The sequence below is a fragment of the Oncorhynchus tshawytscha genome, linkage group LG11 (assembly GCF_018296145.1).
Source record: "Oncorhynchus tshawytscha isolate Ot180627B linkage group LG11, Otsh_v2.0, whole genome shotgun sequence".
Taxonomy (NCBI): domain Eukaryota; kingdom Metazoa; phylum Chordata; class Actinopteri; order Salmoniformes; family Salmonidae; genus Oncorhynchus; species Oncorhynchus tshawytscha.
Window position 1 is genome coordinate 53,186,911 of NC_056439.1, and position 72,089 is coordinate 53,258,999.

The 72,089-nt window shown below is 46.2% G+C and overlaps 1 protein-coding gene and 1 gene segment (V, D, J or C); both read right to left on the bottom strand.

The window, feature by feature from the left end:
• Positions 1-7,763: 7,763 nt before the first annotated feature.
• LOC112238908 (M1-specific T cell receptor beta chain-like) lies at positions 7,764-40,367 on the bottom strand. The gene is made up of 10 exons (XM_042330442.1): positions 40,107-40,367; positions 39,602-39,956; positions 39,461-39,489; positions 37,728-38,048; positions 36,946-37,038; positions 17,688-17,723; positions 9,596-9,946; positions 9,366-9,389; positions 9,076-9,182; positions 7,764-8,175 (listed from the first exon to the last, which is right to left on the bottom strand). Exons 1-10 carry the CDS (start codon positions 40,156-40,158, stop codon positions 8,152-8,154), a joined length of 1,392 nt encoding a protein of 463 aa, XP_042186376.1. The 5' UTR covers positions 40,159-40,367; the 3' UTR covers positions 7,764-8,151.
• Positions 37,529-39,562, bottom strand: LOC121847756. The segment is given in 2 exon segments: positions 37,529-38,048; positions 39,225-39,562. Coding segments are annotated over 2 exon segments (501 nt in total).
• Positions 40,368-72,089: the final 31,722 nt, after the last annotated feature.

The window sequence follows — 72,089 nt, forward strand, 5'->3', positions numbered from 1 at the left end:
CTCCCTCTCTCTCTCTCTCTCTCTCTCTCTCCCTCTCTCCACCCCCACAAAGCTGCAGGCCTCTAGGGCTCAGTTTCACCTTAACTGCTAACACCCCCCACACTTCTACGTGATGGAGAGAGCATCGAACTTCCTGTCACCTTGCCGTTGTTTCGTTGCTCAACCACTTCATATCATATTATGTGCCTTTTGGCAGCAAGCATCTGTCAAATGTAATAATTATTAAGTTATTCTTAAGAACATACACTGGATGGACAAAACATTATGAACACCTGCTCTTTCCATGGACTGACCAGGTGAATCCAGGTGAAAGAAAGGATCCCTGATTGATGTCACCTGTTAAACCTACTTCAGTCAGTGTAGATGAAGGGGAGGAGACGGGTTAAATAAAAACATTTAAGCCTGGAGACAATTGAGACCTGGATTGTGTGCCGTTCAGAGGATGACCAATGATTTTAGCGCCTGTGAACGGGGTACGGTCGTAGGTTCCAGGCACACTGGTTGTGTCAAGAACTGCAACGCTGCTGGGTTTTCCATGTGTATTGAGAGCGGTCCACCACCCAACGCTTTTGACACCTTGGAGAGTCCATGTCCCGACGAATTGAGGCTGTTCTGAGGGCAGAGGGGGGTGATAAGGTGTTCCTTAAGATAGGGCTGGAAGGTGGTGATAAGATTGGCATGGGGGGGGGCAAGGGTTTGTAAAGATGGGAGGTTGGGATAAGCTTGCCTTGGTTGAGTAAAGATGCGAGGTTGGGATAAGCTTGGCTTGGTTGAGTAAGGATGGGAGGTTGGTATAAGCTTGGCTTGGTTGAGTAAAAATGGGAGGTTGGGATAAGCTTGGCTTGGTTGAGTAAAGATGGGAGGTTGGTATAAGCTTGGCTTGGTTGAGTAAAGATGGGAGGTTGGGATAAGCTTGGCTTGGTTGAGTAAAGATGGGAGGTTGCGATAAGCTTGGCTTGGTAGAGGTAAAGGGGGAGAACTGGGAGGGGCTGGTGGAGAGGGATGGATTTAGTTTGGGAGAGGGAGAATGAAGGACTTCATTATTCTACAATGTAAATGTATTCAATATTTGTGTGAATTTGCAAATCCATTGTAAAATGAATAAGAGTTCTGGACAGATTAGGAATCTGTATTATTCCTCAGTAACTAAGATGTAATGGTGGTTATTGGTGAGAATAGAGAGAGGCTTTATCTGGGGGATTGGAATGGGGTGACTGGGAGGGTATCAGACACTTCTCTGAGGTGACTGGGATGGGGTGACTGGGAGGGTATCAGACACTTCTCTGAGGTGTCTGGGATGGGGTGACTGGGATGGGGTGACTGGGAGGTTATCAGACACTTCCCTGAGGTGACTGGGATGGGGTGACTGGGAGGGTATCAGACACTTCTCTGAGGTGTCTGGGATGCGGTGACTGGGAGGGTATCAGACACTTCTCTGAGGTGTCTGGGATGGGGTGACTGGGAGGGTATCAGACACTTCTCTGAGGTGTCTGGGATGGGGTGACTGGGATGGGGTGACTGGGAGGGTATCAGACACTTCTCTGAGGTGTCTGGGATGGGGTGACTGGGAGGGTATCAGACACTTCTCTGAGGTGTCTGGGATGGGGTGACTGGGAGGGTATCAGACACTTCTCTGAGGTGTCTGGGATGGGGTGACTGGGAGGGTATCAGACACTTCTCTGAGGTGTCTGGGATGGGGTGACTGGGAGGGTATCAGACACTTCTCTGAGGTGTCTGGGATGGGGTGACTGGGATGGGGTGACTGGGAGGGTATCAGACACTTCTCTGAGGTGACTGGGATGGGGTGACTGGGAGGGTATTAGACACTTCTCTGAGCTTCTCTGAGGTGACTGGGATGGGGTGACTGGGATGGGGTGACTGGGAGGGTATCAGACACTTCTCTGAGCTTCTCTGAGGTGACTGGGATGGGGTGACTGGGATGGGGTGACTGGGATGGGGTGACTGGGAGGTTATCAGACACTTCTCTGAGGTGTCTGGGATGGGGTGACTGGGATGGGGTGACTGGGAGGTTATCAGACACTTCTCTGAGGTTTGCCTGTCTGTACTGTCTGGTCTGTCTGGTACTGTCTGGTCTGTCTAGTACAGTCTGGTCTGTCTAGTATTGTCTGGTCTGTCTGGTCTGTCTAGTACTGTCTGGTCTGTCTGGTACTGTCTGGTCTGTCTAGTATTGTATGGTCTGTCTGGTCTGTCTAGTACTGTCTGGTACTGTCTGGTCTGTCTATATAAGGTCCCACAGTTGACAGTGCATGTCAGAGCAAAAACCAAGCCATGAGGTTGAAGGAATTATCTGTAGCTCTACGAGACAGGATTGTGTCGAGACACAGATCTGGGGAAGGGTACCAAAACATTTCTGTAGCATTGAAGGACCGCAAGAACACAGTGGCCTCCATCATTCTGAAATGGAAGAAGTTTGGAACCACCAACGCTCTTCCTAGAGCTGGTCGCCTGGCCAAACCGATCAATTGGGGGAGAAGAGCCTTGGTCAGGGAGGTTACCAAGAACCCAATGGTCACTCTGACAGAGCTCCAGAGTTCCTCAGGGGAGATGGGAGAACCTTCCAGAAGGACAACCATCTCTGCAGCACTCTACCAATCACGCCCTTATGTTAGAGTGGCCAGACGGAAGCCACTCCTCAGTAAAAGGCACATGACAGCCCACTTGTAGTTTGCCAAAAGGCACCTAAAGGACTCTCGGACAATGAGAAAATAGATTCTCTGTTCTGATAAAACCAATATTGAACTCGTTGGCCTGAATGCCAAGCGTCACGTCTGGAGGAAACCTGGCACCATCCCTACGGTGAAGCATGGTGGAGGCAGCATCATGCTGTGGGGAGGTTTTTCAGGGGCAGGGACTGAGAGATTAGCTAGGATCGAGGGAAAGATTAACGGAGCAAAGTACAGAGAGATCCTTAATCAAAACCTGCTCCAGAGCGCTCAGGACCTCAGACTGGGGCAATGGTTCACTTTCTAACAGGACAACAACCCTAAGCACACAGCCAAGACAACGCAGGAGTGGCTTTGGGACAAGTCCCTGAATGTCCTTGAGCAAGGCTCTCTAGAGGGTGGTGCGGTCTGCACAACGTATCACCAGGGGCAAACTAACCTGTCCTCCATGACACCTACACCACCCGATGTCACAAGAAGGCCAAAAAGATCATCAAGGACAACAACCACCCGAACTGCCTGTTCACCCCGCTATCATCCAGAAGGTGAGGTCAGTACAGGTGCATCAAAGCTGGGACTGAGAGACTGAAGAACAGCTTCTATCTCAAGGCCATCAGACTGTTAAACAGCAATCACTAACTCAGAGGCTGCTGCCTACATTGAGACCCAATCACTGGACACTTTAATAAATGGATCACGAGTCACTTTAAACCAATGCCACTTTAATAATATTTACATATCTTACATTACTCATATCACATGCATATACTGCACTCTATACCATCTATTGCACCTTGCCTATGCCGCTCGGCCATCACTCATCCATATACTGATGTGTACATATTCTCATTCACCTCTTTAGATTTGTGTGTATTAGGTAGTTGTTGGGGAATTGTTAGATTACTTGTTAGATATTACTGCACTGTCGGAACTAGAAACACAAGCATTCTGCTACCCTCGCATTAACATCTGCTAACCATGTGTATGTGACAAATACAATTTGATTTGATTTGAGTGGCTCAGCCAGAGCCCGGACTTGAACCTGATCGAACATCTAGAGAGACCTGAAAATAGCTGTGCAGCAATGCTCCCCATCCAACCTGACAGAGCTTGAGAGGATCTGCAGAGAAGAACGTAGAAACTCCCCAAATACAGGTGTGCCAAGCTTGTAGCCTCACTGCCAAAGGTGGTTCTACAAGGTATTGAGTAAAGGGCCTGAATACTTATGTAAATGTGATATTTCTGTTTTTTAATCTTTTATAAATTTGCTAACATTTCTAAAAACCTGTTTTTGATTTGTCATTATGGGGTATTATGTTTAGATTGATGAGAAAAAATATATATTTGATACATTTTAGAATAAGGCTGTAAAGTAACAAGAAATTGAAGGGGTCTGAATACTTGCTGAATGCACCGTACTCAATGGGCTGGGCGATTCTCATCTCATCAGTCTTCGTCAAAAAACGTAAACTAAAAACTTCGAAGTCAATCAATCTGCCATCATTAACACAATGGAAAAAAACAAATCATTATTTTTTTATATATTGAAATTCCACAAATTAACTTTTAACAAGGCAGACCTGTTAATTTCAATAAATTCCAGGTGACTACCTCATGAAGCTGGTTGAGAGAATGACAAGAGTGTGCAAAGCTGTCATCAAGACAAAGGGTGGCTACTTTGAAGAATCCCAAATATAAAATATATTTTGATTTGTGTAACATTTTTCTGGTTACTACATGAATCCATATGTGTTGTTTCATAGGTTTGATGTCTTCACTATTATTCTACAATGTAGAAAATAGTCAAAATAAAGAAAAACCCTTGAATGAGTGTCCAAACTTTTGACTGGTACTGTAAATACTGTAACAAGTGTTCCTAACTGTTGTGAACACAACTCCCCTTATTTGTGGAAAAATAAGATTTGACTCAGATGAATTCATAAAAATGTCTAAAAACACATTTTCCCGTTGTCATTATGGGGTATTGTGTGTAGATGGGTAAATGTGTTTATATTAAATCCATTTTGAATTCAGGCTGTAACAACAAAATAACACAGAATACCTTCTGAAGGCGATGTTTAACTGTTCCACCTGAGCGTCGCTAGGTCTGAGACCATGATGCACTGCAGCGCTGCAGAGTGTCACGGAAACTACCTGTCTGTGTGGGCAGGAAAGCATGAAGCGGTGTGTTTCTCAGAAATCGGGCGTGATACAGACATAAACATCACAATATACTCCCTCGATGGAAAGAAACAGTTGAAATCAAAATTGTAGAGAATTTCTGCTCCAAAGAGACAGAATCTTTCTACCATGTCTTGACCTTATTTCAGGTGTCACGTCCTGACCTTAGTTCCTTTTTATGTCTCTGTTTTAGTTTGGTCAGTGAGTTGGGGTGGGCATTCTATGTTGTGTGTTCTATGTTTTGTATTTCTGTGTTTGGCCTGGTATGGTTCCCAATCAGAGGCAGTCGTCGATCGTTGTCTCTGATTGAGAACCATACTTAGGCAGCCTGTTTTCCCACTATGGGTTGTGGGTAGTTTTCTGTGTCTGTGTTTCACCATACAGAACTTTAGTTTCACTATCTTTGTTATTTTGTTTAGTGTTTCTGTTCTAATAAATATTACATGAACATTTACCACGCTGCGCATTGGTCCGATCCATCCTATTCCTCATCAGAAGAGGAAGAGAACCGTTACATCAGGTGAAGTTATATATTTACCATGTCTTGACCTTATTTCAGGTGTTATTTCCTGCATCTGGGTAATGTCACAAACAGTGTATCATGTTCAGTCATCAGCCACATGCTGGGAGGGACTGGAAACAGGACTACATGCCAGTATGTGTTTTAAAGAGCCTGATAATGACTGGGTATTGAGTCATGAAATGAGCTCTTTGTGGGAAGTCAGTCGTAATGAATCATTCAAAGGTTTCAACATTACCAACTTCTCTTAGGTGGAAATAAGTGTCAGTCAAATAGTCACATTTCCAACTTTATTATTGAGTAACAAGTGAGTAATATAGTAACAAGTGAGTAATATAGTAACAAGTGAGTAATATAGTAACACGTGAGTATATAGTAACAAGTGAGTAATATAGTAACAAGTGAGTAATATAGTAACAAGTGAGTAATATAGTAACAGGTGAGTAATATAGTAACAAGTGAGTAATATAGTAACAAGTGAGTATATAGTAACAAGTGAGTATATAGTAACAAGTGAGTATATAGTAACAAGTGAGTATATAGTAACAAGTGAGTAATATAGTAACAAGTGGGTATATAGTAACACGTGAGTATATAGTAACAAGTGAGTAATATAGTAACAAGTGAGTAATATAGTAACAGGTGAGTAATATAGTAACAAGTGAGTAATATAGTAACAAGTGAGTATATAGTAACAAGTGAGTATATAGTAACAAGTGAGTATATAGTAACAAGTGAGTATATAGTAACAAGTGAGTAATATAGTAACAAGTGAGTAATATAGTAACAAGTGAGTAATATAGTAACAGGTGAGTAATATAGTAACAAGTGCGTAATATAGTAACAAGTGAGTATATAGTAACAAGTGAGTAATATAGTAACAGGTGAGTAATATAGTAACAAGTGAGTAATATAGTAACAAGTGAGTAATATAGTAACAAGTGAGTATATAGTAACAAGTGAGTAATATAGTAACAAGTGAGTAATATAGTAACAAGTGAGTAATATAGTAACAGGTGAGTAATATAGTAACAAGTGAGTAATATAGTAACAAGTGAGTATATAGTAACAAGTGAGTATATAGTAACAAGTGAGTATATAGTAACAAGTGAGTATATAGAAACAAGTGAGTAATATAGTAACAAGTGGGTATATAGTAACAAGTGAGTATATAGTAACAAGTGAGTAATATAGTAACAAGTGAGTATATAGTAACAAGTGAGTAATATAGTAACAGGTGAGTAATATAGTAACAAGTGAGTAATATAGTAACAAGTGAGTAATATAGTAACAAGTGAGTATATAGTAACAAGTGAGTAATATAGTAACAAGTGAGTAATATAGTAACAAGTGAGTAATATAGTAACAGGTGAGTAATATAGTAACAAGTGAGTAATATAGTAACAAGTGAGTATATAGTAACAAGTGAGTATATAGTAACAAGTGAGTATATAGTAACAAGTGAGTATATAGTAACAAGTGAGTAATATAGTAACAAGTGGGTATATAGTAACAAGTGAGTATATAGTAACAAGTGAGTAATATAGTAACAAGTGAGTAATATAGTAACAAGTGAGTATATAGTAACAAGTGATGATGAAAATCAACCAAATGTATTTTAGGAAGCCCTTCTCTACTAGAGCAGAGTTCCGTGTTAAAGGAAAACGTTACCTGACAACTCAGACTGATAAAATGACACTTGAACAGACTAATTATATATATATATTTTATTTAACCTTTATTTAATTAGGCAAGTCAGTTAAAAACCAAATTCTTATTTATAATGTCGGCCTACCGGGGCCAAACCTGGACGCCCTCTATTTGCACATTATTGAATGTGTTGTTCATCAGGAAAACATTGAAATTGGAAAGCAACATATATTTATATTGTACACACTATGACGTAATTCAAAAAAATTTACATAAATGTTGGTTTTGTAAGTTAATGGAAAATGTAAATGTTTTTTTGACACACTTCCTGAATTAACTCATATACACTGAGTGAACAAAACATTATGAACACCTGCTCTTTCCATGACATAAATTGGCCAGGTGAATCCAGGTGAAAGCTATGATCCCACTTGTTAAGTCCACTTCAATCAGTGTAGAATGAAGGGGAGGAGACAGGTTAAATAAGGATTGTTAAGCCTTGAGACAATAGAGACATGGATTGTGTCTGTGTGTCCTTCAGAGGGTGAATGGACAAGACAAAATATTTAAGTGCCTTTGAACGGGGGTATGGTAGTAGGTGCCAGGCACACTGGTTGTGTCAAGAACTACAACGCTGCTGGGTTTTTCCCCCTCAACAGTTTCCGGTGTTTATCAAGAATGGTCCACCACCCAAAGGACATCCAGACAACTTGACACAACTGTGGGAAGCATTGTAGTCAACATGGGCCAGCATCCCTGTGGAACGCTGTCAACACCTTGTAGAGTCCATGTCCTGATGAATTCAAGGGGGAGGATGAGGAAGGTGTTCTTAATGTTTTGTACACTCAGTGAATACATGAATAAAGATTTGGTTTATTGGGGACGATAAAATACATCCTCGCATTGTATAGTAAGTGACAGATAATAGACAGCACACTACATTGTAATCACAAGACAGAAATAGGTTTGTTCTTCGTCCCAAATGGCATCCTATTCCCTTTATAGTGCACTACTTTATAGTGCACTACTTTTCACCAGAGCCTTATGCCAAACATGACTCCCTCCAGTCCACCGAGCTCAGCTTCCACAGGTGGCCGGGTCTCGGTCAGGGATCAATTACATCTGTTTATCTGAGGATCGCTGTATGGAAACACAGAGATACAGGATAAAGGCAGTATGGTGTCTGTATGGGAACACAGAGATACAGGATAAAGACAGTATGGTGTCTGTATGGGAACACAGAGATACAGGATAAAGACAGTATGGTGTCTGTATGGGAACACAGAGATACAGGATAAAGACAGTATGGTGTCTGTATGGAAACACAGAGATACAGGATAAAGACAGTATGGTGTCTGTATGGAAACACAGAGATACAGGATAAAGACAGTATGGTGTCTGTATGGGAACACAGAGATACAGGATAAAGACAGTATGGTGTCTGTATGGTGTCTGTATGGGAACACAGAGATACAGGATAAAGACAGTATGGTGTCTGTATGGGAACACAGAGATACAGGATAAAGGCAGTATGGTGTCTGTCTGGTGTCTGTATGGAAACACAGAGATACAGGATAAAGGCAGTATGGTGTCTGTATGGGAACACAGAGATACAGGATAAATACAGTATGGTGTCTGTATGGGAACACAGAGATACAGGATAAAGACAGTATGGTGTCTGTATGGTGTCTGTATGGTGTCTGTATGGAAACACAGAGATACAGGATAAATACAGTATGGTGTCTGTATGGGAGCACAGAGATACAGGATAAAGACAGTATGGTGTCTGTATGGTGTCTGTATGGAAACACAGAGATACAGGATAAATACAGTATGGCGCCATCTTAGATCCTTTGTTAGCACAAAGCTAGCCTGGTCCCAGATCTGTTTGTGCTTTCCTGCCAACTCCTACAGTATGTCCTTAAGAGTTGGCAAGACAGCACAAACAGATCTGGGACCAGGCTAGCTGGCACAAGACATAGATTGAAGAAGAGAGAGAAGGCTGTGTGATGTCCCTCATCATAGTAGCAGTGAACTCACCTGAAACTTCCAAATCAGAGCCATGACGACCAGGCCGTAGAAGGTACTCTTAGCGATGAAGAAGCTGTAGGCCAGCTTGGCAGTCTGGGTGCTCTTCACGTAGTACTCTACAAGGACAATAAGACATTGAAATGACCTTGACTAAGATGGTGTCAGGTTAATATTGTTCCGCAGATTAGGCATCTAAATATGATAGTATTGTAAACAGTATTATGTAAACTATAGGTTATATGTATTCCATGTATTTGGCATGAACAATAAGTATTTCAGTATAGAATGGGCACATTTACCTGTCGTCATCCCTCCATCACCACCTTGACATGGAGGAAACAGAGCAGTGTTTCACATGACACAGGCTAAAGTACATCCTAGTTCTACATAATGATGTAGAGAAGCTCACTAGTTTACTTACCATTTTACTAGAGAATGACAAATACAGAGAAGCACACTATTGTTGTTCAATAAAACCTGTTTCTTCTCATAAACAAGGACAGTGTTTTAGTTCATCATTTGACCATACCTTCTTCTCCGTCAATGTGATCTGCAACATATATGTCATCGGTCCCATTGAAGAAGCGGACGGTGCAGGTGAATCTGTTAGAGGCCGTGTTCCATGTCTTGGCTGGGACTCTCAGTCTGCTGGTGATACTGTAGCGTCTGTTTTCATCCCTCAAGGCAGTGTTGTCGGTCCCCACTCCATCGGTGATGTTGGCGCCTCCATTTAACTTCCAGAACACAGTGACGTGGTCGGGGTAGAAGTCGGTGGCCACACACACCAACGTCTTCTTCTTCTTCTTGTTCCTATCTTCACACTCCTTAGTGGAGGGTGGAAGGACTTTGACTGTGGGTGGAGTGACAGGGATGTCTGGCTCTGCAGGGAGGAAATAGAAGAAGCTTTAACCTTTAACAGTCAATCAATGGCTCTTTGTTGTCCACTCAGACCTGAACCTGAGTGCTTTAAAAGAGACGAGACAGAAATGACACCTATAAACCAGTCGTGTCGTTCTCCTTCTATAAACCGGTCCTGTCTTTCTCCTTCTATAAACCGGTCCTGTCTTTCTCCTTCTATAAACCGGTCCTGTCTTTCTCCTTCTATAAACCGGTCCTGTCTTTCTCCTTCTATAAACCGGTCCTGTCTTTCTCCTTCTATAAACCGGTCCTGTCGTTCTCCTTCTATAAACCGGTCCTGTCTTTCTCCTTCTATAAACCGGTCCTGTCTTTCTCCTTCTATAAACCGGTCCTGTCTTTCTCCTTCTATAAACCGGTCCTGTCTTTCTCCTTCTATAAACCGGTCCTGTCTTTCTCATTCTATAAACCGGTCCTGTCTTTCTCCTTCTATAAACCGGTCCTGTCTTTCTCATTCTATAAACCGGTCCTGTCTTTCTCATTCTATAAACCGGTCCTGTCTTTCTCATTCTATAAACCGGTCCTGTCTTTCTCCTTCTATAAACCGGTCCAGTAACATCAAGGCAACATGAACCACCAAATTCTGTTTCCAGACAAGCCCATAATAACGCATTTATTTCATTCAGCATCTCAGAGTGAACCTCTTTGCAACCCAGCTGCCAAAGTCATTGTCAAGACCGTCGAACATGAAAGCTATAATATACGATTATTACAGTATTTTTTACAGTATTTTTTACAGTATTATTACAGTATTATTACGGTATTTTTACAGTATTTTTACAGTATTATTACAGTATTTTTACAGTTTATTTTACAGCGTCCTTACCCAGAACTGTTAGCATGGTTCCCTCTCCAAAGTAGGCAGGATAAGCGCCAGAGCACACCACATACTCACAGACAGAAAACCAGGCTGATGCAAGCTAGCAAGTACTGTAGTTGCTGTAGTTTGTCTTTAAGAAAGGGGGTTAATACTGTATTTGCTGTAGTTTGTCTTTACCAAAGGGGGCTAATACTGTGTTTGCTGTAGTTTGTCTTTACCAAAGGGGGTTAATACTGTATTTGCTGTAGTTTGTCTTTAACAAAGGGGGTTAATACTGTAGTTGATGTAGTTTGTCTTTACCAGGGGGTTAATACTGTAGTTGCTGTAGTTTGTCTTTACCAAAAGGGGTTAATACTGTAGTTGATGTAGTTTGTCTTTAACAAAGGGGGTTAATACTGTATTTGCTGTAGTTTGTCTTTACCAAAGGGGTTAATACTGTAGTTGCTGTAGTTTGTCATTACCAAAGGGGCTAATACTGTATTTGCTGTAGTTTGTCTTTACCAAAGGGGTTAATACTGTAGTTGCCGTAGTTTGTCTTTACCAAAAGGGGCTAGTACTGTAGTTGCTGTAGTTTGTCTTTAACAAAGGGGCTAATACTGCATTTGCTATAGTTTGTCTTTAACAAAGGGGCTAATACTGTATTTGCTGTAGTTTGTCTTTACCAAAAGGGGTTAGTACTGTAGTTGCTGTAGTTTGTCTTTACCAAAAGGGGCTAGTACTGTAGTTGCTGTAGTTTGTCTTTAACAAAGGGGGCTAATACTGTATTTGCTGTAGTTTGTCTTTAACAAAGTGGGCTAATACTGTGTGTGCTGTAGTTTGTCTTTACCAAGGGGGGTTAATACTGTAGTTGCTGTAGTTTGTCTTTACCAAAGGGGCTAATACTGTATTTGCTGTAGTTTGTCTTTACCAAAGGGGCTAGTACTGTATTTGCTGTAGTTTGTCTTTACCAAAAGGGGTTAATACTGTAGTTGATGTAGTTTGTCTTTAACAAAGGGGGTTAATACTGTATTTGCTGTAGTTTGTCTTTACCAAAGGGGGTTAATACTGTAGTTGCTGTAGTTTGTCTTTACCAAAGGGGCTAATACTGTATTTGCTGTAGTTTGTCTTTACCAAAAGGGGCTAGTACTGTAGTTGCTGTAGTTTGTCTTTAAAAAGGGGCTAATACTGTATTTGCTGTAGTTTGTCTTTAACAAAGGGGGCTAATACTGTATTTGCTGTAGTTTGTCTTTACCAAAAGTGGTTAGTACTGTAGTTGCTGTAGTTTGTCTTTACCAAAAGGGGCTAGTACTGTATTTGCTGTAGTTTGTCTTTACCAAAGGGGCTAGTACTGTATTTGCTGTAGTTTGTCTTTACCAAAGGGGGTTAATACTGTATTTGCTGTAGTTTGTCTTTACCAAAGGGGTTAATACTGTAGTTGCTGTAGTTTGTCTTTACCAAAGGGGGTTAATACTGTAGTTGATGTAGTTTGTCTTTACCAAGGGGGGTTAATACTGTAGTTGCTGTAGTTTGTCTTTACCAAAGGGGGTTAATACTGTAGTTGCTGTAGTTTGTCTTTACCAAAGGGGGTTAATACTGTATTTGCTGTAGTTTGTCTTTACCAAAGGGGGTTAATACTGTAGTTGCTGTAGTTTGTCTTTACCAAAGGGGTTAATACTGTAGTTGCTGTAGTTTGTCTTTACCAAAGGGGGTTAATACTGTAGTTGATGTAGTTTGTCTTTACCAAGGGGGGTTAATACTGTACTTGCTGTAGTTTGTCTTTACCAAAGGGGGTTAATACTGTAGTTGCTGTAGTTTGTCTTTACCAAAGGGGGCTAATACTGTATTTGCTGTAGTTTGTCTTTACCAAAGGGGGTTAATACTGTATTTGCTGTAGTTTGTCTTTACCAAAAGGGGCTAGTACTGTAGTTGCTGTAGTTTGTCTTTACCAAAGGGGGTTAATACTGTATTTGCTGTAGTTTGTCTTTACCAAAGGGGGTTAATACTGTAGTTGCTGTAGTTTGTCTTTACCAAGGGGGGTTAATACTGTAGTTGCTGTAGTTTGTCTTTAACAAAGGGGCTAGTACTGTAGTTGCTGTAGTTTGTCTTTACCAAAGGGGGTTAATACTGTATTTGCTGTAGTTTGTCTTTAACAAAGGGGCTAGTACTGTAGTTGCTGTAGTTTGTCTTTACCAAAGGGGGTTAATACTGTATTTGCTGTAGTTTGTCTTTAACAAAGGGGCTAGTACTGTAGTTGCTGTAGTTTGTCTTTACCAAAGGGGCTAATACTGTATTTGCTGTAGTTTGTCTTTACCAAAAGGGGCTAGTACTGTAGTTGCTGTAGTTTGTCTTTACCAAAGGGGGTTAATACTGTATTTGCTGTAGTTTGTCTTTACCAAAGGGGGTTAATACTGTATTTGCTGTAGTTTGTCTTTAACAAAGGGGCTAGTACTGTAGTTGATGTAGTTTGTCTTTACCAAAGGGGGTTAATACTGTAGTTGCTGTAGTTTGTCTTTACCAAAGGGGGTTAATACTGTATTTGCTGTAGTTTGTCTTTACCAAAGGGGGTTAATACTGTATTTGCTGTAGTTTGTCTTTACCAAAGGGGGTTAATACTGTATTTGCTGTAGTTTGTCTTTACCAAGAGGGGTTAATACTGTATTTGCTGTAGTTTGTCTTTACCAAAGGGGCTAATACTGTATTTCTAGCATGTTTATGTCGACAGAGCTTAACTCTCTTTCTCCGTTAGCTCTATTCACAGGACTAAAACAAACCTAGGTATTTTCCACCTCCTGAATATTTGCATGTTCAACTAATATACCAAATCAATCAACTAGAATTCAACCCATTATTTAAAATTATTTCAATATTGTGTATAAATAGTTTTAAGAGGTGAATCTCTTACCTAGAACAGTGAGTCTGGATCCTGGACCAAACTCTACCTTCTACGTGTTCCACAGAGAGATACCATGCTCTACTTTACAGTCTCTGTAGAATGACCCGGTTCTGACCCAGTTCTGACCAGGTTCTGACCCAGTTCTGACCCGGTTCTGACCCGGTTCTGCTACTTTCCTGGGTCTGAACTATTAAACGGTTTCTTCAAACTGATCCAACACCATGTAGATTAATTCAAACTAACGTCTGGGAGGATTTTCAACATTATTTTCTACGTATCTATTTCTCTCCATCTGTGGTTCACACACGTTTATAAATCATCCATTCTGTCATTAACACTGATACGAGGCTACAGAAAGAGCCCTCTTCTCTCGACTCTAGCAGAGTCTAGTTATATACACCCTAATGTGCTCCTCACGACTCTAGCAGAGTCTAGTTATATACACCCTAATGTGCTCCTCACGACTCTAGCAGAGTCTAGTTATATACACCCTAATGTGCTCCTCACGACTCTAGAAGAGTCTAGTTATATACACCCTAATGTGCTCCTCACGACTCTAGAAGAGTCTAGTTATATACACCCTAATGTGCTCCTCACGACTCTAGCAGAGTCTAGTTATATACACCCTAATGTGCTCCTCACGACTCTAGCAGAGTCTAGTTATATACACCCTAATGTGCTCCTCACAACTCTAGCAGAGTCTAGTTATATACACCCTAATGTGCTCCTCACGACTCTAGAAGAGTCTAGTTATATACACCCTAATGTGCTCCTCACGACTCTAGCAGAGTCTAGTTATATACACCCTAATGTGCTCCTCACGACTCTAGCACAGTCTAGTTATATACACCCTAATGTGCTCCTCACGACTCTAGAAGAGTCCAGTTATATACACCCTAATGTGCTCCTCACGACTCTAGAAGAGTCTAGTTATATACACCCTAATGTGCTCCTCACTACTCTAGCAGAGTCTAGTTATATACACCCTAATGTGCTCCTCACAACTCTAGCAGAGTCTAGTTATACACCCTAATGTGCTCCTCACAACTCTAGCAGAGTCTAGTTATATACACCCTAATGTGCTCCTCACTACTCTAGCAGAGTCTAGTTATATACACCCTAATGTGCTCCTCACAACTCTAGCAGAGTCTAGTTATATACACCCTAATGTGCTCCTCACTACTCTAGCAGAGTCTAGTTATATACACCCTAATGTGCTCCTCACGACTCTAGCAGAGTCTAGTTATATACACCCTAATGTGCTCCTCACGACTCTAGCAGAGTCTAGTTATATACACCCTAATGTGCTCCTCACAACTCTAGCAGAGTCTAGTTATATACACCCTAATGTGCTCCTCACGACTCTAGAAGAGTCTAGTTATATACACCCTAATGTGCTCCTCACGACTCTAGCAGAGTCTAGTTATATACACCCTAATGTGCTCCTCACGACTCTAGCACAGTCTAGTTATATACACCCTAATGTGCTCCTCACGACTCTAGAAGAGTCCAGTTATATACACCCTAATGTGCTCCTCACGACTCTAGAAGAGTCTAGTTATATACACCCTAATGTGCTCCTCACAACTCTAGCAGAGTCTAGTTATATACACCCTAATGTGCTCCTCACTACTCTAGCAGAGTCTAGTTATATACACCCTAATGTGCTCCTCACAACTCTAGCAGAGTCTAGTTATATACACCCTAATGTGCTCCTCACTACTCTAGCAGAGTCTAGTTATATACACCCTAATGTGCTCCTCACAACTCTAGCAGAGTCTAGTTATATACACCCTAATGTGCTCCTCACGACTCTAGAAGAGTCTAGTTATATACACCCTAATGTGCTCCTCACTACTCTAGCAGAGTCTAGTTATATACACCCTAATGTGCTCCTCACAACTCTAGAAGAGTCCAGTTATATACACCCTAATGTGCTCCTCACGACTCTAGAAGAGTCTAGTTATATACACCCTAATGTGCTCCTCACAACTCTAGAAGAGTCCAGTTATATACACCCTAATGTGCTCCTCACTACTCTAGCAGAGTCTAGTTATATACACCCTAATGTGCTCCTCACAACTCTAGCAGAGTCTAGTTATATACACCCTAATGTGCTCCTCACAACTCTAGAAGAGTCCAGTTATATACACCCTAATGTGCTCCTCACGACTCTAGAAGAGTCTAGTTATATACACCCTAATGTGCTCCTCACAACTCTAGAAGAGTCCAGTTATATACACCCTAATGTGCTCCTCACAACTCTAGAAGAGTCCAGTTATATACACCCTAATGTGCTCCTCACTACTCTAGCAGAGTCTAGTTATATACACCCTAATGTGCTCCTCACAACTCTAGAAGAGTCCAGTTATATACACCCTAATGTGCTCCTCACAACTCTAGCAGAGTCTAGTTATATACACCCTAATGTGCTCCTCACAACTCTAGCAGAGTCTAGTTATATACACCCTAATGTGCTCCTCACGACTCTAGCAGAGTCTAGTTATATACACCCTAATGTGCTCCTCACGACTCTAGCAGAGTCTAGTTATATACACCCTAATGTGCTCCTCACGACTCTAGCAGAGTCTTGCCTTTACCTCAGACTGTGAGTCTAGTTCCATTGTCGTAGAAAGTCTGTGTCTTGAAACTCACCGCTCATAACAGAGCTGATAACAACTAGAACCATGAGAGATGTAGACTGGGTCTGGGCATAGAGCCAGACCACTTTATACCTCAATACCATGAGAGATGTGGACTGGGTCTGGGCATAGAACCAGACCGGGTATCATCTAAATTATAACCAGATACATTATTGTGACTATTTTTCTAATGAAATGTAAGAGGTTTCCATCTCCAACAGTCATTTGGTTAATTGTATTATTTTTATTTTGGTGTTTTGTCTCACCTAGAACAGTTAATCGGGTTCCTCCGCTGAAGTCAGCCTGGCCGGCACCGTTAGCACAGTACAGTGGAATACTGCTCTAATATAGATATATAGACGTGCTGAGCCTGGCACCGTTAGCACAGTACAGTGGAATACTGCTCTAATATAGATATATAGACGTGCTGAGCCTGGCACCATTAGCACAGTACAGTGGAATACTGCTCTAATATAGATATATAGACGTGCTGAGCCTGGCACCATTAACACAGTACAGTGGAATACTGCTCTAATATAGATATATAGACGTGCTGAGCCTGGCACCATTAACACAGTACAGTGGAATACTGCTCTAATATAGATATATAGACGTGCTGAGCCTGGCACCGTTAGCACAGTACAGTGGAATACTGCTCTAATATAGATATATAGACGTGCTGAGCCTGGCACCGTTAGCACAGTACAGTGGAACACTGCTCTAATATAGATTTAGTCTCTAGCTGTGCTGTTTTCTAGAACTTTCCATCCCCGATCACGACCTTTGATAAATCCATTCTCCTAATACCAACCAACACCCCGTTCTTACCAGTTTAGAACACATAGGTGAGACAAACATACTATAATCTACATCTCTCTTCTCACAAGTACGTTGTCTAACTCAAACGACACATAAAGGCAAACATAGTGTACGGATTAATTACCGAGAACTGTTAATTTGGTGCCTGAACCGAAATGTGCCTCATAGTTGGCACAGTGTTTCAGGCTTAACATCAAAAAGCATTGAGTGGAGTAACACTAGTATGAACTAATCTAATATACTGAATCCACAACCAACTAACTCTTCACATCACTATGCTACTACACCACATAGAGACCCATTAGTTCCATCATGGTGAATATTCTCTTACCCAGAACAGTCAGTTTGGTTCCTGCTCCAAAGAATGCAGGATTATAGTTGTCACAGTGGGGACATACTGAGCAGTAATGGACCAACTACTACTGCCTTGTTCTATGCTTTTGGCATCAGTAATACTTTAAGAATGCTTGTTTTTAGTCAATTATTCATGTTTTTATGAAGAAAGAAAATAGAAAATCATACATTTCACGATAAGAAAGTTGGAAGTATTTACCTAAAACAGTGAGTTTGGTTCCTTTGCCAAAGAAGGCTGGTTGGTTTAAAGTCACAGCGTTTTCACATCAACCCTTTAGTTCAGATTGACCACTTTAGGAGACTCTTATTGGTAACGAAACACCTTCAGGGTTACATATTTATATACATATTATGAATCTTTAAGAAGTTAACTTACCTAAAACAGTGAGCTTTGTTCCATTTCCTAAGTAGGGCACACTTCCAGTGTCACATTGCTACTCTCCTATTCCAAAAATACCTCAGATCTCTCTGTCATTCATCCTCTAGGGAAAATGAACAGAGATACTCAGAGATACAGAGAACAGATACTACCTCAGATCTCTCTGTCATTCAACCTCTAGGGAAAATGAACAGAGATACTCAGAGATACAGAGAACAGATACTACCTCAGATCTCTCTCTCTCATTCATCCTCTAGGGAAAATGAACAGAGATACTCAGAGATACAGAGAACAGATACTACCTCAGATCTCTCTGTCATTCACCCTCTAGGGAAAATGAACAGAGATACTCAGAGATACAGAGAACAGATACTACCTCAGATCTCTCTGTCATTCATCCTCTAGGGAAAATGAACAGAGATACTCAGAGATACAGAGAACAGATACTACCTCAGATCTCTCTGTCATTCATCCTCTAGGGAAAATGAACAGAGATACTCAGAGATACAGAGAACAGATACTACCTCAGATCTCTCTGTCATTCACCCTCTAGGTAAAATGAACAGAGATACTCAGAGATACAGGGAACAGATACTACCTCAGATCTCTCTCTCTCATTCATCCTCTAGGGAAAATGAACAGAGACACTCAGAGATACAGAGAACAGATACTACCTCAGATCTCTCTGTCATTCATCCTCTAGGGAAAATGAATAGACAATCCATGGGGACTTTAAAACCCCATCACCTAGTTGGTTTAGAATATGTTTTGTTGTCAAGCAGGAATCAAACAAACTCCAATATCTAATGAATTTAACTCGATGTTACAAAGAAAATCCTGTTCAGTATAATTCATCTCTTGAGAAGCATCTCTCCAGGCTCCTTAACAGTCTCCTCAATGTGTGGGAATTACCCCCAGACCTGTATGGAAATGAACGAGAGGAGGTTTTGTATGGAAGTGAACGAGAGGAGGTTTTGTATGGAAATGAACGAGAGGAGGTTTTGTATGGAAGTGAATGGGAGGAGGTTTTTGTATGGAAGTGAATGGGAGAAGGTTTTTGTATGTAAGTGAATGGGAGGAGGTTATTGTATGGAAGTGAATGGGAGAAGGTTTTTGTATGGAAGTGAATGGGAGGAGGTTATTGTATGGAAGTGAATGGGAGGAGGTTATTGTATGGAAGTGAATGGGAGAAGGTTTTTGTATGTAAGTGAATGGGAGAAGGTTTTTGTATGGAAGTGAATGGGAGGAGGTTATTGTATGGAAGTGAATGGGAGGAGGTTATTGTATGGAAATGAACGAGAGGAGGTTTTGTATGGAAGTGAATGGGAGGAGGTTTTTGTATGGAAGTGAATGGGAGAAGGTTTTTGTATGTAAGTGAATGGGAGGAGGTTATTGTATGGAAGTGAATGGGAGAAGGTTTTTGTATGGAAGTGAATGGGAGGAGGGGTTTGTATGGAAGTGAATGGGAGGAGGTTATTGTATGGAAGTGAATGGGAGGAGGTTTTTGTATGTAAGTGAATGGGAGGAGGTTATTGTATGGAAGTGAATGGGAGGAGATTTTTGTATGGAAGTGAATGGGAGAAGGTTTTTGTATGTAAGTGAATGGGAGGAGGTTATTGTATGGAAGTGAATGGGAGGAGGTTATTGTATGGAAGTGAACGAGAGGAGGTTTTGTATGGAAGTGAACGAGAGGAGGTTTTGTATGGAAATGAACGAGAGGAGGTTTTGTATGGAAGTGAATGGGAGGAGGTTTTTGTATGGAAGTGAATGGGAGGAGGGGTTTGTATGGAAGTGAATGGGAGGAGGTTATTGTATGGAAGTGAATGGGAGAAGGTTTTTGTATGGAAGTGAATGGGAGGAGGTTATTGTATGGAAGTGAATGGGAGGAGGTTATTGTATGGAAGTGAATGGGAGGAGGTTTTTGTATGTAAGTGAATGGGAGGAGGTTATTGTATGGAAGTGAATGGGAGGAGGTTTTTGTATGGAAGTGAATGGGAGAAGGTTTTTGTATGTAAGTGAATGGGAGGAGGTTATTGTATGGAAGTGAATGGGAGGAGGTTATTGTATGGAAGTGAATGGGAGGAGGTTATTGTATGGAAGTGAATGGGAGGAGGTTATTGTATGGAAGTGAATGGGAGGAGGTTTTTGTACGAAAGTGAATGGGAGGAGGTTTTTGTACGGAAGTGAATGGGAGGAGGTTATTGTATGGAAGTGAATGGGAGGAGGTTATTGTATGGAAGTGAATGGGAGGAGGTTTTTGTACGGCGTCTCTATGTGAATATATCACCGTGGCCCCCTGTCCCCACAGTGTTAAAGCATCACACAAAAACACTAATTCTCTCTCATTCTCTCGTCTTTCTCTTCCCTCCTTCCTCCCACCCGGTCTCTCTCTCTATCTCTCTACCCATCTCTCCTTCTCAGTATCTGTCTGTAGCAGCAGGTGTGTTGATATGGGGGTTCCTGTTCCAAACGGACTCTTTCTATTTCTGTCAACAGCGCTAAGAAAAGCAGAAGGGAGGAAACAGAAGAGAAGACAGAGGAACAGGAGGGGACAGGTAATGTTTTGTTTCCGTTTCGTCCTATAGTGGAGTTGACGCCTCTCTCTAAGTCTCTAAAACGCCCCCCTCTTCACCCATCAAGCCCCCTCTCCCCTCTTCACCCAACAACCCCCTCCCCTCTTCACCCATCAACCCCCCTCCCCCTCCCCTCTTCACCCATCAACCCCCTCCCCTCTTCACCCAACAACCCCCTCCCCTCTTCACCCATCAACCCCCTCCCCTCTTCACCCAACAACCCCCCCCCTCTTCACCCATCAACCCCCTCCCCTCTTCACCCAACAACCCCCTCCCCTCTTCACCCAACAACCCCCTCCCCTCTTCACCCAACAACCCCCTCCCCTCTTCACCTAACAACCCCCTCCCCTCTTCACCCAACAACCCCCTCCCCTCTTCACCCAACAACCCCCCTCCCCTCTTCACCCAACAACCCCCCCCTCCCCTCTTCACCCAACAACCCCCTCCCCTCTTCACCCAACAACCCCCTCCCCTCTTCACCCAACAACCCCCTCCCCTCTTCACCCAACAACCCCCTCCCCTCTCCATGCAGTATCTCCCCCCTCTTCACCCAACAACCCCCCTCCCCTCTTCACCCAACAACCCCCTCCCCTCTCCATGCAGTATCTCCCCCCTCCCCTCTTCACCCAACAACCCCCTCCCCTCTCCATGCAGTATCTCCCCCCCAGTCCTAAACTTCTTTGAATCCATGATAGTTTAGACTCCTGGTTTGATTTCTGTGTAATCTGACATTTACCCTCCAGAGGTCAGTGTATAATCTAGGATAGTTTATAATCTAGGATAGTTTAGACTCCTGGGTTGATTTCTGTGTAATCTGACATTTACCCTCCAGAGGTCAGTGTATAATCTAGGATAGTTTATAATCTAGGATAGTTTATAATCTAGGATAGTTTATAATCTAGGATAGTTTATAATCTAGGATAGTTTAGACTCCTGGGTTGATTTCTGAGTAATCTGACATTTACCCTCCAGAGGTCAGTGTATAATCTAGGATAGTTTATAATCTAGGATAGTTTAGACTCCTGGGTTGATTTCTGTGTAATCTGACATTTACCCTCCAGAGGTCAGTGTATAATCTAGGATAGTTTATAATCTAGGATAGTTTATAATCTAGGATAGTTTAGACTCCTGGGTTGATTTCTGTGTAATCTGACATTTACCCTCCAGAGGTCAGTGTATAGTCTAGGATAGTTTATAATCTAGGATAGTTTATAATCTAGGATAGTTTATAATCTAGGATAGTTTATAATCTAGGATAGTTTAGACTCCTGGGTTGATTTCTGAGTAATCTGACATTTACCCTCCAGAGGTCAGTGTATAATCTAGGATAGTTTATAATCTAGGATAGTTTAGACTCCTGGGTTGATTTCTGAGTAATCTGACATTTACCCTCCAGAGGTCAGTGTATAATCTAGGATAGTTTATAATCTAGGATAGTTTATAATCTAGGATAGTTTAGACTCCTGGGTTGATTTCTGAGTAATCTGACATTTACCCTCCAGAGGTCAGTGTATAATCTAGGATAGTTTATAATCTAGGATAGTTTATAATCTAGGATAGTTTAGACTCCTGGGTTGATTTCTGTGTAATCTGACATTTACCCTCCAGAGGTCAGTGTATAATCTAGGATAGTTTATAATCTAGGATAGTTTATAATCTAGGATAGTTTATAATCTAGGATAGTTTATAATCTAGGATAGTTTAGACTCCTGGGTTGATTTCTGTGTAATCTGACATTTACCCTCCAGAGGTCAGTGTATAATCTAGGATAGTTTATAATCTAGGATAGTTTATAATCTAGGATAGTTTATAATCTAGGATAGTTTATAATCTAGGATAGTTTAGACTCCTGGGTTGATTTCTGAGTAATCTGACATTTACCCTCCAGAGGTCAGTGTATAATCTAGGATAGTTTATAATCTAGGATAGTTTATAATCTAGGATAGTTTAGACTCCTGGGTTGATTTCTGTGTAATCTGACATTTACCCTCCAGAGGTCAGTGTATAATCTAGGATAGTTTATAATCTAGGATAGTTTATAATCTAGGATAGTTTAGACTCCTGGGTTGATTTCTGTGTAATCTGACATTTACCCTCCAGAGGTCAATGGAAGGTCAACTCTGAGCAACTTCTCCCTTTTTAATAAAATAGTTTAATTTGATACAAGGGTCGACCTATATACCAGGTACACCTGGATGACAGTCAGACAGTCAGAGAAACACCCATATACTGTTTGTTATATCTATCTTTGAAAGTGTAGAACCACTGACTTGGCCTGCAGGTACGAGGACAACAACTCTAGTATAATGGTTGGCACCTGTACTCTCCTATCTCAGTTATCTGATGCAGAAACAATAGCTGAAGGACGGTTTAATGTAAAATGCTATCAAATTAGAGATATCAACCCCACTAGCTGAACTACCCCCCAGAGATATAAACCACACTAGCTGAACTACCCCCCAGAGATATCAACCCCACTAGCTGAACTACCCCCCAGAGATATCATCCCCACTAGCTGAACTACCCCCAGAGATATCAACCCCACTAGCTGAACTACCCCCCCAGAGATATCAACCACACTAGCTGAACTACCCCCAGAGATATCAACCCCACTAGCTGAACTACCCCCCAGAGATATCAACCCCACTAGCTGAACTACCCCCCAGAGATATCAACCCCACTAGCTGAACTACCCCCAGAGATATCAACCCCACTAGCTGAACTACCCCCCAGAGATATCAACCCCACTAGCTGAACTACCCCCCAGAGATATCAACCCCACTAGCTGAACTACCCCCAGAGATATCAACCCCACTAGCTGAACTACCCCCAGAGATATCAACCCCACTAGCTGAACTACCCCCCAGAGATATCAACCCCACTAGCTGAACGACCCCCAGAGATATCAACCCCACTAGCTGAACGACCCCCCAGAGATATCATCCCCACTAGCTGAACTACCCCCAGAGATATCAACCCCACTAGCTGAACTACCCCCCCAGAGATATCAACCCCACTAGCTGAACTACCCCCCCACCAGAGATATCAACCCCACTAGCTGAACTACCCCCCACCAGAGATATCAACCCCACTAGCTGAACTACCCCCACCAGAGATATCATCCCCACTAGCTGAACTACCCCCAGGGATATCAACCCCACTAGCTGAACTACCCCCCAGAGATATCAACCCCACTAGCTGAACTACCCCCCACCAGAGATATCGACCCACTAGCTGAACGACCCCCCAGCGATATCAACCCCACTAGCTGAACTACCCCCAGAGATATCAACCACACTAGCTGAACTACCCCCCAGAGATATCAACCCCACTAGCTGAACTACCCCCCAGAGATATCAACCCCACTAGCTGAACTACCCCCAGAGATATCAACCCCACTAGCTGAACTACCCCCAGAGATATCGACCCCACTAGCTGAACTACCCCCAGGGATATCAACCCCACTAGCTGAACTACCCCCCAGAGATATCAACCCCACTAGCTGAACTACCCCCAGAGATATCAACCACACTAGCTGAACTACCCCCCCAGAGATATCAACCACACTAGCTGAACTACCCCCCAGAGATATCAACCCCACTAGCTGAACTACCCCCAGAGATATCGACCACTAGCTGAACTACCCCCCCCAGAGATATCAACCCCACTAGCTGAACTACCCCCCCAGAGATATCGACCCCACTAGCTGAACTACCCCCCCAGAGATATCAACCCCACTAGCTGAACTACCCCCAGAGATATCAACCCCACTAGCTGAACTACCCCCCAGAGATATCGACCCCACTAGCTGAACTACCCCCAGAGATATCAACCCCACTAGCTGAACTACCCCCGGCCCAGAGATATCAACCCCACTAGCTGAACTACCCCCCCCAGAGATATCAACCCCACTAGCTGAACTACCCCCAGAGATATCAACCCCACTAGCTGAACTACCCCCCAGAGATATCATCCCCACTAGCTGAACTACCCCCCCCAGAGATATCAACCCCACTAGCTGAACTACCCCCAGAGATATCAACCCCACTAGCTGAACTACCCCCCAGAAATATCAACCCCACTAGCTGAACTACCCCCCAGAGATATCAACCCCACTAGCTGAACTACCCCCCAGAGATATCAACCCCACTAGCTGAATTACCCCCAGAGATATCAACCCCACTAGCTGAACTACCCCCAGAGATATCGACCCCACTAGCTGAACTACCCCCCAGAGATATCAACCCCACTAGCTGAACTACCCCCCAGAGATATCAACCCCACTAGCTGAACTACCCCCCCCAGAGATATCAACCCCACTAGCTGAACTACCCCCCAGAGATATCAACCCCACTAGCTGAACTACCCCCAGAGATATCGACCCCACTAGCTGAACTACCCCCCCCAGAGATATCAACCCCACTAGCTGAACTACCCCCCAGAGATATCGACCCCACTAGCTGAACTACCCCCCCAGAGATATCGACCCCACTAGCTGAACTACCCCCAGAGATATCGACCCCACTAGCTGAACTACCCCCCAGAGATATCGACCCCACTAGCTGAACTACCCCCCATAGATATCAACCACACTAGCTGAACTACCCCCCAGAGATATCAACCCCACTAGCTGAACTACCCCCAGAGATATCAACCCCACTAGCTGAACTACCCCCAGAGATATCAACCCCACTAGCTGAACTACCCCCCAGAGATATCGACCCCACTAGCTGAACTACCCCCAGAGATATCAACCCCACTAGCTGAACTACCCCCCAGAGATATCAACCCCACTAGCTGAACTACCCCCCCAGAGATATCAACCCCACTAGCTGAACTACCCCCCAGAGATATCAACCCCACTAGCTGAACTACCCCCCAGAGATATCAACCCCACTAGCTGAACTACCCCCCAGAGATATCAACCCCACTAGCTGAACTACCCCCAGAGATATCGACCCCACTAGCTGAACTACCCCCCAGAGATATCAACCACACTAGCTGAACTACCCCCAGAGATATCGACCCCACTAGCTGAACTACCCCCCAGAGATATCAACCACACTAGCTGAACTACCCCCCAGAGATATCAACCCCACTAGCTGAACTACCCCCCCATAGATATCAACCACACTAGCTGAACTACCCCCAGAGATATCAACCACACTAGCTGAACTACCCCCCAGAGATATCAACCCCACTAGCTGAACTACCCCCAGAGATATCGACCCCACTAGCTGAACTACCCCCCCCAGAGATATCAACCACACTAGCTGAACTACCCCCCAGAGATATCAACCCCACTAGCTGAACTACCCCCCAGAGATATCAACCCCACTAGCTGAACTACCCCCCAGAGATATCAACCCCACTAGCTGAACTACCCCCCCCAGAGATATCGACCCCACTAGCTGAACTACCCCCCAGAGATATCAACCACACTAGCTGAACTACCCCCAGAGATATCAACCCCACTAGCTGAACTACCCCCCAGAGATATCAACCCCACTAGCTGAACTACCCCCAGAGATATCAACCCCACTAGCTGAACTACCCCCCAGAGATATCAACCCCACTAGCTGAACTACCCCCCGGAGATATCGACCCCACTAGCTGAACTACCCCCCAGAGATATCAACCCCACTAGCTGAACTACCCCCAGAGATATCAACCCCACTAGCTGAACTACCCCCCAGAGATATCAACCCCACTAGCTGAACTACCCCCCAGAGATATCAACCCCACTAGCTGAACTACCCCCCAGAGATATCAACCCCACTAGCTGAACTACCCCCCAGAGATATCGACCCCACTAGCTGAACTACCCCCCAGAGATATCAACCACACTAGCTGAACTACCCCCAGAGATATCGACCCCACTAGCTGAACTACCCCCCAGAGATATCAACCACACTAGCTGAACTACCCCCAGAGATATCAACCCCACTAGCTGAACTACCCCCCAGAGATATCAACCACACTAGCTGAACAACCCCCGGGGAGATATCAACCACACTAGCTGAACTACCCCCCAGAGATATCAACCCCACTAGCTGAACTACCCCCAGAGATATCGACCCCACTTGCTGAACTCTCCCCCAGAGATATCAACCACACTAGCTGAACTACCCCCCAGAGATATCAACCCCACTAGCTGAACTACCCCCAGAGATATCAACCCCACTAGCTGAACTACCCCCCAGAGATATCAACCCCACTAGCTGAACTACCCCCCCCAGAGATATCGACCCCACTAGCTGAACTACCCCCCAGAGATATCAACCACACTAGCTGAACTACCCCCCAGAGATATCAACCCCACTAGCTGAACTACCCCCCAGAGATATCAACCCCACTAGCTGAACTACCCCCCAGAGATATCAACCCCACTAGCTGAACTACCCCCAGAGATATCAACCCCACTAGCTGAACTACCCCCCAGAGATATCGACCCCACTAGCTGAACTACTGGACCCCCCAGAGATATCGACCCCACTAGCTGAACTACCCCCCCAGAGATATCAACCCCACTAGCTGAACTACCCCCCAGAGATATCAACCCCACTAGCTGAACTACCCCCAGAGATATCGACCCCACTAGCTGAACTACCCCCCAGAGATATCGACCCCACTAGCTGAACTACCCCCCAGAGATATCAACCACACTAGCTGAACTACCCCCCAGAGATATCGACCCCACTAGCTGAACTACCCCCCAGAGATATCAACCACACTAGCTGAACTACCCCCCAGAGATATCAACCCCACTAGCTGAACTACCCCCAGAGATATCAACCCCACTAGCTGAACTACCCCCCCCAGAGATATCAACCCCACTAGCTGAACTACCCCCCCAGAGATATCGACCCCACTAGCTGAACTACCCCCCAGAGATATCAACCACACTAGCTGAACTACCCCCCAGAGATATCAACCCCACTAGCTGAACTACCCCCAGAGATATCAACCCCACTAGCTGAACTACCCCCAGAGATATCAACCCCACTAGCTGAACTACCCCCCAGAGATATCAACCCCACTAGCTGAACTACCCCCAGAGATATCGACCCCACTAGCTGAACTACCCCCAGAGATATCGACCCCACTAGCTGAACTACCCCCCAGAGATATCAACCCCACTAGCTGAACTACCCCCCCCAGAGATATCAACCCCACTAGCTGAACTACCCCCAGAGATATCGACCCCACTAGCTGAACTACCCCCCCAGAGATATCGACCCCACTAGCTGAACTACCCCCCAGAGATATCAACCACACTAGCTGAACTACCCCCCAGAGATATCAACCACACTAGCTGAACTACCCCCCCAGAGATATCAACCACACTAGCTGAACTACCCCCCCCAGAGATATCAACCCCACTAGCTGAACTACCCGCCCAGAGATATCAACCCCACTAGCTGAACTACCCCCCCCAGAGATATCAACCCCACTAGCTGAACTACCCCCAGAGATATCAACCACACTAGCTGAACTACCCCCCCAGAGATATCAACCACACTAGCTGAACTACCCCCAGAGATATCATCCCCACTAGCTGAACTACCCCCCAGAGATATCAACCACACTAGCTGAACTACCCCCCAGAGATATCAACCACACTAGCTGAACTACCCCCAGAGATATCAACCACACTAGCTGAACTACCCCCCAGAGATATCATCCCCACTAGCTGAACTACCCCCAGAGATATCAACCACACTAGCTGAACTACCCCCCAGAGATATCAACCACACTAGCTGAACTACCCCCCAGAGATATCATCCCCACTAGCTGAACTACCCCCCAGAGATATCAACCACACTAGCTGAACTACCCCCCAGAGATATCAACCACACTAGCTGAACTACCCCCCAGAGATATCAACCACACTAGCTGAACTACCCCCCCAGAGATATCATCCCCACTAGCTGAACTACCCCCCAGAGATATCAACCCCACTAGCTGAACTACCCCCCAGAGATATCAACCCCACTAGCTGAACTACCCCCCAGAGATATCAACCACACTAGCTGAACTACCCCCCCCAGAGATATCAACCACACTAGCTGAACAACCCCCAGAGATATCATCCCCACTAGCTGAACTACCCCCCCAGAGATATCAACCACACTAGCTGAACTACCACCCCAGAGATATCAACCACACTAGCTGAACTACCCCCAGAGATATCAACCACACTAGCTGAACTACCCCCAGAGATATCATCCCCACTAGCTGAACTACCCCCCAGAGATATCAACCCCACTAGCTGAACTACCCCCCAGAGATATCAACCACTAGCTGAACTAGGTTCTAGTTCCCACAAGTCTTGAAGAGCCACCCCTCATAGCCTGGTTCCTCTCTAGGTTTCTTCCTAAGTTCTGGCCTTTCTAGGGAGTTTTTCCTAGCCACCGTGCTTCTACACCTGCATTGCTTGCTGTTTGGGGTTTTAGGCTGGGTTTCTGTACAGCACTTTGAGACATCAGCTGATGTACGAATGGCCATAGAAATACATTTGATTTGATTTTGATTTGACCCAGAGAATATGTTAGCATCTCTATGTTGTTGTTGTTGTCTCTCTGTTGTTAGCAGAACATGTAGTAGTAGGTGCTGTCGTCATGGTAACACCGTAGAGTGACTGACACGACTCCTTCTCTACACACAGACAGGACAGGAGACTGTTGGGCGGCTAAACCGTCAGTGATTTTTTAAATTTAATTTACAATTTTAATTTACTTTTTTACTTTTTGAAATCTGAGAGAAAAACAAAAATAAAACCTTTTCATAAGTATCGACTTGTATCGACGTCATTCAAATAAAACAATTGCTCTAATTCCAAGCAGTGCATGAACAATGATCCGACTGACTTCATAAACACAAAATAACTCCTGGTTTTTAACATGAGTGACGTGTGTATGTACTTCATATACAAGATGTAGGCTAGAGAATGGTCCTTACTGGCAGTGAGGAGGAGAGCCAGAGTGACACACAGCAGCTTCATATACAAGATGTAGGCTAGAGAATGGTCCTTACTGGCAGTGAGGAGGAGAGCCAGAGTGACACACAGCAGCTTCATGCTGACAGACAGACTGTTCACTCTTCTTCTTCCTCAGACCTTGAGACATGGACAGAGCCATTAATTAGCACATGGCTCTGCCCATGTATCAATATTGAGGCATATCTAAACAATGACTTAGGCAGTATGGGTAACTTATCATGATGCCTACCATCTTTATAAATTCCAAATAGCTAACTTTTCTGGCGAAAGTACATTATCTAATAAATTCAAAATCAACTGAGCATGTGTAATAGGCTCCCCAGAAGTCAAATCAAATCAAATCAAATTTTATTTGTCACATACACATGGTTAGCAGATGTTAATGCGAGTGTAGCGAAATGCTTGTGCTTCTAGTTCCGACAATGCAGTAATAACGAACAAGTAATCTAACTAACAATTCCAAAAAACTACTGTCTTATACACGGTGTAAGGGGATAAAGAATATGTACATAAGGATATATGAATGAGTGATGGTACAGAGCAGCATAGGCAAGATACAGTAGATGATATCGAGTACAGTATATACATATGAGATGAGTATGTAAACCAAGTGGCATAGTTAAAGTGGCTAGTGATACATGTATTACATAAGGATGCAGTCGATGATATAGAGTACAGTATCTACGTATGTATATGAGATGAATAATGTAGGGTAAGTAACATTATATAAGGTAGCATTGTTTAAAGTGGCTAGTGATATATTTACATCATTTCCCATCAATTCCCATTATTAAAGTGGCTGGAGTAGAGTCAGTGTCATTGACAGTGTGTTGGCAGTAGCCACTCAATGTTAGTGGTGGCTGTTTAACAGTCTGATGGCCTTGAGATAGAAGCTGTTTTTCAGTCTCTCGGTCCCAGCTTTGATGCACCTGTACTGACCTCGCCTTCTGGATGACAGCGGGGTGAACAGGCAGTGGCTCGGGTGGTTGATGTCCTTGATGATCTTTATGGCCTTCCTGTAGCATCGGGTGGTGTAGGTGTCCTGGAGGGCAGGTAGTTTGCCCCGGTGATGCGTTGTACAGACCTCACTACCCTCTGGAGAGCCTTACGGTTGAGGGCGGTGCAGTTGCCATACCAGGCGGTGATACAGCCCGCCAGGATGCTCTCGATTGTGCATCTGTAGAAGTTTGTGAGTGCTTTTGGTGACAAGCCGAATTTCTTCAGCCTCCTGAGGTTGAAGAGGCGCTGCTGCGCCTTCCTCACGATGCTGTCTGTGTGAGTGGACCAATTCAGTTTGTCTGTGATGTGTATGCCGAGGAACTTAAAACTTGCTACCCTCTCCACTACTGTTCCATCGATGTGGATGGGGGTGTTCCCTCTGCTGTTTCCTGAAGTCCACAATCATCTCCTTAGTTTTGTTGACGTTGAGTGTGAGGTTATTTTCCTGACACCACACTCCGAGGGCCCTCACCTCCTCCCTGTAGGCCGTCTCGTCGTTGTTGGTAATCAAGCCTACCACTGTTGTGTCGTCCGCAAACTTGATGATTGAGTTGGAGGCGTGCGTGGCCACGCAGTCGTGGGTGAACAGGGAGTACAGGAGAGGGCTCAGAACGCACCCTTGTGGGGCCCCAGTGTTGAGGATCAGCGGGGAGGGGATGTTGTTGCCTACCCTCACCACCTGGGGGCGGCCCGTCAGGAAGTCCAGTACCCAGTTGCACAGGGCGGGGTCGAGACCCAGGGTCTCCAGCTTGATGACGAGCTTGGAGGGTACTATGGTGTTGAATGCCGAGCTGTAGTCGATGAACAGCATTCTCACATAGGTATTCCTCTTGTCCAGATGGGTTAGGGCAGTGTGCAGTGTGGTTGAGATTGCATCGTGTGTGGACCTATTTGGGCGGTAAGCAAATTGGAGTGGGTCTAGGGTGTCAGGTAGGGTGGAGGTGATATGGTCCTTGACTAGTCTCTCAAAACACTTCATGATGACGGATGTGAGTGCTACGGGGCGGTAGTCGTTTAGCTCAGTTACCTTAGCTTTCTTGGGAACAGGAACAATGGTGGCCCTCTTGAAGCATGTGGGAACAGCAGACTGGTATAGGGATTGATTGAATATGTCCGTAAACACACCGGCCAGCTGGTCTGCGCATGCTCTGAGGGCGCGGCTGGGGATGCCGTCTGGGCCTGCAGCCTTGCGAGGTTAACACGTTTAAATGTCTTACTCACTTCGGCTGCAGTGAAGGAGAGACCGCATGTTTTCGTTGCAGGCCGTGTCAGTGGCACTGTATTGTCCTCAAAGCGGGCAAAAAAGTTATTTAGTCTGCCTGGGAGCAAGACATCCTGGTCTGTGACTGGGCTGGGTTTCTTCCTGTAGTCCGTTGTTGACTGTAGACCCTGCCACATGCCTCTTGTGTCTGAGCCGTTGAATTGAGATTCTACTTTGTCTCTGTACTGGCGCTTAGCTTGTTTGATAGCCTTGCGGAGGGAATAGCTGCACTGTTGTATTCAGTCATGTTACCCGACACCTTGCCCTGATTAAAAGCAGTGGATCGCGCCTTCAGTTTCACGCGAATGCTGCCATCAATCCACGGTTTCTGGTTAGGGAATGTTTTAATCGTTGCTATGGGAACGACATCTTCAACGCACGTTCTAATGAACTCGCACACCGAATCAGCGTATTCGTCAATGTTGTTGTCTGACGCAATACGAAACATCTCCCAGTCCACGTGATGGAAGCAGTCTTGGAGTGTGGAGTCAGCTTGGTCAGACCAGCGTTGGACAGACCTCAGCGTGGGAGCTTCTTGTTTTAGTTTCTGTCTGTAGGCAGGGATCAACAAAATGGAGTCGTGGTCAGCTTTTCCGAAAAGGGGGCGGGGCAGGGCCTTATATGCGTCGCGGAAGTTAGAGTAACAATGATCCAGGGTCTTTCCACCCCTGGTTGCGCAATCGATATGCTGATAAAATTTAGGGAGTCTTGTTTTCAGATTAGCCTTGTTAAAATCCCCAGCTACAATGAATGCAGCCTCCGGATAAATCGTTTCCAGTTTGCAGAGAGTTAAATAAAGTTCGTTCAGAGCCATCGATGTGTCTGCTTGGGGGGGGATATATACGGCTGTGATTATAATCGAAGAGAATTCTCTTGGTAGATAATGCGGTCTACATTTGATTGTGAGGAATTCTAAATCAGGTGAACAGAAGGATTTGAGTTCCTGTATGTGGTTATCATACCTCTGTGGCAGAGTCCTCAACTACCCATACTGGCCCGCACTCTAAATCACTACTTATAGTAGCCGTATATACTATACTATATATAGTAGTATATTATTTTGTATAACATCCTCCAGTCATTACTCGAGGCTGCTTTATTTACCAAAACACTGTGTGTCTCCTTCTATAATTACACTCCCCTCTTCCAACTCCTCAAAGGCGGGAGTAATCTGATGGCCTCGGGCTTTCTGTAGGGGTGACGGCCACATTCAACAGAGTCATTGTATCTCTTCCCAACAGATTAACCTGGAGTTAAGGACAGGAATGCATGCCTGCCCTCCTGACATCTCGTGTTTTATCACCAATGGAGCAGACAGTCTTTCCGCTGTCTGCTGTACGGAAGCTGAACGACCAAAATCTTTTCCCAAATGTATTCTTATTCCTTCAGGCTTTTCGGCCGTCCAACAAGTCCCGATATCACTCAACATCTTTATTGTCTTTCCCATCAATGTCAAATAGGGTTTCTGTTCCTGTTGTAATGCCAAATCAATAGTAGCCCATTCGAAAACTTCACAATCAGTGTTTACAACAGAATCCTGAACCTCCTCCTCTTCCTCACTAGAGTCTATTCCCCCGCTCCCCATAAATTAGTCATGCCTCATCTTCCTCTGAGGCTAGCAGTGGGCGCCTGACCTTTTTCTCTCTGCACTCGACCCTCTCTCCTGTCTCTCCTGTCCTTGTTCTTTTTACAGTCTCGGTGATTATGGCCTACTTCATTGCAGTGTTTACACGGCACCTCGCAATCTCTAGTAAAATGTAACATTAATTCCCCCCTTTCCCTCCTACCTTGCTAGTCCGTCCTCCTCTGTCACCCATACCCTTCCCTGCAATCTCTCCTAGAGTGGCCATCAAATACTCAGCTCCCTTCTGCTCCTTTTTTTGTTGTTGCTCTCTCACTTTTCCCATGCTGCTCATAGTGAACTGCATATCTCTCCACCTCTCCCAGCTCTGCTGTCCCCCACCCTACCAGGTTCTGCTTATCTCTCCACCTCTCCCAGCTCTGCTGTCCCCCACCCTACCAGGTTCTGCTTATCTCTCCACCTCTCCCAGCTCTGCTGTCCCCCACCCTACCAGGTTCTGCTTATCTCTCCACCTCTCCCAGCTCTGCTGTCCCCCACCCTACCAGGTTCTGCTTATCTCTCCACCTCTCCCAGCTCTGCTCTGCTGTCCCCCACCCTACCAGGTTCTGCTTATCTCTTCACCTCTCCCAGCTCTGCTGTCCCCCACCCTACCAGGTTCTGCTTATCTCTTCACCTCTCCCAGTTCTGCTCTGCTGTCCCCCACCCTACCAGGTTCTGCTTATCTCTCCACCTCTCCCAGCTCTGCTGTCCCCCACCCTACCAGGTTCTGCTTATCTCTCCACCTCTCCCAGCTCTGCTGTCCCCCACCCTACCAGGTTCTGCTTATCTCTCCACCTCTCCCAGCTCTGCTGTCCCCCACCCTACCAGGTTCTGCTTATCTCTTCACCTCTCCCAGCTCTGCTGTCCCCCACCCTACCAGGTTCTGCTTATCTCTTCACCTCTCCCAGCTCTGCTCTGCTGTCCCCCACCCTACCAGGTTCTGCTTATCTCTTCTCCTCTCCCAGCTCTGCTCTGCTGTCCCCCACCCTACCAGGTTCTGCTTATCTCTCCACCTCTCCCAGCTCTGCTGTCCCCACCCTACCAGGTTCTGCTTATCTCTTCACCTCTCCCAGCTCTGCTGTCCCCCACCCTACCAGGTTCTGCTTATCTCTCCACCTCTCCCAGCTCTGCTCTGCTGTCCCCCACCCTACCAGGTTCTGCTTATCTCTTCACCTCTCCCAGCTCTGCTCTGCTGTCCCCCACCCTACCAGGTTCTGCTTATCTCTTCACCTCTCCCAGCTCTGCTCTGCTCTCCCCCACCCTACCAGGTTCTGCTTATCTCTTCACCTCTCCCAGCTCTGCTCTCCCCCACCCTACCAGGTTCTGCTTATCTCTTCACCTCTCCCAGCTCTGCTGTCCCCCACCCTACCAGGTTCTGTTTGGTACTGCATATCTCTTCACCTCTCCCAGCTCTGCTCTCCCCCACCCTACCAGGTTCTGTTTGGTACTGCTTATCTCTTCACCTCTCCCAGCTCTGCTAGAACCCACCCTACCAGGTTCTGTTTGGTACTGCTTATCTCTTCACCTCTCCCAGCTCTGCTAGAACCCACCCTACCAGGTTCTGTTTGGTACTGCTTATCTCTTCACCTCTCCCAGCTCTGCTAGAACCCACCCTACCAGGTTCTGTTTGGTACTGCTTATCTCGGGACGCATTCCACTGAGGAAAGTAATTTGTAATTGAGTCCCTTCACTGCCGGGGGGTCTATTAACCCACTATTAGAGTTAAAAAAACATCCTTTAATCTCTGTAGGTATTGACTTTTACAGTCTCACTCTCTCCCTGTTTGCACTCATGGATTTTTAGAAAAATCAACATGTCTATGGTAGTAATATCAAAGGTTATTACATAGTTTGATTAAGTTTATCTCGATGCTCTCAATGATCCTGGGTCACCACAGATGTCATATAGCTCTGTCCTGTTGGCTTAGAATATGTCCTAAATACTTAACATAAGTCTACCATTATGCTAACTTTATAACCTTATTCAACAACATAATATAATAATACTATTTCATCAATTTCACAGCGTTGTTGTGTTAAATTTCTTACACTACATACAACAACAGCTGACTTACCTAAGGGGAAATAAAACTTAGCTAGGTTACTAAATGTTACTTAGGTCAAAATAGTGGGAGTTTCAAAATAACCTTATGACAATTTTTTAAAATAAACACACCTTTGCCCCATTTTAACACATAACTCTTCCTGAGAGTAATGTACATACTACTACTACTATCTCCCTGTACATACTACTACTATCTCCCTGAGAGTAATGTACATACTACTACTATCTCCCTGAGAGTAATGTACATACTACTACTATCTCCCTGAGAGTAATGTACATACTACTACTATCTCCCTGAGAGTAATGTACATACTACTACTATCTCCCTGAGAGTAATGTACATACTACTACTATCTCCCTTAGAGTAATGTACATACTACTAATATCTCCCTGAGAGTAATGTACATACTACTACTATCTCCCTGTACATACTACTACTATCTCCCTGAGAGTAATGTACATACTACTACTATCTCCCTGAGAGCAATGTACATACTACTACTATCTCCCTGAGAGTAATGTACATAAAATACTACTACTATCTCCCTGAGAGTAATGTACATAAAATACTACTACTATCTCCCTGAGAGTAATGTACATAAAATACTACTACTATCTCCCTGAGAGTAATGTACATAAAATACTACTACTATCTCCCTGAGAGTAATGTACATACTACTACTATCTCCCTGAGAGTAATGTACATACTACTACTATCTCCCTTAGAGTAATGTACATACTACTAATATCTCCCTGAGAGTAATGTACATAAAATACTACTACTATCTCCCTGAGAGTAATGTACATAAAATACTACTACTATCTCCCTGAGAGTAATGTACATAAAATACTACTACTATCTCCCTGAGAGTAATGTACATAAAATACTACTACTATCTCCCTGAGAGTAATGTACATAAAATACTACTACTATCTCCCTGAGAGTAATGTACATAATATACTACTACTTCAAAAGATAAAACAATATTTCAAATAACATACTCAAATTAAAATGACTGCTCTGAAAAAATGTCAAATAACATTATCAAGATCCCTTCAGGGTTGGAGATGACCACAGATCCCTTCAGGGTTGGAGATGACCAGAGATCCCTTCAGGGTTGTAGATGACCAGAGATCCCTTCAGGGTTGTAGATGACCAGAGATCCCTTCAGGGTGTCCTCTCTCTTCAGCTGAAACCTCGCCTTGAACAGACCCTCGTAGTTAGGCTCTGTTTTTTATTTTTTTATTTAACTTTATTTAACTAGGCAAGTCAGTTAAGAACAAATTCTTATTTTCAATGACGGCCTAGGAACAGTGGGTTAACTGCCTGTTCAGGGGCAGAACGACAGATTTGTACCTTGTCAGCTAGGGGGTTTGAACTTGCAACCTTCCGGTTACTAGTCCAATGCTCTAACCACTAGGCTAACCACTGGCGCTGTAACCATACCCCAAACCAAAGTTTATCATCAGGATACATGTGGTAGGATGAAATGCACCTCTCCTCAAACAACAATAGGGGTTTAGAAGTCTGTGGCAGCAGTCACATGATGGATAGTCACCTATCAGAGTCATAGTAGGACTGGCCTGTTTCTGTTGGTACCCCAGCATCACCACCAGGTTATTGTCATTGTGGCTACAGTGGACCTCCTTCGCTGTCAGGGAAGGAGACTGATGAAACTCAGCTTTACACGAGCTGTGAAAGAGAGCTGTGAAAGAGAGCTGTGAAAGAGACAGTTCAGACAGAGGATGATGATGATGAGTTCAGAGTTCACCAAAGCTCGGGAAGAGAGAGTGCTATTGAAATACAGTCCTGTGTAACTTTAACACAATACTTAGCTATAATATTTAGTCAAGTTCAAATTGAGGAATTCTCACGTGGAAATAAGATGAAGAACAATCCGAGTCCATACGTTGTTGGACACAGTGCCAGCTACCTCCCAAAGCAGTTTTGTGTAAAGAGAGTGAGTGAGAGAAGAAGAGAGAGAAAGAGCTGAGAGAGAGGAGAGAGAGAGAGAAAGAGCTGAGAGAGAGGAGAGAGAGAGAGAAAGAGCTGAGAGAGAGGAGAGAGAAGAGAGAGAGAACGAGTAGAGAGAAAGAGTAGAGAGAGAGAGCGAGCTAGTGAGAGAGAGCGAGAGAGAGCGAGAGAGAGCGCGAGAGAGAGCGAGAGCGAGAGAGTTTTATTCATCATCACATCCTCTTGATTACTGTTCTTATATCTGGGCTGTACCTCCCCCTATTGGAGAGACACCCTGCCAGGCAACATCAGCCAGGTGCCAGAGAGAGACTCCTTGGCAGCCTCCCAAAATGTGATATTGTAACAGAGTTGAGCATCCCTGCTCACCGTGTGGACTGGCAGCACACAGATACACTGCCTGGTCCTTTCCCTGCACCATCTGTACTGTCAGAGACCACTGCCTTACTGAGCTCAATCCCTCTGAGTTTTCTGTTCTCCAGACTCTGAAGCCAGATTTAAACTCTGCCTCATAGCTTGCCGATTCACCTATGAGCGAGCCCATTAGTTTAGGGCCCTCTCCCTGGAGGTGCCTGTACCAGTACATGTAGTCATAGCCTGCGTCCTGAGAACAGTGCATGTCCATGGAGGTGTTGGGTTGGCTACAGATGGAACTGGGCCACTGGATGACCTCCACTGTCTGTATCACACCTGGAACATAGAGGAGGGAGAGAAGAGAGGAGGGAGAGAAGAGAGGAGGAAGAGAGGAGAGAAGAGAGGAGGAAGAGAGGAGGAAGAGAAGAGGGGGAGGAGGGAGAGAAGAGGGAGAGGAGGGAAGAGGGAGAGGAGAGAAGAGAGGAGGAAGAGAAGAGGGAGAGTAGAGGAGAGGAGAGGAGAGGGGAGAGGAGAGAAGAGAGGTCGAAGAGAAGAGAAGAGAAGAGAGAAGAGAGGAGGGGGAGAGAGGAGAGGAGGGAGGGAGAGAGGGGAAGAGAAGAGAGAAGAGAGGAGGGAGAGATGAGGGAGAGAAGAGGAAGAGGAAGAGAAGAGAAGAGAGAGGAGGGAGAGAAGAGAGGAGGGAGGGAGAGAGGGGAAGAGAAGAGAGAAGAGAGGAGGGAGAGAGGAGGGAGAGAAGAGAAGAGAGAAGAGAAAGAAGAGAGGAGGAAGAGAAGAGAAGAGAGAAGAGAAAGAAGAGAGGAGGGAGAGAGGAGGAAGAGAAGAGAAGAGAGAAGAGAAAGAAGAGAGGAGGGAGAGAAGAGAAGAGAGAAGAGAAAGAAGAGAGGAGGAAGAGAAGAGGGGGAGGAGGGAGAGAAGAGGGAGAGGAGGGAGAGAAGAGAAGAGGGAGATGAGAGAAGAGAGGAGGAAGAGAAGAGGGAGAGTAGAGGAGAGGAGAGGAGAGGGGAGAGGAGAGAAGAGAGGTCGAAGAGAAGAGAAGAGAAGAGAAGAGAGAAGAGAGGAGGGAGAGAGGAGAGGAGGGAGGGAGAGAGGGGAAGAGAAGAGAGAAGAGAGGAGGGAGAGAGGAGGGAGAGATGAGGAAGAGGAAGAGAAGAGAAGAGAGAGGAGGGAGAGAAGAGAGGAGGGAGGGAGAGAGGGGAAGAGAAGAGAGAAGAGAGGAGGGAGAGAGGAGGGAGAGAAGAGAAGAGAGAAGAGAAAGAAGAGAGGAGGAAGATAAATTAATAGAAGAGTAGAGAAAACGAGACATTTCAGTCAAGAATTACATTTTTTTTAAATGACTATTGTCCAAAAAGGTTTTCCATTTCAAGTCACATTTCCATTTCAGTAATTTAGGATTTTAATTTACTGAGATTATTTCCCTCACTGTCTCCCTCACTGTCTCTATTTCAAGACATCAAGACATTGATTAGAATCACCAATAAATCCTCACGTTACCTGTGTGGAAGAACATGGAGACGGTGAGGGAGACGACAACTGTGATCATGTTGTCTCGGTAACTCGCTCTGGATAAGAGCGTCTGCTAAATAACTGAAATGTAATTGTGAACGTAGAGTGGTGGAGAGATGACTGAGGTGACAAATCACAAACACACTGACATGTCTGAGGAGAGAGAATGGGCAGGAAATTACATCATCCCAACTTCTGTGACGACAACAAGATACACTGCCTACTTCGTTCCTTAACATAATGTGAATAGACCCTAAACCCAGTACAAGAACACATTTAATAACCAAGGAAATCCCAAAACATTTACACCTTGTAGTGTAGTAAGTTCTCACTACCAGTCAAAGACTATGAACTGTGTGATGTACCAGAGAGAGGGGTTTTTGTAAAGGAAGGAGGAGGATCTAGAGCAGTGTGCTTCTCTGGTCGCACAGAAATACTCCCCAGAGTCCTCTGTGGTAGGATTGGATATCTGCAGGTCTCCACGACTACCTGCGTTTCCTTGGAGACTGAAGCGATCGTTGGTAAAGTCTGTCTCTAGGTTGGCTGTGCCTGAGTACAGGTAGCCAACTAGTGTGAGGGCTCTGCTCTGTGCTGGTCGTCTGTACCAGTACATGTAGAACACGTTTGAGGTGTTGTGGCTACAGCTGAGACTACTGCTTCTTTTCGGCCTCACTATTACTGCCTCAGGCGTCTGGGAGATTCTGCTGCTGTTCAAAACGACTTAATCAGAGACAGGAGATATCAAACATGAAGTTAGAGAAAACATTAAGAAACAAAACCATTGAAAAGTCCCTTATATGACTAGACAAGAGGTTGTCCTCTTTACATGTTTTCTGTGGTTATTTTATTGTGAAAGTTTGATGAGTTTACCTGGCAACAGGAGCAGTAGGATGGAGAAGTTAACAGAGGCGTCGACCATCATTGTATTGTTCAACAGCAGAGGAGCAGTAGGATGGAGAAGTTAACAGAGGCGTCGACCATCATTGTATTGTTCAACAGCAGAGGAGCAGTAGGATGGAGAAGTTAACAGAGGCGTCGACCATCATTGTATTGTTCAACAGCAGAGGAGCAGTAGGATGGAGAAGTTAACAGAGGCGTCGACCATCATTGTATTGTTCAACAGCAGAGGAATATATTCCGTGTTCTCCAGAGGAAAGCAGCTGTCTGTTCGTCATCATGAACTAACCTACAGGAGAGATGACTGTAGCAACACTGCCCCCGCTGGACAACAGGTGAACTACATCTATTTGTACACTACCACAGATAGAACAACGAGGTAGATGAGGCCTGGCCAGCGACCTGATTCAATACGGCCCGCGGAATCATGCTCAGATCACGTAAAGAATTTGCGATAGTAAAGTTTTTATTTTATTTTATTTGTTATTCAAATTAAAAGCCCAATGAATAACTCACCTTTGTGTAATGATTTAACTCCCACCACTTGTGGGACATTTATTATGAAGGCCCGTATAAATAACAACTGACAGGCTGACACACACATCACAGTTACAAATAGTAGCTAGGAAGAAACTGTTGCTAAAAATACGTTTTCCAAAGATTTAAAAGAAAAGGAAAGTAGACAATGATTGTAGGGTGTTCCAGCAAGAGTGGACATCGAAATATTTATTTATTGATGTATCAGGGAAAGCTGTGTGCTTAGTGTGCAAAGAGAGCATCGCTGTTTTGAAAGACTACAACTTGTCCCGACACTTCTAGACTGAGTGGTGGAGGGAGTATCTTAGTCACATCCAGGGAGGTCTGAGAGGTGGAGGGAGTATCTTAGTCACATCCAGGGAGGTCTGAGAGGTGGAGGGAGTATCTTAGTCACATCCAGGGAGGTCTGAGAGGTGGAGGGAGTATCTTAGTCACATCCAGGGAGGTCTGAGTGGTGGAGGGAGTATCTTAGTCACATCCAGGGAGGTCTGAGAGGTGGAGGGAGTATCTTAGTCACATCCAGGGAGGTCTGAGTGGTGGAGGGAGTATCTTAGTCACATCCAGGGAGGTCTGAGAGGTGGAGGGAGTATCTTAGTCACATCCAGGGAGGTCTGAGAGGTGGAGGGAGTATCTTAGTCACATCCAGGGAGGTCTGAGTGGTGGAGGGAGTATCTTAGTCACATCCAGGGAGGTCTGAGAGGTGGAGGGAGTATCTTAGTCACATCCAGGGAGGTCTGAGAGGTGGAGGGAGTATCTTAGTCACATCCAGGGAGGTCTGAGTGGTGGAGGGAGTATCTTAGTCACATCCAGGGAGGTCTGAGCGGTGGAGGGAGTATCTTAGTCACATCCAGGGAGGTCTGAGTGGTGGAGGGAGTATCTTAGTCACATCCAGGGAGGTCTGAGAGGTGGAGGGAGTATCTTAGTCACATCCAGGGAGGTCTGAGAGGTGGAGGGAGTATCTTAGTCACATCCAGGGAGGTCTGAGTGGTGGAGGGAGTATCTTAGTCACATCCAGGGAGGTCTGAGAGGTGGAGGGAGTATCTTAGTCACATCCAGGGAGGTCAGAGTGGTGGAGGGAGTATCTTAGTCACATCCAGGGAGGTCAGAGAGGTGGAGGGAGTATCTTAGTCACATCCAGGGAGGTCAGAGAGGTGGAGGGAGTATCTTAGTCACATCCAGGGAGGTCTGAGTGGTGGAGGGAGTATCTTAGTCACATCCAGGGAGGTCTGAGTGGTGGAGGGAGTATCTTAGTCACATCCAGGGAGGTCTGAGTGGTGGAGGGAGTATCTTAGTCACATCCAGGGAGGTCTGAGTGGTGGAGGGAGTATCTTAGTCACATCCAGGGAGGTCTGAGAGGTGGAGGGAGTATCTTAGTCACATCCAGGGAGGTCTGAGAGGTGGAGGGAGTATCTTAGTCACATCCAGGGAGGTCTGAGTGGTGGAGGGAGTATCTTAGTCACATCCAGGGAGGTCTGAGAGGTGGAGGGAGTATCTTAGTCACATCCAGGGAGGTCAGAGTGGTGGAGGGAGTATCTTAGTCACATCCAGGGAGGTCTGAGAGGTGGAGGGAGTATCTTAGTCACATCCAGGGAGGTCTGAGAGGTGGAGGGAGTATCTTAGTCACATCCAGGGAGGTCTGAGAGGTGGAGGGAGTATCTTAGTCACATCCAGGGAGGTCTGAGAGGTGGAGGGAGTATCTTAGTCACATCCAGGGAGGTCTGAGAGGTGGAGGGAGTATCTTAGTCACATCCAGGGAGGTCTGAGAGGTGGAGGGAGTATCTTAGTCACATCCAGGGAGGTCTGAGAGGTGGAGGGAGTATCTTAGTCACATCCAGGGAGGTCTGAGTGGTGGAGGGAGTATCTTAGTCACATCCAGGGAGGTCAGAGTGGTGGAGGGAGTATCTTAGTCACATCCAGGGAGGTCAGAGTGGTGGAGGGAGTATCTTAGTCACATCCAGGGAGGTCTGAGAGGTGATTAATGATTAAATCACAATACTGTGTTTCCTCTCAATTTCCTTTTGTTTTTGTTGTCTGTGTAAAGGTACCCCAGCAGTTGTAGATGTCTGTCCTGAGAATGAGACTGTCTGTACCAGAGAATGACATCATAGTATTTTAGAGTGTGGGAACAGAAGAGATCAGCGGAGTCCCCTGGGGGTCATTACCAAGGCAACAGGAGTCTGGAGAATCCTGGCACGTAGACACAACCCTGGGAGGAGAGGAAGAGGAGGAGGAAGAAGAGGAGAGGAAGAGGGGGGAGAAGGAGAGGATGAGGAAGAGGAGGAGGAAGATGAGGAGGAAGAGGAGATGAAGACGGGAAGAGGGGAAGAAGAGGAGGAGGAAGAGGAGATGAAGACGGGAAGAGGGGAGGAAGGAGAGGAGGAGGGAGAGGAAGAGTGGAGATAATCAAACGTGTGTGAATCTAAGTTGACTAATGAATTGATTGTCAACAGGTTTGTATCCAGATTGGACACAATTGTTAGCAAACACAGAAATGCCCTCCATGACAATGAAATGTCTGGTACCTCAATATATTACCATGGTCTTACCTGTGAGACAATGTGATACCATGGTGACTGATCCTCACTGGCAGATAAATGCTCCCCCCCACCCCTAACTCCCCCCATCGTCCCCGTCTCTCCTAGTTCATGTGGTTTAATGCAGGTGTTTTGATACAGTACCAGATGGGTCTGATAGGTAGAGTTTTTTGTAGAGTAGACGGTGTCTCTGTACCACTGTGTATAACTAGCAGCACAGAAATACTCCCCACTGTCTTCAACTTGTCTCAGTTTGAGGAGATGAAGGAAGGCTTCGTTCCTTCCATCACCTTTCACGTCAACGTAACCTTCATATGAGGGTTCAACAGTCTGACCTGTATAGTTTACATAAGCTATGAGTTTCAGAGCCTCCCACAGGACACTGGTACCAGAGGATAGTGTCATAGTTAGGGATTTTAATGTGAATAGAGACTGGTACACTACTTTACTGAGAGACACACCTGGGGAGAGAGACAGAGACAGACGCATTAGGCTCTAGCAGCAGTGTAGAGGGAGACTGGTACACTACTTTACTGAGAGACACACCTGGGGAGAGAGACATAGCGAGTGAGACAGCGAGAGAGAGAGAGACAGCGAGAGAGAGAGACAGCGAGAGAGAGAGAAAGAGAGAGGAGAGAGAGAGGAGAGAGAGAGACAACGAGAGAGAGAGACAGCGAGAGAGAGAGGAGAGAGAGAGGAGAGAGAGAGACAGCGAGAGAGAGAGGAGAGAGAGAGGAGAGAGACAGAGAGAGAGAGAGAGAGAGAGAGAGGAGAGAGAGAAGAGAGAGAGACAGCGAGAAAGAGAGGAGAGAGAGAGGAGAGAGACAGAGAGAGAGAGAGAGAGAGAGAGAGAGAGAGAGAGAGAGAGAGAGAGAGAGAGAGGAGAGAGAGGAGAGAGACAGCGAGAGAGAGACAGCGAGAGAGAGAGAAAGAGAGAGGAGAGAGAGAGGAGAGAGAGAGACAACGAGAGAGAGAGACAGCGAGAGAGAGACAGCGAGAGAGAGAGACAGCGAGAGAGAGAGGAGAGAGAGAGGAGAGAGAGGAGAGAGAGAGAGAGAGAGAGGAGAGAGAGAGAGACAACGAGAGAGAGAGACAGCGAGAGAGAGAGGTGAGAGAGAGAGAGAGAGAGAGAGAGAGAGGAGAGAGAGAGAGAGAGAGAGGAGAGAGAGAGAGAGAGGAGAGAGAGAGAGAGAGAGAGAGAGAGAGAGAGAGAGGAGAGAGAGAGAGAGAGAGGAGAGAGAGAGGAGAGAGAGAGGAGAGAGACAGCGAGAGAGAGAGACAGCGAGAGAGAGAGGAGAGAGAGAGGAGAGAGAGGAGAGAGAGGAGAGAGAGAGGAGAGAGAGGAGAGAGAGAGGAGAGAGAGAGGTAGTGAGCATTAACATTCACGTTCATATTTAATACACATTGTTACACGTTCATATTTAATACATATTTTAGGAAACTAATAAATAACTGTAGCTAAATTATCTGTGATCCAGAAGAGGGGAACTGTGATAATGATAAGAGGTTTGTACATGTTGACTCTCAATGATTGATGAAAACCAACTGACATCTCATCTTTACTGAGTGGAGAGGAGAGCCAGGAAGTGACCTCATCGGTGATGTGATGACAGAATGCAGACCTCAAATGGAGCTGTAGGGGGAGGTGTTGCTTCAATATAATCTACTGAGACAGCGAATGATAGAAGACAAGCACAAAGACAGGTGAAACAGATCAGGGTGTGACAGTTACAGTTCATTATTGAACTTTGAAAGACATCAGTTAAATCATATAGCTTATATATTTTAGTATACACACTGTCAATCAATTTCATTTATGCCATGGTAGTCACTGCTAGACTGATAGCTGCCTTCAGCAGAGTAAATATATTTGTTTTGTTTGTTCTATCTTTGACTGACATCAAATAACGTAAGCTAGCTAATGTTACTCCTATTTTATATCTCAACTTGGTAGCCATTTATTCTTGGTTGGAAAACACTCCGTTACTAAAAAAAGAATTGTTGATATAGCTAACTCACTCCCTGTGTGTCGGTAACAATGATGAATGTGTATTAATCGTTGATTAGTTGGTTCTCAGCCAGTCTTATCTGGCTAGAAATCTTTCTGCCAATTTAGTGAAGCTAGTTAACTAACAGCAAGCTGACAATATTGAACTGTCCATGTTAGGTATGCTACGGTAGCCAGTCTAATAGAGATCAATACAACTAGTGGGGAGGTTTAAATGCATGTATTGTATTTTGTTGTCGGTGGTACAGAATCTGATTCTACCAACATGCACTTTCAGCCCCTAGCTCTACACAAGGTGAAAGTAAGTTGGCCGAAATATTTACAAGCTGACAGCTAAGATAGGTACATTTATAGTAAGCATGCTATAAAAATGAATTGAGTAGTGTTGTATGGTTTGTGTTATGGGGTTACAGGTGGTTAGAGGTGGCCTGAGGTCCCTCCAGACCATGTCATCAATTTAGTCTACCCCTCTTCTCTTTTGACCTTTTCTCTTTGTAAAACCCAGATTATTCGGAGTGTCCTGCGATTCCACAGTGTCCTGCTGTAAAACTCAGGTCATCTGGAGTCATTCCACAGTGTCCTGCTGTAAAACTCAGGTTATCTGGAGTCATTCCACAGTGTCCTGCTGTAAAACTCAGGTTATCTGGAGTCATTCCACAGTGTCCTGCTGTAAAACTCAGGTCATCTGGAGTCATTCCACAGTGTCCTGCTGTAAAACTCAGGTTATCTGGAGTCATTCCACAGTGTCCTGCTGTAAAACTCAGGTTATCTGGAGTCATTCCACAGTGTCCTGCTGTAAAACTCAGGTTATCTGGAGTCATTCCACAGTGTCCTGCTGTAAAACTCAGGTCATCTGGAGTCATTCCACAGTGTCCTGCTGTAAAACTCAGGTTATCTGGAGTCATTCCACAGTGTCCTGCTGTAAAACTCAGGTCATCTGGAGTCATTCCACAGTGTCCTGCTGTAAAACTCAGGTTATCTGGAGTCATTCCACAGTGTCCTGCTGTAAAACTCAGGTTATCTGGAGTCATTCCACAGTGTCCTGCTGTAAAACTCAGGTTATCTGGAGTCATTCCACAGTGTCCTGCTGTAAAACTCAGGTCATCTGGAGTCATTCCACAGTGTCCTGCTGTAAAACTCAGGTCATCTGGAGTCATTCCACAGTGTCCTGCTGTAAAATACCCCAAAGCGGAGGTATTTTGAGTACACAAGCAGTTATGGACCACAACAACATTGTGGGACAGAAACCAGCTAGGGACATTAAAATACATCAACTCAAGACCTCAGTAATGACACAAACTTTCTGCAGATCATCTAAACACAAAATTCCCCTGCAAATGGCATTGACAAGAATGACCTGTCAAAGTCAATGGGCTGGGGGAGTTTTACAGACCGTACTTGGGATGCGGAAGGGTTTTTTGGTTGTGCCGGGTGGTGCTTAGACAGTAAATGTATTGTTGTGTATGAGAGGGATTGAGGTGTCATTTCTCCTCAATCTCCATACACAACAATACATACTGTGTAAGAACTGCCCTCCTATGACTTTCACACCTTCTGCAGCTCCCCCAACCCATTCACTTTGCTGACTGATCTTTCCTCACAAAAGAAGCTCCCAATGTCCCTGATTGTCCCTAAACAATACGCTAGCCGGTCCCATTCGGTTGACACCTTTACCAGTATCAACCGAATGTCCCTTCCACAGAAAGTGTAACCTGCTACCACAACCATGTCTTTCCAGGAGACACACCTGAACATGTTCTACAAGAGGACCAAACGGTTGGTGGCTAACCTTGTTCTGAACACCTCCAAAAACAAAGGTCATGTGGTTTGGTAAGAAGAATGCCCCTCTCCCCACAGGTATGATTACTACCTCTGAGGGTTTAGAGGTTGAGGTAGTTAGTATGGCTCGACGATGCACTGTCCTTCTCTCAGCACATATCAAAGCTGCAGGCTAAAGCTAAATCTAGACTTGGTTTCCTCTATCATAATCGCTCCTCTTTCATCCCAGCGGCCAATCTAACCCTGATTCAGATGACCATTTTACCCATGCTAGATTAGACGTAATGTATAGATCTGCAGGGAAGGGTGCCCTCAAGCAGCTAGATGTTCTTTACCATTCGGCAATCAGATTTTCCACCAATTATCCTTATAGAACACATCACTGCACTCTACACTCCTCTGTAAACTGGTCATCTCTTTATACCCGTCGGCAAGACCAACTGGTTGATGCTTATATATAAAACCCTCTTAGGCCTCATCTCCCCCTTATCTGAGATATTTACTGCAGCCCGCATCCTCCACATACGTCTCTCTTTATGTAGTGTTGTGATGTGTGTTTTACATCCTATACTGTATATCTATCCTATTAATCCCCGCAGGAGGCCTTTTGCTTTTTCATAGGCCATAATTGTAAGTAAGAATTTGTTCTTAAAACTTCTTAAGGCGGGGATCCCGCTAATGGGATCAATATGACAACAGCCAGAGAAAGTGTATGGCACCAAATTCAAAACAACATAAATCCCAATAATTCAAATTCCTCAAACAGAAGTATTTCACACCATTTTAAAGATACACTTCTTGTTAATCCCACCACAGTGTCTGATTTCAAAAAGGCTTTACGGCGAAAGCACCACAAACGATTATGTTAGGTCAGAGCCAAGTCACAGAAAAACACAGCCATTTTTCCAGCCAAAGAGGGGAGTCACAAAAATCAGAAATAGAGATAAAATTAATCACTAACCTTTGATGATCTTCATCAGATGACACTAATAGGACTTCATGTTACACAATACATATATGCTTTGTTTGATGAAGTTCATATTTATATCAAAAAATCTCAGTATACATTGGAGCGTTATGTTCAGTAGGTCCAAAGACATCCAGGGATTTTTCAGAGAGCCACATCAATTTACAGAAATACTCATTATAAATGTTGATGAAAATACAAGTGTTATGCATGGAACTTTAGATACACTTCTCCTTAATGCAACTGCTGTGTCAGATTTCAAAAAAGCTTTACGGAAAAAGCAAACCATGCAACAATCTGAGTACGGCGCTCAGAGACCAAACAAGCCAAAAAGATATCCGGCATATTGTGCATTCAACATTAGTTAGAAATAGCATTATAAATATTCACTTACCTTTGATGATCTTCATCAGAATGCACTCCCAGGAATCCTGGTTTTTGTTTGCGCGTTTTGTAAACAAATCCAAAGTCACGAAGCACGTTCACTAGGAGCAGACAAAATGTCAAAAAGTTCCGTTACAGTCTGTAGAAACATGTCAAACGAAGTATAGAATCAATCTTTAGGATGTTTTGAACATAAATCTTCAATAATGTTCCAACTGGAGAAATCCTTTGTCTGTAGAACAGTAATGGAACGCGAGCTACCTCTCACGTGAACGAGCGTCACGAGCCTGTGGCACTCTGCCAGACCACTGACTCAAAGAGCCCTTATGAGCCCCTCCTTTACAGTAGAAGCATCAAACAAGTTTCTAAAGACTGTTGACATCTAGTGGAAGCCTTAGGAAGTGCAACATGACCAATATCCCACTGTTTCTTCAATAGGGAATGAGTTGAAAAATGACCAACCTCAGATTTCCCACTTCCTGCTAGGAATTTCTCTCGGGTTTTTGCCTGCCATATGAGTTCTGTTATACTCACAGACATCATTAAAATAGTTTTAGAAACTTCAGAGTGTTTTCTATCCAAATATACTAATAACATGCATATATTAGCAACAGGGACTGAGTAGCAGGCAGTATACTCTGGGTACCTTATTTTTTTTTTTTACTAGGGAAGTCAGATAAGAACACATTCTTATTTTCAATGACGGCCTAGGAACAGTTCAGGGGCAGAATGACAGATTTGTCATTACAGTACAGTGAGTGGAGTTAGAGACAGACTATACAACTTCAAGTAGTGAGTGGAGTTATAAACGGACTATACAACTACAAGTAGTGAGTGGAGTTACAAAGAGACTATACAACTACAAGTAGTGAGTGGAGTTACAGACTATACAGCTATAAGTAGTGAGTGGAGTTACAAAGAGACTATACAACTATAAGTAGTGAGTGGAGTTACAGACTATACAACTATAAGTAGTGAGTGGAATTACAAAGAGACTATACAACTACAAGTAGTGAGTGGAATTACAAAGAGACTATACAACTACAAGTAGTGAGTGGAATTACAAAGAGACTATACAACTACAAGTAGTGAGTGGAATTACAAAGAGACTATACAACTACAAGTAGTGAGTGGAATTACAAAGAGACGATACTAAACAAGTTAAATGCCTTACCTGTGATGAAATGTTTTCCACACACATACAGTGCATTCTGAAAATATTCTACATATAAATATGCCCTTGACTTATTCCATGTGTTGTTACGTTACAGCCTTATTCAAAAATTGAATAAATAAATACAAATCCTCAATGACAAAGCGAAAAAAAAAAAAATTTCAATAATGTTTTGCTAATTTATTTTTAAAATCGCCCCAGAAAAAACAGAGTACTCAGACCCTTTGCTTTGAGACTCGGAATTGAGTTCAGTTGCATCTTGTTTCCATTGATCATTCTTGAAATGTTTCTACAACTTGATTGGAATCCACCGGTGGTAAATTCAATTGATTGGACATGATTTGGAAAGGCACAGACCTGGCTATGTGAGGTCCCACAGTTAGAAGTGCATGTTGTTGGGTTCAGGGGTAAACTTTGAACATTGAGATATTAAAGACATGATAGATCAGACGCATAGAATATAAAGGAGAGAGAAGTTCATGGTTCTCTGTAGAAAGACAGAGTGGCTGTGGAATGTGCTGGGTGGACGGGATGGAGTCACAGGAGTGCGATAGGTGATACGAGAGCACATCTGTGGATTAGGCGAATGAGGGGTTGAGGTCAGGAGTCAGGAGGTCTGGTCAGATCCCCTAAAGGGAGAAATAATGGTTTATTATCCTATTACCATCTTCCTGTCGAACCATTAGATGTAAGGATTGGAGAGAAGGAGGAGTGTCTTAAGTAGAGTATATATGGTGTGTCTTTGTCTGAATTATAGCTGTAATGACCCTTTGGGAAGAATTAAACTTCTCTAGCGTCCGTGAGTTATTTACTCTGAAAAATTAGAACCTAACAATGTTAAACCAACTGATGCTTCTCCTCAATGAGATCAATATCAACAAAAAAATATCAACAAATATCTCCCCAAGGAGAAGTGGGTGTGGAGACAGGCGCAGTAGAGAGCAAATTTCGAAAAGGGGTGTTTTATATTAACAACAGCAAAGAACAGGAAACAGGAATACAACAGTAGCCTCAAAACAACCAGACCGTCCAGGAAAACACCTGTTCAACAGAACACAAGAAAACTCAACCCAAACAAAATGACAGCTAACGTAACAATCCCACACAAAACCCAGAGGGTATGGCGAGATTAAAATACCCCCCTAATTACCCTAAATCGAAAACAGGTGAAACCCAAGACAGACCAAACCAAATGAAAAGGAAAAAGGATCAGTGGCAACTAGTAGCCCGACGATGACGACCACCGAGCGCCGCCCGAACAGGAAGAGGAGCCACCTTCAGTGGAAGTCGTGACACGGAGGCCTAGATGGACTGGAACCCAAATGTATAAAATGGAAATGTTAGATTGTATCCTCTAGCAGATATATTCAAAAATGTACAACAACTTTATTATGCTGTTCAAGCTGCAATATACAGAAATCACTCCGTCATTTCCAGGTTGCTCAAATTAGAATTTCAGTTTATGTGACAAAACAAGCAAGGATAGTGTAGGGAATCATTGTGCCATCGAAACCGCAGTGAAATATCTATTGTACAAAAATGAAAGCAAAAGATGAAGATTTTTTATTTTTTTTAATTCAAAGGAAGCATAGAAATAGTGCACGTAGAACAGATCTACCTCTTCTTAGACTTGCTTTCAATGAGAATAACAGATCTATAACAAACATGTCTATGTGAATTTAGTTGGGTTGCCCAAAAAGTTACATATTGCTGCTATAAATGTACTTTTTTAAAATGTATATTATTATTATTACAGTAGTTGCCATATTAGTCTTGTTACTATTTATTGTTATTTATTTATATGATTATTATTTATTTATTTTATTTATTGTTGGTTTGTTTAGTTGTTTTCATTTGGACACTTTTGTAAACAAGATGGTGCATCTCAAGTGATTTCATCCTGACAAATGTAAAATAAATAAATACATGTTTTTCCTATGAACTTTCAATGGTTGTATTCTAATAATACAGATCTCCTATGTGTTTCAGTTTTTATTTTTATTTTTTTATTTCACCTTTATTTAACCAGGTAGGCTAGTTGAGAACAAGTTCTCATTTACAACTGCGACCTGGCCAAGATAAAGCATAGCAGTGTGAGCAGACAACACAGAGTTACACATGGAATAAACAATTAACAAGTCAATAACACAGTAGAAAACAAAGGGGGAGTCTATATACAATGTGTGCAAAAGGCATGAGGAGGTAGACGAATAGTTACAATTTTGCAGATTAACACTGGAGTGATAAATGATCAGATGGTCATGTACAGGTAGAGATATTGGTGTGCAAAAGAGCAGAAAAGTAAATAAATAAAAACAGTATGGGGATGAGGTAGGTGAAAATGGGTGGGCTATTTACCAATAGACTATGTACAGCTGCAGCGATCGGTTAGCTGCTCAGATAGCTGATGTTTGAAGTTGGTGAGGGAGATAAAAGTCTCCAACTTCAGCGATTTTTGCAATTCGTTCCAGTCACAGGCAGCAGAGTACTGGAACGAAAGGCGGCCAAATGAGGTGTTGGCTTTAGGGATGATCAGTGAGATACACCTGCTGGAGCGCGTGTTTCGGATGTTGCCATCGTGACCAGTGAACTGAGATAAGGCGGAGCTTTACCTAGCATGGACTTGTAGATGACCTGGAGCCAGTGGGTCTGGCGACGAATATGTAGCGAGGGCCAGCCGACTAGAGCATACAAGTCGCAGTGGTGGGTGGTATAAGGTGCTTTAGTGACAAAACGGATGGCACTGTGATATACTGCATCCAGTTTGCTGAGTAGAGTGTTGGAAGCCATTTTGTAGATGACATCGCCGAAGTCAAGGATTGGTAGGATAGTCAGTTTTACTAGGGTAAGCTTGGCGGCGTGAGTGAAGGAGGCTTTGTTGCAGAATAGAAAGCCGACTCTTGATTTGATTTTTGATTGGAGATGTTTGATATGAGTCTGGAAGGAGAGTTTGCAGTCTAGCCAGACGCCTAGGTACTTATAGATGTCCACATATTCAAGGTCGGAACCATCCAGGGTGGTGATGCTAGTCGGGCATGCGGGTGCAGGCAGCGATCGGTTGAAAAGCATGCATTTGGTTTTACTAGCGTTTAAGAGCAGTTGGAGGCCACGGAAGGAGTGTTGTATGGCATTGAAGCTTGTTTGGAGGTTAGATAGCACAGTGTCCAATGACGGGCCGAAAGTATATAGAATGGTGTCGTCTGCGTAGAGGTGGATCAGGGAATCGCCCGCAGCAAGAGCAACATCATTGATATACACAGAGAAAAGAGTCGGCCCAAGAATTGAACCCTGTGGCACCCCCATAGAGACTGCCAGAGGACCGGACAGCATGCCCTCCGATTTGACACACTGAACTCTGTCTGCAAAGTAATTGGTGAACCAGGCAAGGCAGTCATCCGAAAAACCGAGGCTACTGAGTCTGCCGATGAGAATATGGTGATTGACAGAGTCGAAAGTCTTAAGTTTAGAGTTTAAAGTCTTTTATCGATGGCTTTATCAGTGCTGCTTCTCCAGGTAATTCAAAAAGTCTGAAAATTCAAAAAGTCTGAAAACTTCGAAAAGTCCGAAAAGTCCGAAATTTCAAAAAGTCTGAAAAGTCTGAAAATTCAAAAAGTCCGAAAAGTCCGAAAATTCAAAAAGTCAGAAAAGTCTGAAAAGTCCGTAACCACATCCTCACCCTATAGTCAGATTTCTGACGGTGGCAGAAGAGTTAATCGTTCTCTCCAGGTCTACTGAAGACTGCAGAGGGAGTTCGGTGAACTTCAACACTGGGAGAGAGACCTGGGGAGAGATGGAGAGAATACTTTCACTATTATATAAATAGAGAAGGAATGAACATACCATCCCCATACTATGAATCTAAAACACGATCATTTCCTAGATTATTGCCTGTGAGGAAAAGTAGTGTGTATATGATAAGAGGTTTGTACCTGGACCAATAGCTACCTGGACCAGTAGTTACCTGGACCAAGTTGACTGTCAGTGATGATCTTCAACAACCAACTCATCTGAAACAACCAACAAACCATCTCTACTGACTGGAGAGCAGGAGGAACAGGAAGTGACCTCATCATTTATGATCATCAACAACTAACTAATCTGAAACAACCAACAAATCATCTCAACTGACTGGAGAGCAGGAGGTACCGGAAGTGACCTCATCAGTGATGTCAAGACAAAACCCTGTTAAATTGACACTGATTCAAATCCAGACCTCAAAAACAGGTGTGAGGAGGATGTTAATCTTTATTGTGTAATCTACTGAGAGGGGTTTTTGTAGTGTAGAGAGGGGCTTGTGCAACGCTGTGCGTCACTAGCAGCACAGAAATACACAGCACTGTGTTCGGGATGTTGAAAATTGAAAATGTTAAGAGAGACGTTCTTCGGACGATCTCCGCCCAAATCCCCACTCATGTTGAAATGCTTTCCATATGAACTTTCAATGGTTGGATTCTGATAATACAGATATCCTATGAGTTTTAGTGCAGTTTCTCCTTGTAATTTCTGGTACCACAAAATAACCCTATAGTCAGATTTGTTATGGTGGCAGAAGAGTTGAACATTCTCTCCAGGTCCACTGAAGACTTCAGAGGGAGTCTGGTGAACCTCAACACCGAGACAGAGACCTGGAGAGAGGGGTAGAGAACACTTTCACTATCATACGCAAGGGCATACGCATAGATATCTGTAGGCCTACAATTCAGATAAATAATTGATCCCAGATGAATGTTATTACCTGTGAACCAAAGGAGTAAACCAATGATAACGAAGAAAGGTTTGTACATGTTGACTCTCAGAGCTGAACATGAAAACCAACTGACATCTCCTCTCAACTGACTAGAGATGAGGAGGAACCGGAAGTGACATCATCAGAGATGTTATGACAGAATGTCTCTAGAATCTCTAGAAAGGATGGCTTCCACCCATTATGACATCATTGACTTAAATAGGGAGGCCCGTTCTGCTCATTCTAGTTCTGTGGTTACAGAATATTGGCACCGTGTCAAATCTCCCCCTCACCTCTCTGACAGTATCTGAACAGAGGTCTGTTAGTTCATGTGGTTTAATGCAGGTGTTTTGATACAGTACCAGATGGGTCTGATAGGTAGAGGTTTTTGTAGAGTAGACGGTGTCTCTGTACCACTGTGTATAACTAGCAGCACAGAAATACTCCCCACTGTCTTCAACTTGTCTCAGTTTGAGGAGATGAAGGAAGGCTTCGTTCCTTCCATCACCTTTCACGTCAACGTAACCTTCATATGAGGGTTCAACAGTCTGACCTGTATAGTTTACATAAGCTATGAGTTTCAGAGCCTCCCACAGGACACTGGTACCAGAGGATAGTGTCATAGTTAGGGATTTTATGACTGCAGCTGAGTGGGACAGAGACAGACGCATTAGGCTCTAGCAGCAGTGTAGAGGGAGACTGGTACACTACCTTACTGAGAGAGACACCTGGGGAGAGAGACAGAGACAGATGCATTAGGCTCTAGCAGCAGTGTAGAGGGAGACTGGTACACTACCTTACTGAGAGACACACCTGGGGAGAGAGACAGAGACAGGGAGAGGGACAGAGACAGACGCATTAGGCTCTAGCAGCAGTGTAGAGGAGACTGGTACACTACCTTACTGAGAGAGACACCTAGGAAGAGAGACAGAGACAGATGCATTAGGCTCTAGCAGCAGTGTAGAGGGAGACTGGTACACTACTTTACTGAGAGACACACCTGGGGAGAGGGACAGAGACAAACGCATTAGGCTCTAGCAGCAGTGTAGAGGGAGACTGGTACACTACTTTACTGAGAGACACACCTGGGGAGAGGGACAGAGACAAACGCATTAGGCTCTAGCAGCAGTGTAGAGGGAGACTGGTACACTACTTTACTGAGAGACACACTGAGAGACACACCTGGGGAGAGAGACAGAGACAGGGAGAGGGACAGAGACAGATGCATTAGGCTCTAGCAGCAGTGTAGTGGGAGACTGGTACACTACTTTACTGAGAGACACACCTGGGGAGAGGGACAGAGACAAACGCATTAGGCTCTAGCAGCAGTGTAGAGGGAGACTGGTACACTACTTTACTGAGAGACACACTGAGAGACACACCTGGGGAGAGAGACAGAGACAGACGCATTAGGCTCTAGCAGCAGTGTAGAGGGAGACTGGTACACTACTTTACTGAGAGACACACTGAGAGACACACCTGGGGAGAGAGACAGAGACAGGGAGAGGGACAGAGACAGATGCATTAGGCTCTAGCAGCAGTGTAGAGGGAGACTGGTACACTACCTTACTGAGAGACACACCTGGGGAGAGGGACAGAGACAGACGCATTAGGCTCTACCAGCAGTGTAGAGGGAGACTGGTACACTACTTTACTGAGAGACACACCTGGGGAGAGGGACAGAGACAGACGCATTAGGCTCTAGCAGCAGTGTAGAGGAGACTGGTACACTACTTTACTGAGAGACACACCTGGGGAGAGGGACAGAGACAGACGCATTAGGCTCTAGCAGCAGTGTAGAGGGAGACTGGTACACTACTTTACTGAGAGACACACCTGGGGAGAGGGACAGAGACAAACGCATTAGGCTCTAGCAGCAGTGTAGAGGAGACTGGTACACTACTTTACTGAGAGACACACCTGGGGAGAGGGACAGAGACAGACGCATTAGGCTCTAGCAGCAGTGTAGAGGGAGACTGGTACACTACCTTACTGAGAGGAACACCTGGGGAGAGGGACAGAGACAGACGCATTAGGCTCTAGCAGCAGTGTAGAGGGAGACTGGTACACTACCTTACTGAGAGACACACCTGGGGAGAGGGACAGAGACAGACGCATTAGGCTCTAGCAGCAGTGTAGAGGGAGACTGGTACACTACCTTACTGAGAGACACACCTGGGGAGAGAGACAGAGACAAACGCATTAGGCTCTAGCAGCAGTGTAGAGGAGACTGGTACACTACCTTACTGAGAGACACACCTGGGGAGAGAGACAGAGACAGATGCATTAGGCTCTAGCAGCAGTGTAGAGGGAGACTGGTACACTACTTTACTGAGAGACACACCTGGGGAGAGGGACAGAGACAGACGCATTAGGCTCTAGCAGCAGTGTAGAGGAGACTGGTACACTACTTTACTGAGAGACACACCTGGGGAGAGGGACAGAGACAAACGCATTAGGCTCTAGCAGCAGTGTAGAGGGAGACTGGTACACTACTTTACTGAGAGACACACCTGGGGAGAGGGACAGAGACAGACGCATTAGGCTCTAGCAGCAGTGTAGAGGGAGACTGGTACACTACCTTACTGAGAGACACACCTGGGGAGAGAGACAGAGACAGACGCATTAGGCTCTAGCAGCAGTGTAGAGGGAGACTGGTACACTACTTTACTGAGAGACACACCTGGTGAGAGGGACAGAGACAGACGCATTAGGCTCTAGCAGCAGTGTAGAGGGAGACTGGTACACTACCTTACTGAGAGAGACACCTGGTGAGAGGGACAGAGACAGACGCATTAGGCTCTAGCAGCAGTGTAGAGGGAGACTGGTACACTACCTTACTGAGAGACACACCTGGGGAGAGGGACAGAGACAGGGAGAGGGACAGAGACAGACGCATTAGGCTCTAGCAGCAGTGTAGTGGGAGACTGGTACACTACCTTACTGAGAGACACACTGAGAGACACACCTGGGGAGAGGGACAGAGACAGACGCATTAGGCTCTAGCAGCAGTGTAGAGGGAGACTGGTACACTACTTTACTGAGAGACACACCTGGGGAGAGGGACAGAGACAAACGCATTAGGCTCTAGCAGCAGTGTAGAGGAAGACTGGTACACTACCTTACTGAGAGACACACCTGGGGAGAGGGACAGAGACAAACGCATTAGGCTCTAGCAGCAGTGTAGAGGGAGACTGGTACACTACCTTACTGAGAGACACACCTGGGGAGAGAGACAGAGACAGACGCATTAGGCTCTAGCAGCAGTGTAGAGGGAGACTGGTACACTACTTTACTGAGAGACACACCTGGGGAGAGAGACAGAGACAGATGCATTAGGCTCTAGCAGCAGTGTAGTGGGAGACTGGTACACTACCTTACTGAGAGACACACCTGGTGAGAGGGACAGAGACAGACGCATTAGGCTCTAGCAGCAGTGTAGAGGGAGACTGGTACACTACCTTACTGAGAGAGACACCTGGTGAGAGGGACAGAGACAGACGCATTAGGCTCTAGCAGCAGTGTAGAGGGAGACTGGTACACTACCTTACTGAGAGACACACCTGGGGAGAGGGACAGAGACAGGGAGAGGGACAGAGACAGACGCATTAGGCTCTAGCAGCAGTGTAGTGGGAGACTGGTACACTACCTTACTGAGAGACACACTGAGAGACACACCTGGGGAGAGGGACAGAGACAGACGCATTAGGCTCTAGCAGCAGTGTAGAGGAGACTGGTACACTACCTTACTGAGAGACACACCTGGGGAGAGAGACAGAGACAGGGAGAGAGACAGAGACAGATGCATTAGGCTCTAGCAGCAGTGTAGAGGAGACTGGTACACTACCTTACTGAGAGAGACACCTAGGAAGAGAGACAGAGACAGATGCATTAGGCTCTAGCAGCAGTGTAGAGGAGACTGGTACACTACTTTACTGAGAGACACACCTGGGGAGAGGGACAGAGACAAACGCATTAGGCTCTAGCAGCAGTGTAGAGGAGACTGGTACACTACTTTACTGAGAGACACACCTGGGGAGAGGGACAGAGACAAACGCATTAGGCTCTAGCAGCAGTGTAGAGGAGACTGGTACACTACTTTACTGAGAGACACACTGAGAGACACACCTGGGGAGAGAGACAGAGACAGGGAGAGGGACAGAGACAGATGCATTAGGCTCTAGCAGCAGTGTAGTGGGAGACTGGTACACTACTTTACTGAGAGACACACCTGGGGAGAGGGACAGAGACAAACGCATTAGGCTCTAGCAGCAGTGTAGAGGGAGACTGGTACACTACTTTACTGAGAGACACACTGAGAGACACACCTGGGGAGAGAGACAGAGACAGACGCATTAGGCTCTAGCAGCAGTGTAGAGGGAGACTGGTACACTACTTTACTGAGAGACACACTGAGAGACACACCTGGGGAGAGAGACAGAGACAGGGAGAGGGACAGAGACAGATGCATTAGGCTCTAGCAGCAGTGTAGAGGAGACTGGTACACTACCTTACTGAGAGACACACCTGGGGAGAGGGACAGAGACAGACGCATTAGGCTCTACCAGCAGTGTAGAGGAGACTGGTACACTACTTTACTGAGAGACACACCTGGGGAGAGGGACAGAGACAGACGCATTAGGCTCTAGCAGCAGTGTAGAGGAGACTGGTACACTACTTTACTGAGAGACACACCTGGGGAGAGGGACAGAGACAGACGCATTAGGCTCTAGCAGCAGTGTAGAGGGAGACTGGTACACTACTTTACTGAGAGACACACCTGGGGAGAGGGACAGAGACAAACGCATTAGGCTCTAGCAGCAGTGTAGAGGGAGACTGGTACACTACTTTACTGAGAGACACACCTGGGGAGAGGGACAGAGACAGACGCATTAGGCTCTAGCAGCAGTGTAGAGGGAGACTGGTACACTACCTTACTGAGAGGAACACCTGGGGAGAGGGACAGAGACAGACGCATTAGGCTCTAGCAGCAGTGTAGAGGGAGACTGGTACACTACCTTACTGAGAGACACACCTGGGGAGAGGGACAGAGACAGACGCATTAGGCTCTAGCAGCAGTGTAGAGGGAGACTGGTACACTACCTTACTGAGAGACACACCTGGGGAGAGAGACAGAGACAAACGCATTAGGCTCTAGCAGCAGTGTAGAGGGAGACTGGTACACTACCTTACTGAGAGACACACCTGGGGAGAGAGACAGAGACAGATGCATTAGGCTCTAGCAGCAGTGTAGAGGGAGACTGGTACACTACTTTACTGAGAGACACACCTGGGGAGAGGGACAGAGACAGACGCATTAGGCTCTAGCAGCAGTGTAGAGGGAGACTGGTACACTACTTTACTGAGAGACACACCTGGGGAGAGGGACAGAGACAAACGCATTAGGCTCTAGCAGCAGTGTAGAGGAGACTGGTACACTACTTTACTGAGAGACACACCTGGGGAGAGGGACAGAGACAGACGCATTAGGCTCTAGCAGCAGTGTAGAGGGAGACTGGTACACTACCTTACTGAGAGACACACCTGGGGAGAGAGACAGAGACAGACGCATTAGGCTCTAGCAGCAGTGTAGAGGGAGACTGGTACACTACTTTACTGAGAGACACACCTGGGGAGAGAGACAGAGACAGATGCATTAGGCTCTAGCAGCAGTGTAGTGGGAGACTGGTACACTACCTTACTGAGAGACACACCTGGTGAGAGGGACAGAGACAGACGCATTAGGCTCTAGCAGCAGTGTAGAGGGAGACTGGTACACTACCTTACTGAGAGAGACACCTGGTGAGAGGGACAGAGACAGACGCATTAGGCTCTAGCAGCAGTGTAGAGGGAGACTGGTACACTACCTTACTGAGAGACACACCTGGGGAGAGGGACAGAGACAGGGAGAGGGACAGAGACAGACGCATTAGGCTCTAGCAGCAGTGTAGTGGGAGACTGGTACACTACCTTACTGAGAGACACACTGAGAGACACACCTGGGGAGAGGGACAGAGACAGACGCATTAGGCTCTAGCAGCAGTGTAGAGGGAGACTGGTACACTACCTTACTGAGAGACACACCTGGGGAGAGAGACAGAGACAGGGAGAGAGACAGAGACAGATGCATTAGGCTCTAGCAGCAGTGTAGAGGGAGACTGGTACACTACCTTACTGAGAGGAACACCTGGGGAGAGAGACAGAGACAGGGAGAGGGACAGAGACAGACGCATTAGGCTCTAGCAGCAGTGTAGAGGGAGACTGGTACACTACCTTACTGAGAGACACACCTGGGGAGAGGGACAGAGACAGACGCATTAGGCTCTAGCAGCAGTGTAGAGGAGACTGGTACACTACCTTACTGAGAGGAACACCTGGGGAGAGAGACAGAGACAGGGAGAGGGACAGAGACAGACGCATTAGGCTCTAGCAGCAGTGTAGAGGGAGACTGGTACACTACCTTACTGAGAGACACACCTGGGGAGAGGGACAGAGACAGACGCATTAGGCTCTAGCAGCAGTGTAGAGGGAGACTGGTACACTACCTTACTGAGAGACACACCTGGTGAGAGGGACAGAGACAGACGCATTAGGCTCTAGCAGCAGTGTAGTGGGAGACTGGTACACTACTTTACTGAGAGACACACCTGGGGAGAGGGACAGAGACAGACGCATTAGGCTCTAGCAGCAGTGTAGAGGGAGACTGGTACACTACTTTACTGAGAGACACACTGAGAGACACACCTGGGGAGAGAGACAGAGACAGGGAGAGGGACAGAGACAGATGCATTAGGCTCTAGCAGCAGTGTAGTGGGAGACTGGTACACTACCTTACTGAGAGACACACCTGGGGAGAGAGACAGAGACAGATGCATTAGGCTCTAGCAGCAGTGTAGAGGGAGACTGGTACACTACCTTACTGAGAGACACACCTGGGGAGAGAGACAGAGACAGATGCATTAGGCTCTAGCAGCAGTGTAGAGGGAGACTGGTACACTACTTTACTGAGAGACACACTGAGAGACACACCTGGGGAGAGAGACAGAGACAGGGAGAGGGACAGAGACAGATGCATTAGGCTCTAGCAGCAGTGTAGAGGGAGACTGGTACACTACCTTACTGAGAGACACACCTGGGGAGAGAGACAGAGACAGATGCATTAGGCTCTAGCAGCAGTGTAGTGGGAGACTGGTACACTACCTTACTGAGAGACACACCTGGGGAGAGAGACAGAGACAGATGCATTAGGCTCTAGCAGCAGTGTAGAGGAGACTGGTACACTACCTTACTGAGAGACACACCTGGGGAGAGAGACAGAGACAGGGAGAGGGACAGAGACAGATGCATTAGGCTCTAGCAGCAGTGTAGAGGGAGACTGGTACACTACCTTACTGAGAGACACACCTGGGGAGAGAGACAGAGACAGATGCATTAGGCTCTAGCAGCAGTGTAGAGGGAGACTGGTACACTACCTTACTGAGAGACACACCTGGGGAGAGAGACAGAGACAGACGCATTAGGCTCTAGCAGCAGTGTAGAGGGAGACTGGTACACTACTTTACTGAGAGACACACCTGGGGAGAGGGACAGAGACAGACGCATTAGGCTCTAGCAGCAGTGTAGAGGGAGACTGGTACACTACTTTACTGAGAGACACACCTGGTGAGTGGGACAGAGACAGACGCATTAGGCTCTAGCAGCAGTGTAGAGGGAGACTGGTACACTACTTTACTGAGAGACACACCTGGTGAGTGGGACAGAGACAGACGCATTAGGCTCTAGCAGCAGTGTAGAGGGAGACTGGTACACTACTTTACTGAGAGACACACCTGGTGAGTGGGACAGAGACAGACGCATTAGGCTCTAGCAGCAGTGTAGAGGGAGACTGGTACACTACTTTACTGAGAGACACACCTGGTGAGTGGGACAGAGACAGACGCATTAGGCTCTAGCAGCAGTGTAGAGGAGACTGGTACACTACCTTACTGAGAGACACACCTGGTGAGTGGGACAGAGACAGACGCATTAGGCTCTAGCAGCAGTGTAGAGGGAGACTGGTACACTACTTTACTGAGAGACACACCTGGTGAGTGGGACAGAGACAGACGCATTAGGCTCTAGCAGCAGTGTAGAGGAGACTGGTACACTACCTTACTGAGAGACACACCTGGTGAGTGGGACAGAGACAGACGCATTAGGCTCTAGCAGCAGTGTAGAGGGAGACTGGTACACTACCTTACTGAGAGACACACCTGGGGAGAGAGACAGAGACAGACGCATTAGGCTCTAGCAGCAGTGTAGAGGGAGACTGGTACACTACCTTACTGAGAGACACACCTGGGGAGAGAGACAGAGACAGATGCATTAGGCTCTAGCAGCAGTGTAGTGGGAGACTGGTACACTACCTTACTGAGAGAGACACCTAGGAAGAGAGACAGAGACAGATGCATTAGGCTCTAGCAGCAGTGTAGAGGGAGACTGGTACACTACCTTACTGAGAGACACACCTGGGGAGAGGGACAGAGACAGACGCATTAGGCTCTAGCAGCAGTGTAGAGGGAGACTGGTACACTACTTTACTGAGAGACACACTGAGAGACACACCTGGGGAGAGAGACAGAGACAGACGCATTAGGCTCTAGCAGCAGTGTAGAGGGAGACTGGTACACTACCTTACTGAGAGACACACCTGGGGAGAGAGACAGAGACAGATGCATTAGGCTCTAGCAGCAGTGTAGAGGGAGACTGGTACACTACTTTACTGAGAGACACACCTGGGGAGAGGGACAGAGACAGACGCATTAGGCTCTAGCAGCAGTGTAGAGGGAGACTGGTACACTACCTTACTGAGAGACACACCTGGGGAGAGAGACAGAGACAGACGCATTAGGCTCTAGCAGCAGTGTAGAGGGAGACTGGTACACTACTTTACTGAGAGACACACCTGGGGAGAGAGACAGAGACAGACGCATTAGGCTCTAGCAGCAGTGTAGAGGGAGACTGGTACACTACCTTACTGAGAGACACACCTGGGGAGAGGGACAGAGACAGACGCATTAGGCTCTAGCAGCAGTGTAGAGGGAGACTGGTACACTACCTTACTGAGAGACACACCTGGGGAGAGGGACAGAGACAAACGCATTAGGCTCTACCAGCAGTGTAGAGGGAGACTGGTACACTACCTTACTGAGAGACACACCTGGGGAGAGGGACAGAGACAGACGCATTAGGCTCTAGCAGCAGTGTAGAGGAGACTGGTACACTACCTTACTGAGAGACACACCTGGGGAGAGGGACAGAGACAGACGCATTAGGCTCTAGCAGCAGTGTAGAGGGAGACTGGTACACTACCTTACTGAGAGACACACCTGGGGAGAGGGACAGAGACAGATGCATTAGGCTCTAGCAGCAGTGTAGAGGGAGACTGGTACACTACCTTACTGAGAGACACACCTGGGGAGAGGGACAGAGACAGATGCATTAGGCTCTAGCAGCAGTGTAGAGGAGACTGGTACACTACTTTACTGAGAGACACACCTGGGGAGAGGGACAGAGACAGATGCATTAGGCTCTAGCAGCAGTGTAGAGGGAGACTGGTACACTACTTTACTGAGAGACACACCTGGGGAGAGAGACAGAGACAGATGCATTAGGCTCTAGCAGCAGTGTAGAGGGAGACTGGTACACTACCTTACTGAGAGACACACCTGGGGAGAGAGACAGAGACAGATGCATTAGGCTCTAGCAGCAGTGTAGAGGGAGACTGGTACACTACCTTACTGAGAGACACACTGAGAGACACACCTGGGGAGAGGGACAGAGACAAACGCATTAGGCTCTAGCAGCAGTGTAGAGGGAGACTGGTACACTACCTTACTGAGAGACACACTGAGAGACACACCTGGGGAGAGGGACAGAGACAAACGCATTAGGCTCTAGCAGCAGTGTAGAGGAGACTGGTACACTACCTTACTGAGAGACACACCTGGGGAGAGAGACAGAGACAGATGCATTAGGCTCTAGCAGCAGTGTAGAGGAGACTGGTACACTACCTTACTGAGAGACACACTGAGAGACACACCTGGGGAGAGGGACAGAGACAGACGCATTAGGCTCTAGCAGCAGTGTAGAGGGAGACTGGTACACTACCTTACTGAGAGACACACCTGGGGAGAGAGACAGAGACAGATGCATTAGGCTCTAGCAGCAGTGTAGAGGGAGACTGGTACACTACCTTACTGAGAGACACACCTGGGGTGAGAGACAGAGACAAACGCATTAGGCTCTAGCAGCAGTGTAGAGGGAGACTGGTACACTACCTTACTGAGAGACACACTGAGAGACACACCTGGGGAGAGGGACAGAGACAGACGCATTAGGCTCTAGCAGCAGTGTAGAGGGAGACTGGTACACTACCTTACTGAGAGACACACCTGGGGAGAGAGACAGAGACAGATGCATTAGGCTCTAGCAGCAGTGTAGAGGGAGACTGGTACACTACCTTACTGAGAGACACACCTGGGGAGAGGGACAGAGACAGATGCATTAGGCTCTAGCAGCAGTGTAGAGGGAGACTGGTACACTACCTTACTGAGAGACACACTGAGAGACACACCTGGGGAGAGGGACAGAGACAGACGCATTAGGCTCTAGCAGCAGTGTAGAGGGAGACTGGTACACTACCTTACTGAGAGACACACCTGGGGAGAGGGACAGAGACAGACGCATTAGGCTCTAGCAGCAGTGTAGAGGGAGACTGGTACACTACCTTACTGAGAGACACACCTGGGGAGAGGGACAGAGACAGACGCATTAGGCTCTAGCAGCAGTGTAGAGGGAGACTGGTACACTACCTTACTGAGAGACACACCTGGGGAGAGAGACAGAGACAGGGAGAGAGACAGAGACAGATGCATTAGGCTCTAGCAGCAGTGTAGAGGGAGACTGGTACACTACCTTACTGAGAGGAACACCTGGGGAGAGAGACAGAGACAGGGAGAGGGACAGAGACAGACGCATTAGGCTCTAGCAGCAGTGTAGAGGAGACTGGTACACTACCTTACTGAGAGACACACCTGGGGAGAGGGACAGAGACAGACGCATTAGGCTCTAGCAGCAGTGTAGAGGGAGACTGGTACACTACCTTACTGAGAGGAACACCTGGGGAGAGAGACAGAGACAGGGAGAGGGACAGAGACAGACGCATTAGGCTCTAGCAGCAGTGTAGAGGGAGACTGGTACACTACCTTACTGAGAGACACACCTGGGGAGAGGGACAGAGACAGACGCATTAGGCTCTAGCAGCAGTGTAGAGGGAGACTGGTACACTACCTTACTGAGAGACACACCTGGTGAGAGGGACAGAGACAGACGCATTAGGCTCTAGCAGCAGTGTAGTGGGAGACTGGTACACTACTTTACTGAGAGACACACCTGGGGAGAGGGACAGAGACAGACGCATTAGGCTCTAGCAGCAGTGTAGAGGGAGACTGGTACACTACTTTACTGAGAGACACACTGAGAGACACACCTGGGGAGAGAGACAGAGACAGGGAGAGGGACAGAGACAGATGCATTAGGCTCTAGCAGCAGTGTAGTGGGAGACTGGTACACTACCTTACTGAGAGACACACCTGGGGAGAGAGACAGAGACAGATGCATTAGGCTCTAGCAGCAGTGTAGAGGAGACTGGTACACTACCTTACTGAGAGACACACCTGGGGAGAGAGACAGAGACAGATGCATTAGGCTCTAGCAGCAGTGTAGAGGGAGACTGGTACACTACTTTACTGAGAGACACACTGAGAGACACACCTGGGGAGAGAGACAGAGACAGGGAGAGGGACAGAGACAGATGCATTAGGCTCTAGCAGCAGTGTAGAGGGAGACTGGTACACTACCTTACTGAGAGACACACCTGGGGAGAGAGACAGAGACAGATGCATTAGGCTCTAGCAGCAGTGTAGTGGGAGACTGGTACACTACCTTACTGAGAGACACACCTGGGGAGAGAGACAGAGACAGATGCATTAGGCTCTAGCAGCAGTGTAGAGGGAGACTGGTACACTACCTTACTGAGAGACACACCTGGGGAGAGAGACAGAGACAGGGAGAGGGACAGAGACAGATGCATTAGGCTCTAGCAGCAGTGTAGAGGGAGACTGGTACACTACCTTACTGAGAGACACACCTGGGGAGAGAGACAGAGACAGATGCATTAGGCTCTAGCAGCAGTGTAGAGGGAGACTGGTACACTACCTTACTGAGAGACACACCTGGGGAGAGAGACAGAGACAGACGCATTAGGCTCTAGCAGCAGTGTAGAGGGAGACTGGTACACTACTTTACTGAGAGACACACCTGGGGAGAGGGACAGAGACAGACGCATTAGGCTCTAGCAGCAGTGTAGAGGGAGACTGGTACACTACTTTACTGAGAGACACACCTGGTGAGTGGGACAGAGACAGACGCATTAGGCTCTAGCAGCAGTGTAGAGGGAGACTGGTACACTACTTTACTGAGAGACACACCTGGTGAGTGGGACAGAGACAGACGCATTAGGCTCTAGCAGCAGTGTAGAGGGAGACTGGTACACTACTTTACTGAGAGACACACCTGGTGAGTGGGACAGAGACAGACGCATTAGGCTCTAGCAGCAGTGTAGAGGGAGACTGGTACACTACTTTACTGAGAGACACACCTGGTGAGTGGGACAGAGACAGACGCATTAGGCTCTAGCAGCAGTGTAGAGGGAGACTGGTACACTACCTTACTGAGAGACACACCTGGTGAGTGGGACAGAGACAGACGCATTAGGCTCTAGCAGCAGTGTAGAGGGAGACTGGTACACTACTTTACTGAGAGACACACCTGGTGAGTGGGACAGAGACAGACGCATTAGGCTCTAGCAGCAGTGTAGAGGGAGACTGGTACACTACCTTACTGAGAGACACACCTGGTGAGTGGGACAGAGACAGACGCATTAGGCTCTAGCAGCAGTGTAGAGGAGACTGGTACACTACCTTACTGAGAGACACACCTGGGGAGAGAGACAGAGACAGACGCATTAGGCTCTAGCAGCAGTGTAGAGGGAGACTGGTACACTACCTTACTGAGAGACACACCTGGGGAGAGAGACAGAGACAGATGCATTAGGCTCTAGCAGCAGTGTAGTGGGAGACTGGTACACTACCTTACTGAGAGAGACACCTAGGAAGAGAGACAGAGACAGATGCATTAGGCTCTAGCAGCAGTGTAGAGGGAGACTGGTACACTACCTTACTGAGAGACACACCTGGGGAGAGGGACAGAGACAGACGCATTAGGCTCTAGCAGCAGTGTAGAGGGAGACTGGTACACTACTTTACTGAGAGACACACTGAGAGACACACCTGGGGAGAGAGACAGAGACAGACGCATTAGGCTCTAGCAGCAGTGTAGAGGGAGACTGGTACACTACCTTACTGAGAGACACACCTGGGGAGAGAGACAGAGACAGATGCATTAGGCTCTAGCAGCAGTGTAGAGGGAGACTGGTACACTACTTTACTGAGAGACACACCTGGGGAGAGGGACAGAGACAGACGCATTAGGCTCTAGCAGCAGTGTAGAGGGAGACTGGTACACTACCTTACTGAGAGACACACCTGGGGAGAGAGACAGAGACAGACGCATTAGGCTCTAGCAGCAGTGTAGAGGGAGACTGGTACACTACTTTACTGAGAGACACACCTGGGGAGAGAGACAGAGACAGACGCATTAGGCTCTAGCAGCAGTGTAGAGGGAGACTGGTACACTACCTTACTGAGAGACACACCTGGGGAGAGGGACAGAGACAGACGCATTAGGCTCTAGCAGCAGTGTAGAGGGAGACTGGTACACTACCTTACTGAGAGACACACCTGGGGAGAGGGACAGAGACAAACGCATTAGGCTCTACCAGCAGTGTAGAGGGAGACTGGTACACTACCTTACTGAGAGACACACCTGGGGAGAGGGACAGAGACAGACGCATTAGGCTCTAGCAGCAGTGTAGAGGGAGACTGGTACACTACCTTACTGAGAGACACACCTGGGGAGAGGGACAGAGACAGACGCATTAGGCTCTAGCAGCAGTGTAGAGGGAGACTGGTACACTACCTTACTGAGAGACACACCTGGGGAGAGGGACAGAGACAGATGCATTAGGCTCTAGCAGCAGTGTAGAGGAGACTGGTACACTACCTTACTGAGAGACACACCTGGGGAGAGGGACAGAGACAGATGCATTAGGCTCTAGCAGCAGTGTAGAGGAGACTGGTACACTACCTTACTGAGAGACACACCTGGGGAGAGAGACAGAGACAGATGCATTAGGCTCTAGCAGCAGTGTAGAGGGAGACTGGTACACTACCTTACTGAGAGACACACTGAGAGACACACCTGGGGAGAGGGACAGAGACAAACGCATTAGGCTCTAGCAGCAGTGTAGAGGAGACTGGTACACTACCTTACTGAGAGACACACTGAGAGACACACCTGGGGAGAGGGACAGAGACAAACGCATTAGGCTCTAGCAGCAGTGTAGAGGGAGACTGGTACACTACCTTACTGAGAGACACACCTGGGGAGAGAGACAGAGACAGATGCATTAGGCTCTAGCAGCAGTGTAGAGGGAGACTGGTACACTACCTTACTGAGAGACACACTGAGAGACACACCTGGGGAGAGGGACAGAGACAGACGCATTAGGCTCTAGCAGCAGTGTAGAGGGAGACTGGTACACTACCTTACTGAGAGACACACCTGGGGAGAGAGACAGAGACAGATGCATTAGGCTCTAGCAGCAGTGTAGAGGAGACTGGTACACTACCTTACTGAGAGACACACCTGGGGTGAGAGACAGAGACAAACGCATTAGGCTCTAGCAGCAGTGTAGAGGGAGACTGGTACACTACCTTACTGAGAGACACACTGAGAGACACACCTGGGGAGAGGGACAGAGACAGACGCATTAGGCTCTAGCAGCAGTGTAGAGGGAGACTGGTACACTACCTTACTGAGAGACACACCTGGGGAGAGAGACAGAGACAGATGCATTAGGCTCTAGCAGCAGTGTAGAGGGAGACTGGTACACTACCTTACTGAGAGACACACCTGGGGAGAGGGACAGAGACAGATGCATTAGGCTCTAGCAGCAGTGTAGAGGGAGACTGGTACACTACCTTACTGAGAGACACACTGAGAGACACACCTGGGGAGAGGGACAGAGACAGACGCATTAGGCTCTAGCAGCAGTGTAGAGGGAGACTGGTACACTACCTTACTGAGAGACACACCTGGGGAGAGGGACAGAGACAGACGCATTAGGCTCTAGCAGCAGTGTAGAGGGAGACTGGTACACTACCTTACTGAGAGACACACACCTGGGGAGAGGGACAGAGACAGACGCATTAGGCTCTAGCAGCAGTGTAGAGGGAGACTGGTACACTACCTTACTGAGAGACACACCTGGGGAGAGGGACAGAGACAGACGCATTAGGCTCTAGCAGCAGTGTAGAGGGAGACTGGTACACTACCTTACTGAGAGAGACACCTGGGGAGAGGGACAGAGACAGACGCATTAGGCTCTAGCAGCAGTGTAGAGGGAGACTGGTACACTACCTTACTGAGAGACACACCTGGGGAGAGGGACAGAGACAGATGCATTAGGCTCTAGCAGCAGTGTAGAGGGAGACTGGTACACTACCTTACTGAGAGACACACCTGGGGAGAGGGACAGAGACAGATGCATTAGGCTCTAGCAGCAGTGTAGAGGAGACTGGTACACTACCTTACTGAGAGACACACCTGGGGAGAGGGACAGAGACAGACGCATTAGGCTCTAGCAGCAGTGTAGAGGAGACTGGTACACTACCTTACTGAGAGACACACTGAGAGACACACCTGGGGAGAGAGACAGAGACAGACGCATTAGGCTCTAGCAGCAGTGTAGAGGGAGACTGGTACACTACCTTACTGAGAGACACACCTGGTGAGAGGGACAGAGACAGACGCATTAGGCTCTAGCAGCAGTGTAGAGGGAGACTGGTACACTACCTTACTGAGAGACACACCTGGTGTGAGGGACAGAGACAGACGCATTAGGCTCTACCAGCAGTGTAGAGGAGACTGGTACACTACCTTACTGAGAGACACACCTGGTGAGAGGGACAGAGACAGACGCATTAGGCTCTAGCAGCAGTGTAGAGGGAGACTGGTACACTACCTTACTGAGAGACACACCTGGGGAGAGGGACAGAGACAGACGCATTAGGCTCTAGCAGCAGTGTAGAGGGAGACTGGTACACTACCTTACTGAGAGACACACCTGGGGAGAGAGACAGAGACAGATGCATTAGGCTCTAGCAGCAGTGTAGAGGGAGACTGGTACACTACCTTACTGAGAGACACACCTGGGGAGAGAGACAGAGACAGATGCATTAGGCTCTAGCAGCAGTGTAGAGGGAGACTGGTACACTACCTTACTGAGAGACACACCTGGTGAGAGGGACAGAGACAGATGCATTAGGCTCTAGCAGCAGTGTAGAGGGAGACTGGTACACTACCTTACTGAGAGACACACCTGGTGTGAGGGACAGAGACAGACGCATTAGGCTCTAGCAGCAGTGTAGAGGGAGACTGGTACACTACCTTACTGAGAGACACACTGAGAGACACACCTGGGGAGAGAGACAGAGACAGACGCATTAGGCTCTAGCAGCAGTGTAGAGGGAGACTGGTACACTACCTTACTGAGAGACACACCTGGTGAGAGGGACAGAGACAGACGCATTAGGCTCTAGCAGCAGTGTAGAGGGAGACTGGTACACTACCTTACTGAGAGACACACCTGGTGTGAGGGACAGAGACAGACGCATTAGGCTCTACCAGCAGTGTAGAGGAGACTGGTACACTACCTTACTGAGAGACACACCTGGTGAGAGGGACAGAGACAGACGCATTAGGCTCTAGCAGCAGTGTAGAGGGAGACTGGTACACTACCTTACTGAGAGACACACCTGGGGAGAGGGACAGAGACAGACGCATTAGGCTCTAGCAGCAGTGTAGAGGGAGACTGGTACACTACCTTACTGAGAGACACACCTGGGGAGAGAGACAGAGACAGATGCATTAGGCTCTAGCAGCAGTGTAGAGGAGACTGGTACACTACTTTACTGAGAGACACACCTGGTGAGAGAGACAGAGACAGATGCATTAGGCTCTAGCAGCAGTGTAGAGGGAGACTGGTACACTACCTTACTGAGAGACACACCTGGTGAGTGGGACAGAGACAGACGCATTAGGCTCTAGCAGCAGTGTAGAGGGAGACTGGTACACTACCTTACTGAGAGACACACCTGGGGAGAGGGACAGAGACAGACGCATTAGGCTCTAGCAGCAGTGTAGAGGGAGACTGGTACACTACCTTACTGAGAGACACACCTGGGGAGAGGGACAGAGACAGATGCATTAGGCTCTAGCAGCAGTGTAGTGGGAGACTGGTACACTACCTTACTGAGAGACACACCTGGGGAGAGAGACACACCTGGTGAGAGGGACAGAGACAGATGCATTAGGCTCTAGCAGCAGTGTAGAGGAGACTGGTACACTACCTTACTGAGAGACACACCTGTGGAGAGGGACAGAGACAGACGCATTAGGCTCTAGCAGCAGTGTAGAGGGAGACTGGTACACTACCTTACTGAGAGACACACCTGGTGAGAGGGACAGAGACAGACGCATTAGGCTCTAGCAGCATTGTAGAGGGAGACTGGTACACTACCTTACTGAGAGACACACCTGGTGAGAGGGACAGAGACAGATGCA

What these genes read in the sequence shown, in the direction of transcription:
- LOC112238908 (XM_042330442.1), bottom strand. Translation starts at nt 40,158, where the DNA reads ATGATGGTCGACGCCTCTGTTAACTTCTCCATCCTACTGCTCCTGTTG. An exon ending in TGATGGAGGGATGACGACAG is followed by an intron (nt 9,183 to 9,365) that starts GTAAATGTGCCC and finishes TTGTCCTTGTAG; the next exon opens with AGTACTACGTGAAGAGCACC. An exon ending in CTCTGATTTGGAAGTTTCAG is followed by an intron (nt 8,176 to 9,075) that starts GTGAGTTCACTG and finishes GTTTCCATACAG; the next exon opens with CGATCCTCAGATAAACAGAT.